This window comes from Microcebus murinus, chromosome 7, assembly GCF_040939455.1.
Source record: "Microcebus murinus isolate Inina chromosome 7, M.murinus_Inina_mat1.0, whole genome shotgun sequence".
NCBI lineage: Eukaryota > Metazoa > Chordata > Mammalia > Primates > Cheirogaleidae > Microcebus > Microcebus murinus.
In genome coordinates, this window is record NC_134110.1 from 26,652,891 (window position 1) to 26,722,159 (window position 69,269).

Sequence of the window (69,269 nt, forward strand, 5' to 3'; positions counted from 1 at the left end):
TTGGAGTCTGGGATGTGGAGACTTAGGTAAAAACCTCATACCTTCCGGCATTCCCAGGACTTGCTTGACCCACAGAGGGACTCCTTGGGGTACCTCCCAGGACAACCTCCAGCAGGGGCTTCAGAACTCCTTCCTGTGTGGCTTGACTCCTGCAGCTGAGTTCACTGGCCTGGCTGAGGAGAGGAGGGGAGCCCCACTGTGTGGGCCCTACTCTAGGGAGCAGTCTGGAAGCAGGGAAGAGGGAAGCCCAGGAGAGATGGAGGGGAGGGGAAGGAGGGAAAAGGGGAAGTGGGAGAAGGAGAAGAGACCCTATAGATAGCACCCCCCACCTCCCACCCCCCCTCAGCCCTGCCTGCAGCAGCCAGAGAGTCTGAACATGTCACCCCTCAGGGAGCAAACCTGCCCCCACTCCAGCTGTCCTCCCCCTCTGCACCCTAAGCCTGGCCAGGGGAGGGGCCAAACTTACAGAAAAGGGGCCCCAGGCAGGTGAAAAGCTGGCCATGGAAGCGTCCCACTGTGGCTGTCCACCCCATGCTTTGGTAGGGTGGGCAGGGACCTCTGCAGATGCCAAGTGCTTAAGCGTAGGGACGTTCTTAGGGAGTTGGACCAGCCACTGACCTGGGGAGATACGCCTGGTTTGGGGTAGATGGGCACACGGGAGGGTGGCGAGAAGCAGCTGTGTGACCTCAGGTCAGTCCATTCACCTCTCTGAGCCTGTTTCTACCTGGGTGATAATCTCTAGCCTGACCACTAACTCACAGTGCCTCAGTTTCCTTCTCTGTGGGGGATGAATGAAGGAAGCATGGAAAGCCTGTAGAATAGTGTCTGGAATATGGTAAGGGCTACATCAGCACTTGCTGTTATTGTCCCCTGTTGTTGTAGATGTAATAGGATCAGTCCGGTGGCTCACATAGTAAATGCTTAGGAAATGGAATCTTAAAGACTGAAAAGGTCCACCCATTCAAGGGAGTTCCACAGCCATCAGGTACAAGAATGAGTGTCTGTGTTTCTTCATATGGACAGACAGGAAGTAAAAGAGCAGTTTACCCACCAGGCTCACGTCTGCAATCCTATCACTTGGGAGGCCAAGGCAAGAGGATCACTTGAGGCCAGGAGTTCAAGACCAGCCTGGACAACATACAAGATCCCGTCTTTACATAAAAAGAATTAAACATTAACTTGATGTGGCGGCACACCTGTAGTCCCAGCTACTTGGATTGCTTAAGCCCAAGAGCTCAAGGTTGCAATGAGCTATGATGGTACCACTGTACTCTAGCCTGGGTGACAGAGTGAGACCCTGTCTCTTAAAAAAATGAAAAAGGGAATTTACCAAAGTCCAGGCACGCACATTGAAAGTGTGTATCTGCATGTATTTGCATAGGAAACAACATGAAGGGTGCCACAATGTTGATAGATATTACCCTAGGGTTTGGGGATGTGGGCTCTTTCTTTCTTGCCTTTCTGTAGTTTCTATGGGTGAGGCGATGTGGGAAGAGAAGGAGGCACTGGTTCCAGTCCAGATTCTTCCTTGGGGCAGCTCAGCTATGTTCCCTGAGCACGTAGAGGACCCCTAGAACCCTGGTGAGCCAGGGGTGGGGCCTGGCTGCTCCACAGGTGGCCTTCTCTGGCAGGTCCCTGCCCCTGAAGAGGCGAGCCCTGTGTTCTTGATGTGCTGTGTGGCCAGAGCAGGCTCATAGTATAAGGGAGGGGCAGGTTTGGCTCTTGTCACAGGTCCTCAGCTCAGAGGCTTTTAACCTTGGGGACAACTCAGGAGGTCAGAGGCAGCCCCAGGTTACACTTTGGCCCTCCCTCCCTTACCTGGCCCAAATCATCAAATGCAAAGAAGTCCCAGGACAGGATGTAGGGACCCTTTGCCCCTGTACATCCCCAGCCTGCAGTACCCCGATGGGCTCCAGCACTGGGACACATCTCATATCTCTGAACCTCAGCCCCAGGAAGAAGGACCACCTCCCACTAGGTTCGGCTGATGTGTGGGTACCTCTGTGGCCTCTGAGTCTTATTTGCTAGACAGGAAGCCATTCTCATCATCCCCAACATTTGCCTGCGGACTTCCAGGGTTCCCAGAGGCCTTCCTTGCCATGCCAGCATTTTGGATCCTCTTTCCCTTCTTTATTTTTCCTCCTAGCCCTCATCATTCTCAGGCTACATATTTTGTGTTTATCCTGTTTATCTGACTCTACCGCCCTGTAGGCTCTGGAACCTCAGATGGCTCTAGGGTGTGGGAGGGCTGGGGAGCACCCAGCCACACCAGGGTGACTGCAGTATTTAAAGTGCCTGCAACAGCACCTGGAACATAGCAGGTGCTCGATAACTGTGTGCTGAGCAGATGGGACAGTGCAGGGTGCCAGCATCCTATACCAGTGTCATTGACGATCACCAGGGCATGTCAGCAAGCCAGGGAAGAGAGCTTCAGGAGACATGGTATGGCCAGAAGCACAGTCCTGAGTATCTACCAGTCCTTGGGCTACTGTTGGCCCAAGTTCCAGCCCCACGTCCTGCACCAGAGCCCTGATGGGTACAAAGTTATGCCTGGGGCCCCCAAGTCTGCAGCACCCTCCCAGAAAACAAAGGCCCTGGACCCTGGACCCAGGCCCCAGACCAAGGCAGGTCTGTGTGTTGAACATGCCCTGGGCCCCAGTGAGGGTGGGCATGCTGGAAGCTGGAGTCCAGAGCTACCCCAAGGGAGCTGGGCAGGTGAGCTGGGCTGGAGGCCAGCAGGGCGGAGAAAATCAGCACTTGGGGTCACTCAGATCCTGGCCTGGGGAAGGTCTCTCTATATCACTGTCCCAGGCCACACAGAGTTCCAAAGGGAAGCTCCCACCTGAGATCACACCCAGGGTGAGCTGCCAGCCTGCCTCTTGTAGCCCTGCCCTCAGCTTTCCCCACCCCCAATCCAGAGCTCCAGGGCATGGGTTCCAATCCTGGTTCAGTATGCGTGTAGGTGGCAGACCCCTTCCCTCTCTGAGTCTCTGTCCTCTTCTCTGAAAGAACCCCCATGACCCCCAATGCTCCTAGAGGCTTCACCCTGAGCATGTCTCCACCCAGAGCACAGGCCACCACTCCCCAGGCCTGGGACAGTGAGGCTGGCTGTTTTCAAAGAGGCTTTCCCAAGAATGAACAAAGCAGGAATGGGTGGTGTCCTCCAAGCAGGCCTCAGGACCCCAGGTGTGCAGGGATGCTGGCATGGGTGCAGGACCTTCCTGGAAGGAGCCCTGAGAGGTGTGATAGGGCATCTTCAGAGGGGAAGGGACCTGGGGGTTAGGGTGGGGGAGTCCTCTTGCTTTGAGTCACTGGGGACTCTCTTGCAGCGCTTGAATGCTTTACTGTGGGAGTGCAGTTCTTACAGCTAACAATTTTTGAAAAATGGGGGCTCAAATCAGGCCAAAAAGAGGGGTGGGAGCTCAGTGGTGGCAGCTCTTCCCCCTGGGAACCCTGTTCTTCCCATGAGTTTGCTGTGAGGGCCATCCTCACAGCAGGGAGGAGTCACAGATGAGCACCTAAGGCTCAGAGAGGTTTGGCACCGTACTTGAGGCTGTACAGCTAGTGGGAGAGCTCTGAGAGAGGCGGTCTGGCCTCCTGCAAGAAGTCCTTCCTTCCAGGTGGCACGCATTTGCTCATGCAAAGTGGGAGCTACAGCCCATAAAGTCAGGGTCACAGCCACAGACCTGGCTTGGGGGGCATCCAAACACAGACCTGGACCCCGCCCCCAGGGGTGTGCAAGGACAGAGGCTCTCTCCAGCTTACCCAACAGGTGTTTATTAAGGGCCTACTGTGTGCTGGGGCTGCTGCTCAGGGACCCCCATGGACATGGGGGGCTGGTCCCTCCCTCCAGCCCTCCAGCTCTCCATCTCTTGAGACTCCTAGGACCTCATACCACCCCCATAGTGCCCAGTTCTACTCAGCCCATTTAGTCTCAGCCTTACTGGGCCCTCCTGAGTGCCTATGCCTGCTGGTGAGGGGACGCCATGGACCAGATCTGGCTCAGCTCATGGAGGGGGTAGGTGGGCAAGGAAGGCTTGTTGGAGGAAGAGGTGCCTGAGCAGAGGGTTAAGGGTGGGGGATGTTGGAGGTTGGCAGGGTTGTCTGCAGGCTGGTCTGTGTCACCAGAGCCCAGCCTGCCCGGCAGGTGGGCAGGAGTCCAGGAGGGCCAGAGGGGCAGAGGGGTGTAGCCACACCTGTGTTAGGACATGCCCGCAGGGACCGGGGCCGCCCCAGCTCCGCCTGGGGCATGTAAGGAGCATCCCAGGGCCCCCAGGGACTGTGCACAAGGTGGGCTGTGGCAGGGTGCTCCTGGAGCCTACAGCTGGCTGGGGACCCAGAACAGCAGGCCACCCAGCGAGGTGAGCAGCGCCAGGGTGGTGACAGCCGGCTGCAGGGTATGGGCCCCACTGGCGTTGCACAGGTCGGTGGAGCAGCATGTGACGTTCTTCTCACCCACGTAGTAGTCCTGAGAGTCGTCCACACAGTGCGAGGTGCAGCCTTTGCTGAGGATGGTCACGAGGCCGGCAGCACCTGGCAGGGCATGAGGACTGGGTACTCACCACCTGGCCTTGCTCCTGGGCCCCCCTACATCCCAGCTGGAGCTCTGGAGCCACCCTAGGCTGGCCTCAGGACTGCAAGCAGCATGAGGGCTGGGCTCATCCATGTCCAGATGCCAGGGCAGCTGGGCCTCCCACCGGGCACCAGAGTGTCCAGGGAGAGAGTGAGTGCGGGGGTGGGGATGAGTGGGTGGGTGGTTGGGAAGATGAGCACATATGTGTGAGCAGAAGGATGAAGAACTCAGGGGCAGAGACCTATGTCCAAGTCTTTTGGTCCCCGTGTAGAGAAGGGATGGCGCAGGGACAGGGGGGCCACTCACGGATGCGTTCGGTCCAGCACTGGGTGTCCGACTGGCTGCAGTTCTGCACATGCTGGCAGTCGCTGTTGCTCACCTTGCCCTTGCAGGAGTAGCACTGCAGCGCACGGCCTGCGGGCAGGGCAGGTGTTCAGAGGTTGCCACTGGCCGGGCTGGGGAGCCTGCAGCCTGCCAGCCGCATTTTCTCCTCCCGCACACAGCAGCTGAGAGTGAGGTTTCAGCCCCTTCCAGACTGTAGGGGTGGAGGGGACAGGGGCGAAGAAAGCTGGACATGCCCTCATTGGAAGGCAATGATTCTCCAAGTGCACCAGGAGCCACTTCTCTGTGCACTTCCTGGCTTGGTGCCTGACGTGCCACTCGGGGTTTCCAAGCTTTGTTAAAATGCCCACGCTGCTATGAGGGAAGGGTGACCAGTCTCAGGGGCCCTGCTGGACACCGGGGAGGTGGGGCATGGACAAGACCCTTCCTTCACCTCCCCAGGCCACCGGGCATTGAGGCCCACCCATCCTTGTCCCCCAACAGCCTGTCCAGGTCCAGGCAGGCCTTGGCTCCTCAGGCCTCCTGGGTGCTGTGTGGGCCCCTAGGTCAAGTCCTGCCCTGTGCTCGGGGTGGCCCAGCTGCCAGCTTGTCCTGACCTTTAAGTGTCCCCCCTTCAAAACAACAGTAAAGCTGGGATCCAGGCCCCTGGTGAAAACAGGAGCTCAATGCCACTCTCCCCACCCGTACTCAGTACTCCACGAACTTTGCCCTTTTTAATTCCCTATTGGCCTTGGGGGGGGCATTTTTATGATCCCCACTTTCCAGAAGAGGAAGCTGAAGCCTTGAGAAGTTTAGTGACTTAACCAGGGACCCTCGGCCAGGAGGGACTGCACAGGCCAGACTCTCCCATGGGGCCCTTGGGTCCTGTCGGATGCCCCAGCACCCCTCCACCCCCTATTCTCCATTCCCTCTAGGGCGCTTCTTAGCAGGAAGCTTTTTGCCACATGCCTTCCTGCTGTTGGTGAGCATCTCCATTCCTCTGTCCAGCCATCCGTCCATCCTGCCCCTCCAGGAGCCAAGCCCCAGACACCCCTCCATACCAGCCTCTCACGGGATGGCAGGGAACAGCTCGCAGTATGAGCAAATCCTGGCTGCCTTCCTGGTGGTGCCAAGAGTTGCCCTTGAGGGCCCTGGGCTGGGGTGAGGGCCCTCGTCGAGCAGCCTCCCTTCCTCCCTTCCTTCCGCCTGACTCCCTCGGCTCCCCCGCACCCCCGTCTGCCCGGTGGGTCTTCCCTGGCTCACCCCTGCCCCAGCCCTGCCTGGGAGCTGGTCAAGGCCTCACCTGCCTGCAGGACCAGGCCAGCGGCCAGCAGGGCAAGGAGGACAGCCTTCATGGTCACAGGTGGGCAGTGGTGGAACGGGTCTCAGGGCGGCTTTATATGGTTTCAGGCGCGGGTGGGGGCACAGGCAGGGGCGTGCTGCCCATGGTCAACACCAGCAGGTTCCCTGGAGCCAGTGAGGGCCCGAGGGCTGGGCAGATTCCAATCCCCCGCAGGCTGGCACCTCCCTTCCCTTTGTCCTTCTTTCTCCCTGGAGGGCAGATCCTGCCCTGCCCTGGGCTGTTTCTCCGCAGGCCACCCCCAGGCCAGAGCTGAAAAGTCCTCAGGCCCAGACTAGCCTCCCCCACCTCACAGAGCAGCCCACACAAGGGGGACACTTTCTCAGGCTCAGCCCTCCCCAGTCTTCTAGCCAAGGATGAGGGCCTCATCCTTCTGCCTGTGCAGGAGCCACACTGCCCTTCTGGGCCTGGGGTGATAGGCCTCCATCAAAGTGTCACAGACAGATCAGGAGCAGTCACTGACAGGCAGCTAGGGCTGTGTCCAGGGCAGGGGCTGTTCTGGAGGACACCTTTCCTGGGAAGGGGGCCCAGCTGCACAGGCTCAAATTTATGGAGCACTTATTGTGCACCAGGCCCTGAGCTAAGTGTCTTAACCTCAGTACCTTGTTTAATCCCCACAACGTGGAACTTTAGCTGCAAGGGAGTTGGAAAAATGCAGCTTTTAGCTGCCTTTGCAATGGCAGGGGGGTGCAGGAGGCTGGGTCTGGGCTGGACACTCTCCATCAGCCCCAGACCCGCTTCCCTGCTGCTCTGCGTCCTGGGAGGCTGGCCCGGCTTCGCTGCCAGGAGACTGAAAGGAAGGGCCTGAGGTCGGGCTGGCTCTCCTGCCAACACCATGACCACTGGGTGGTGGTGGCAGTGGCTGCGGCTCTCTAGAGGTGGCCCAGGTCCTGTTGGGAAGCCTTCTCCTGCCCCATGGGCTCTGCCCAGCCTTGCTAACTGTGCCTTCCCCTTGACCTCCAAGCTCAGGGGGCAGTGGATTCCTGCTGCCGTTGGCTTTGGGGGCAACTTGTGTTCCCTGTTGTTTCCAGAAGCCTCACCCCTAACTTCATACACTGTCCTTGTGCTAGCCTGTCCCTAGAGACCCCTTTGGGCATGCCGTTGGTTGGCTGCACACTGGTGGATGAATGTGCTGGCCGTGGACACTGCCTGCCTTCTGAGTACACATCTGGAGGGGGACAGGCTCCACTTCCAGGATGAACCCCACCCCTGATGCTCTCCTGTCTGTCCTTGTCATCTTCCTCGATTTATCCCCCTGAAGAGGGCCCAGTGCATGTTGGGTCAGTGAGGATGTTGCAGGATGGGAGAGCAAAGGGAATCAACCCATCTTCCTGCACACCTGGACCCTCCAGGCAGGCCAGGGAGCAGGTGTTTCTGGCCTTCTCACCCTGAGTCCTGGATCAAGATGGCACAACTGAGGTGAGTCAGGGATAACTCAAGACCCAGAGCTCTCTCAGATTCAGCAGCCACGACAACCAGTCCATGGGCTCCCATGGGGGGCTTCAGGCCAGCCCCAGACCCTCCAGGGTGTCCCCTCCCCGCTGCCAGCACCCACTGCATTGGGCTCTTTTCCACAAACATTGTTTATCCTTTGGCAAGTGAGGGGCCTGGCCCAGAGAGGGGCAGGAACTTGCTCAAGGTCATGCAGTGTGAGTGTGGCCTCTTCTCTACTCTGCCCACCCAGAACTTTCTCTCTGAACACACCTCTAGCCCATAGTTCCATAAGCTCAGGTAATTAAAATGTGTGTGACTTCACTGTTCCATGTGGCCACCTGCCTGTCTGCCCATCCTCCCTGCTCCCCCAGCCCCAGCTCCTTGGGACTGTGGCTGCCCCTGCACAGGAGCCTTTCCTGTCTCTATATTCAAAACACCCGGTACCCAGCACCAGCCCGGAACTTTCATTCCTCAAATATTTACAGGCATGTAAATGTTTGTTGATCTGATTTGATATGAAGTGATTGCTCTAAGGTGGTGGTTCTCAAACATGGGCGATTTGACAACGCCTGGAGACATTTTTCCTTGTCCTAACTTGGGGGTGCTACTGGCCTCCAGTGTGTCCAGGCTAAGGATCTGTTCAACACTCTGCTATGCACAGGACACCCCCAGAGTCATTGGCCCCAACTGTCAGTTGTGCTGAGGGTTCAAGATTGGCCTGAGGATGGCCAGATGGCCACGGCTCAAATATTGTGATGTCACTAGAGCCCTGCCCCTGGCCATGGGTTGAGCTCTGACCTCACCCCAAAACTGAGCCCTCACTATGGTCAGTCTGAACTTTGACCCTGGTCATCAAACAAGCCCCGAGTGTGGTCACACCCTGAGTCCTGTGTCTAGTCACACCCTGGTCACTGACTGAGCCCCGATCCTGGTCACACTCTGACCCCTGTTCCCTGCTATTCATGCTTCGGGCATGCACTGAGTACAGCCCCTGAACCTAAACTGAGCCTGGATCCCTTGGTGTCCCACCTTCTAGAAAGATCTGTCACAAAGAGGCATGACTCCCTGCAGTCCCCTCCATGCAGTGGACCAGGTCTGGGTGTGGCATCACCTGACTCACCCTTGACCTCTTTCCTCTGCTCTGCTGCTCACCTCCTGGGCTCCAGATTTTCCTGTTCTCTCTTGGTCTCCCACCTGACTGCCATGGCCCAAACCAGTTGGGCTCTCTGGAGATCCTGCCCGTTCACATAGTGCAGAGGTTGCCCCGATCCCTGCCAGGATACCAGCCGGGGCCAGAGCAGCTGGGCCAGGTCCAGGGTCTCCTGGGAGCAGACCCACCTTGTGCAGAGTCCCACTGCCACCTCCTGGGGCTGCTGTACAGTCCCATGCTGGAGCACACGTCAATCCTGTGTGAATTTTATAATTCGTGCAGACTTAATTTTAAAAAATAAAGATAGCATGTTAACTGCAAAACCACAACTGATTTCTGTTTATACCACTGTGGGTCCTTTCCTTTGGAAAAATGCACTCTTAGATCAGGAGGGTGACCCTGTTGTGGTCAGATCACAGACCATGAGAGTTCGGGCACTCTCAGCGCCAGGCCCCCATTTGGAGTTCTGGAAATTAAGGGTATGACTTGCAAGCTGTGTGTGTGTGAGATATGTGTGAGGGTGTGTTTGTATGTGCAAACTATGTGAGCATGAATGTGTGTACATTTGGTGCCATATGTGAGAGAACGGTGTGTGTGAGTGTGTGTTAGGGGCACTCAGTGACCATCCAGGCAGCAGGCCCCTCAGCACCTGCTTCCCCCAGCCCTCCCTGGCCGAGCACCTACAGCCCTGCCCTGTCGCGCCCGCCTCGCCAGCAAGGAAGACGCGGCAACCGGAGTTCTTCTGACCGTGCTTTAATGGGGTTCCCTTTAGGCTTACATGATACGGAAGACGCCGAGGCGTTCTCGGCGGCTGCTTATAAAGGCAGTAAGTACACTGGGCATTGTCTGATTGGATAAGGCACTTGGAAGGGAGGAGACAAACTCTGCACATGCGCTGAGCAATTGTTTGTCAGACTAACAACAGGGTTTGACCAAGAAGCGGGCGCCATCTTGGAATGGCGTTGCCACCGCGCCCCACATCTCCCCCTATTTTATTAATTAAATGAGAACTGAGCAACCGTTTAGCAAGGATGCAGAGCCTCACTTACCCAACAACCACCACCTTACCTCGTGCAATGAGCAAAACTCTGAGGTGTGCAAAGGCTGGCTGTGGGACTGAGGACATGCCTTCTCTGGTGCAAAGGCCATGTCTGCCAAATGTCTGGGGGTAGGAGCGGGTGCAACCCAAACCTAGGCTAACCCTTAAGCATGGTCAACCACACCTGTGTAGACTGTCCCAATTCAAGTGCAGCAAATGCCTGTGCCAATACCACATGGTCCCTCCGTCTCTGGGCCTGCAGCCTACAGATGCACCACAGTCCGCCAACAGCCGCAACGATCAGCAAAACGGCCACGGCTGCAAGACCGGACCATTCCTTCAGATGATGGGTGGCTTGTTGAATCCATGCTGTCAGTCCTGTGGCAAGGCTCAGATCCACACGAGTGGAGTTCATGTGCACGATGGCCAGTCTCAGGTCTCTGAGTGAGGAATCAAACTGTTCAGACCAGTTGCCTGTTAGATGCCTAGACAGCTGTTTAGAAAGATTAGCGGCAAAGGTAAAGTTCTCATAGAGCACAGAAGTGACACAGAGGCCGGTCATTCTCCACTCACAACCCAGCTGTGCAAACTGCCAAAGAGTGTCCACCTGGTCCTGTACTAAATCCACTCGCTGATTCAGGCTTGAGTGTCGAGGGCTGCAGCTACTCCAGCAGATAGATTGTTGAGAGCCTGAGCAGTATGAATCGCAGCTGTGATCCCAAAATCTCTGCGAGATCTAAACAGAGTCATAGAGCTAGGAGCTTCAACAGGAACAGGAATGTATCAGTAGTCAAGCAGGCATCTCCTCTGTCTTCTGTCCTGTCCTTTCCTTTGTCATTTTTATTTTTGGTACCTTTACATTTCTTTCTCTCCCTTTTCTTCTTTCTCTCCCCTTTTCTTCTCCTTTCTCTCCCTTTTCTCCTTCTTTCTCTCCCTTTTTCTCCTTCTTTCTCTCCCTTTTTCTCCTTCTTTCTCTCCCTTTTCTCTTTTCTTTCTCTCCCTTTTCTCTTTTCTTTCTCTCCCTTTTCTCTTTTCTTTCTCTCCCTTTTCTCTTTTCTTTCTCTCCCTTTTCTCTTTTCTTCTTTCTCTCCCTTTTCTCTTTTCTTCTTTCTCTCCCTTTGCAGGTCGGGCTGCGCTATCCCTCCCTGCATTTTCCTTTTTTGAGCTCTATATTCCTTTTTTCCACCTTTTACCGCGGTACCTCCCTTACTGCTTCTCTCTGAGCTTGCTTCTTGCAAGTCACTCAGTGCACTTTGGCTAGCTGCTACGCGCGGGCCTGAAGTCTCATCATACAGGCATTTCATGATAATAGGCCACAAAAAGTGCCGCAGCAGAATATTACCCATTTTTTGGAAGCAGGGGAGTTTTGGCCGTCCCACACGTCAGTTCTAAACTCTACCTCTTCCGAGGTCGTCTTCCGCTGGTGCCTCAAAGTTGTTTCAAGTCCCGGGTTTCGGCACCACTTGTCGCGCCCGCCTCGCCAGCAAGGAAGACGCGGCAACCGGAGTTCTTCTGACCGTGCTTTAATGGGGTTCCCTTTAGGCTTACATGATACGGAAGACGCCGAGGCGTTCTCGGCGGCTGCTTATAAAGGCAGTAAGTACACTGGGCATTGTCTGATTGGATAAGGCACTTGGAAGGGAGGAGACAAACTCTGCACATGCGCTGAGCAATTGTTTGTCAGACTAACAACAGGGTTTGACCAAGAAGCGGGCGCCATCTTGGAATGGCGTTGCCACCGCGCCCCACACTGCCCCCATCCTGAGGTCCAACCCCCCTAACTCCCCAAGGGCCCTGTATCCCCAGAGAAAGTACCTCTTCCTGGTTCTCACAAAGGTGCCATCAGAGGCACTGCCCCACACCTGTTCCCCTCCAGTCTTAGCACCAAGGTGGCAATGGGCACTGTCCCTGCCCCTGCCCTCTGCCTCCAGTGGCTCTCAGAGCTGTCCCTGTCCCTCTACCCCCTCTGCCCATGCCCACTCCTGCCTCTTGGCATGAGCAAGGGAGACCCCAGACCCACCCAGGACAGCCCCCTTCTCTGCCAGCTGGGCATGGGTTTCACAAGCACCCTTTGCCAGGGAGCTGGAGGTCCCCCCAACCCTATCACCTTGAGACCCACTGGAGTGAGGGTTAGCGGGTGATTTCCCCCCACCTGAGGCCTCCAGAACCTGAGCGAGGGGCACTGCTGGGGGTCAGGCCTGCCTCCAGACTCAGGGCTGCAGGAAGAGGGGACGGCATAGCCCATGGGCTTGTGAGAGGACCACAAGAGGTCAAGCTCAGGTGTGTCCTTGTGGCCCAGTGAGGACTGGGCTTTATTCAGGGACACAGAGTCAGGTCCCCAGACTGACCCTTTTGAAGGCCTCTCCAGCTGCGAGTGGGAATGGTGAGGCCAGTCAGGAAGGAGGCTGTTGCTGTGGTCCAGGCAGGGTCTGGGAGGGCTCTACCCTCTGAACTGGGGGATGGCTAGGGGTGAGGAGCCCTCAGTGCCAGGCCCCAGGAGACACCAGTGTATCTTATTCCTTCTTTTCTCCTTTTTCTTTTTTTTCTTTGCCATTTTATTTTTATTAAGTACTATATAACACACTGCATACTACATAATATACTGTATAACTTTCTAGCAGGAGTAGATGACCATTACTGAGTAATTTTTTTATCAATCAAGAAAATGCTGCTTTAATCAATGTTCTCCAAACCCTCTGACAGGTAGTAATGATTAACTCCAGAGATGAGCCTATTTCTTCCCATCAAACTCCAACGACATACAAAATGGGCAACTCTTTTTTCCTTGCCACCGTTAGTGAGCCTGTGAATGCACACAGTGGCCACTCCGGGGATGATGAAGCACGTGCCCATGACGGCAAGTCCAGGGAGAATCTGGAACCACATTTCAGCACCTAGGCCCCTGGCTAGGCCAAAATTCCGCTTCTAAGCCCCTTAAAGGTAACTGGGATTCCTCTTTTCCCCATTTTCTGAGCCCTTCCCACAACTAGAGTGGGCTTGGTCCTTGAGATGAGGCCCAAGGGTCCCAGTGGTAGGAGCACCTATGGGACCCCCATGCATCTTGGGGGTCAGGTCCCAGTTCTGTGCCAAGCCCCACACTAGCCAGCGCCATCCAGGTCCTAGGAGGTGCATGTAATCTTATGTCCACGAGGTGGCAGCAGAGTGTCACATGCACAGATGCAGCCCGCCCACTGGCTACTCTCAGGGGACTTCACTGTCCCAGGAGACCATACCAAAGGGAGCACCAGTCCAGTGGTCCCACCACAAGCCTGGTATGCTTTGTGACTCAGTTTCCTCCTCTTTCAAAAACTCACCTGACCTTGCATTCCCAAATTCCTGCTCCACAGAATCACATGCAATAAAATGGTTGCTGTTTCAAGCCACTAAGTTAAGGGTGGTTTGGTAGACAGCAGTCAACAGCTGATAGGGGGCTAAGGTCAGAAACCAAGAGAGCAGGGGGTTGGCAACTGCAAGATCATGGAGGCATGGGCTGAGGGAGGGAGGGCAGGTGGAGGGAGCAGAAAAGGTCCGATGTTGAGTGGATTGCAAGGTAGAGGATGTGGGTATTAGGGACTGAGAGGGTTAAGGGTGACTGGATTTTCCTGGCCTGAGTAAATGGACGGTGAGTTGCCATTTACTACAATGGGGGAGGGGGGCAGGTTCCAGGGTGGGAGCAAGGCTGGGTGGGAGCTCAAGCGTTCAGGTCTGGAAAGGCTGTGTCTGAGGTGCTGTTAGAAACTGTGCAGAGATGTTGGGTGCCAGACAGGAGTCTGGATTTCTGGTGAGAGGTTCTGGCAGAAGACATGAATTTGGGAGTTGCCAGCCTTCGATGGCATTTAAAGGCATGATGCTGGAGGACTCCCTCAGGGAGTGGGTCCAGATAGAGAAAAGAGAGCTGGAGTGACCCTGGGATCACCAAGGGAGAGAGGAGAACTAGGGGCGAGGGGTTCTGGGCACCGAAGGAAGACTGTGAAGTAAGCAGTCTTCAAAATCTGTATTAGTTTCCTGTTGATGTTGTAACAAGTTACACCGCCATAAACTTGGTGGCTTAAAACAATACAGACTTACTATCTTACAGTTCTGGAGGTCAGAAGTCTGCAATTAGTCTAAAGGGGCTCAAATCCATGTGTTCACAGGGCTGGTCTTTCCAGCGGTTTCAGGAGATAACCTGTTTCCTTGCCTTTCCAACTTCTAGAGCCACGTGCACTCTGTGGTTTGCGGCTCTTCATCTCTCCAACCTCTGTTTGTCACCTTTCCTTTGCTCTCTACCTTCACTGTGGCATTGGCTTCTCTCACTTGGCCTCATAAGGAGGACACTGTGAGTGCAGTCCACCCTCTGTACCCATGGGTTCTGCATCTGTGATCAGAAATATTTTTTAAACATTTGCATCTGTATTGAACATGTATAGACTTTTTTCCTTATCATCATTCCCTAAACAATATGGTACAACTATTTATGTAGCATTTACATTGTATTAGGTATTAGAGGTAATACAGATATGATTTAAACCATACGGGAAGATGTGTTGGGTTATATGCACACACTATACCATCTGATATCAGGGACTCGCGGATTCTCGGATTTGGGTGCCCTCGGAAGGCCCTGGAACCAAGGGCTGTACCTTGGGCCCACCTGGATAAACAGAATCATCTCTGTATCTCACGAACCTTAACTTACTCCCATCTGCGAAGTCCCTTTTCCCAACTAACATATTCACAGGCTCTGGGGATCAGGCTAGGGACATCCTCGAGGCCATCATTCAGCCGGCACAGTCCTGCTGCGGTTCCCAAGGACTCGAGCACGACCCGTGTACGACGCATCCATCACCTGGGGGCCACAACTGTTTCAACTCATTGCAGCTCAAGCCCAGATCGCACTGAGGTCTCATCACCTCAAAAGTTTCAAATCTCATCCGGTAAATCACCTAAGTGAGGTCTAGATAGTTTCTAGCTACGTAAGCTGCAGAGCGGGACGAAAACGTACCTTGGCTGTTGGGTTCCGCTGTGAGAAGAGGACTGGATCACCGCCCTCTCCTAGCAGACACTGTCCCATCAATCAAAAGCTGTCCCGGGCTGGGGTCACTAAACCCAAAGTCGCCCTCCGCGCTGACTCTTCCCCGAGACCACAAGAAGACCCCGAACGCCACCTGCACCGCGTTTTCACTCGTAAAACGTGAGACCCCAGTTGCCCTGAGCCCATCCTACAGATGGAGAAAGCGGATCTTGGAGCTTCCGAGGGCGAGGGCGAGGTCACACACCACCCACCCCTGCCCCTCCCCTCCCCCACTCCCCGCTTCTCCCCTCCCCCTACTCCCCTCCCCTCCCCGCCCCTCCCCTCCCCCTACTCCCCGCCCCTCCCGCGTCCCCTCCGCCTCCAGCCGGCTTGCAATCCTATGTCTGGTGCACCCAAACGCCCCAGAGATGCCGAGTCCTCCAGCCTGCCTAGAGCGTCCCGGAAGCAGCTGGGGGAAGCGGCGAGGCGCGGACCAGAGAGGCAGGCACATCCGGCCGGTGGCGGTGGCGGCGGCTCGGGGTTCACAGGGTGAGTGGGGAGAGAGCCAGAGAAGCGGGAAGGCTGGGCCGGGCGGGCGTGGGCGACCGCTCTCCGGCCCCTGCTGGGCGCAGGTGAGGGCCGTGGGCGGGGCAGACCGCAGGCAGCAGCGCCCCCTCCCCGGGAGCCCCTCCAGCTCCAGGGCCCGAGCCCCAGGGCCGCCCGCCCTACCTAGGACCCGGGCGGGGGCGGGGGCGGGGGCGGGGCCCGCCCCACGACCTTCTCTGGAGCTCCCCTACCGCCGTGCCTGGCCTTGACGCCCCAGCCCAGACCCCTCTCGGGCTTCCACTTTCAGGGAGGATTAGTCACGAGGTATCTTTGACCCCAGAAGAAACCAGAGACTTTGCGCTTTTTTTTTTATTTGGTCCGTTTTTGTTCTTGCCCCAAACTGAGTTTCTATCCCCAAACATGGTCCCTGGGATAAAAACTTTTAAAACAAAGGCTGTCCACAGGTCCACAGTAACTCTGAGAGGTCTGTGTGATTCAGGATATCCTTTGCTGAGAAAAGGACCTGTGTTTGTAACTCCTATTGCCCCCTCCGTAAACACTCGTCAGCTTCCAGGTGCTCTCCCTGCTGAATGCACACTCCTGATGTTGCTGTCCCAGAAAAAGAAGTACCATCCTTCCTGCCCCCAAAGACTCTAATCCACCTCTTCCCCACTCTCTAGAATCCTTCCTTAGGGTATTTATGTTACACCACCACCACCAGGCCAGTCAGAAGGTGCTTTCTTACAGCCTTCCCCTCAGTTTCTCAGGACCTTTTCTAAGGCATTGTGATCCCCTCACACGGGAATGGGTCTAATGTGGACAAGTGCCTCCCTCTTCTGCCCCAGCTCTGTTCCCTTAGCCCTCTCCATTTTTTTGAGCCTTGGGCACAGGAGAATAATTTATTTCATTCCATGTTCAGGTGGCCCCAGAGTATCAACGCTTCCTTTAAAGGTACAAGGCTAGAAACCCCCTTAATTTCTCCTTGCCATGTACCCCTTTGCTTAAGAAATTGTTTCAGAAAGACTATTTGGATTTCATTTTTAAAGGAAATTTTTGGTCTTGCAAGCAGGACAACAAAGTGTTCAGCCATCTTTTGTTGCCCTGCCACACTTCCATGTCACACATCAGAAATGTCCATAGTAATCCCATTTCTGGTGCTGAGCTGCCTCCAGGAAGCTTCTCCAGTCATCCCAGTCCTGAGTCAGTTCCTCACAAGTTACTGTGGGATTCCATATTTCCCTGGGTTTTGTATGGTGGTTTCATATTAAAAATCTCCTTGAGGGTAGGTTATGGCCTTGACTTCCCACCTGTTCCCTGAGATACACATATCACACTGTGTATGTGCTGTGCCAAGCAGCACACATACCACACAGTCACCCCAGTAAATAGAATGTAAGATCTTAAGGGACTGGTGCCCACATCTTGCAGACCAGGAAACTGACTCTGAAAGGGGTAAGGACTCTCCCATAGCTAGCTAGTGACAATCTTAGAATTTGACTTTGGAGCTCTTGCTATTTTTGAATAAACTTCTCATTTCTCCTGGGTTGTGGTCTTAAAGGACTATGTTTTTATGTTCCACGTGTAAGTAGCCCTCTGGCCTCATTGACTGCATAAAGTTGGAAGAAGCAGGGCAGAGAAGGAGGGAGGAACCATGGATGGGAACTCTAGAGGTCCATGCATGAGTATGGCATGCCTTTTCATCATGGACCATGGCTGAGGGCAGGAAGCTTGCTGGTGCCCCTGCCTGGTAGTCTGCAGTCCCTCTAGATGAGAATGGGGTGAAGAGGGCATGAGGCCAAGTCATGAAGGATGCAAGTGGAGAGCACAGGACTATCCATAGCAAACACACTGCACTGAACAGACCCACAGGGCAATTCTGTGTTGGTACCAACGTCTCTTCAGTACTCACAGGCTGGAGGACATCAGTGTCTTACCTGGTGACACATGTGATTCCCACAGGCTAGTGAGGATGCCATTCTGCTCAGTGGTGCAGGGAGAGCTTGGGGTTATTTGGGGAAATTGTTGTAAAAGAAGAGGATTGTCCAGCTCGAAGGACTATAATGACCCAGGTCCTCTTTATATGGATGAGGAATGGGGAGATAGTTAAAAACTCCCAACAGAAAGATGCATTGGATTAGAGCCATGGAGTTTATATAAGTAACTTTTCTTTGTATTATCTTACTAATTTTCATCAAAGGTATGTGTGTAAACTTAAAAGCAAAATTTATTACTCAAAAGGGTACATAAATGATTCAGGAAAAAGACTCCACTCCCAGTGGGCTATGAGACAGTTCTGGTGTTTTGCTTCTGGCATGAATTAGTAATTTATTCATAGGGCATCCTAAATTAGCAAATACTTTGGAAGCCCCTGCTCTGGCCTACCACTCTCCTATGTCTCCTTCGTGCACATGTGTGAGTGATACATGCACATGTGAGCGAGCGTGTGCACATGCGAATGAGTGAGGGGGGGTGTGTCCAGCAGGGTGTGTGGTCCTGCCTTATTGTGGATCCCAGGTGGACAGCACTGACAAGATGGCACTGGGTGACAAGTAGGGACTAATTTCGAAGACCAACGGGCTCTGAGCTTGAGGAGTCCAGTGTGAGATTCCCTGAAACAGTCACATGCTGTCCATTTACTGTGGCCTGTCTTAGAGACGTGTGGTCATGGAGGTCAGGTGGTTGTTGGAAACTTTGGCAGCACCTCCCAGCTGTTGGAGGAGTTTGATGCCCACTGTTCTAGAGAAAGTTCTAAGGCCTAGTTTTCTATAGGCAGTTTGGGGCCTTTTGGTAAGAGGATTTTAGGAACCCTGCTCCAGTGGAGTTTGAGGGGCATTGTTTCAGAAGAGGTTGATGAGATCATCAACCCTGGATGTTTTGCAGAATTCGTGCTCCCTGCATCCCTCTGTCCCCTGCCTGTGCTGTTCAGAAGGAGCAGTTGCTGTAAGAAACTCAGTTTGGGCAAGTGGGAGGATTGCTCTTTGGTCAGCCCAGCGTTTCTGACTTTCTGGCTTTATCTGATGGCCTCTCCCTTAGCATTTTCCCCCAGGGAAGGCCAGACTGCTCTCATGAGAGCCCCTTTTAGTTTCCAGCCATAGTGAGTGACTCCAGGGTTGCTTGGTAGTAGCTGGGAAGAGCCAGTGTGACAGCAAATCAGTGGGCTGGGCTGGGCTGGGCTGCGCTGCACAGTGCAGCACCCGGGGACAGCCTCTTCCTCACAGCTCCTGTATTGGTGTGTGTAGAGTAATGCAGATGTACTCAGGGAGGTCCTGGGCGCTCTGTAATATTCTTCTTTTTCCCCCTCTGCTTTCCAGTTCCTGAAGCACTGTGCCTGTGAGACACCGTTGTGGACCCTGGAGAGAAGCACAGACACCCACAGCCCATTGCAGTAAATCGTCGATTAGCCTGAAACCTGGCCTGTGTCTGAAGGAAGCTGATGCCACAGTACACACAGAGGAGGCCAACGTTCCAGCCATATGGAGCAGTCCAGGGCAGGCTGACATTGGTCACCTCCCCTGCAAAGAGAAGACTAGCAACTGACTATGTTGCTAGGAGTCAAGGCCTGAGTGTGCTGAAGCCTGGAAGACTCTGGAAGGCTGAGGCTGGTGTTGCAGGTGGGAGGAGCCGAGGAGGGACTGGGGCTTGTGCCCAGGATTAGCAGAGTAGGGCAGGCAGAGTGGGAGTGAGAGACTGAGGCACGGGAGGGGAGCAGAAGGAGAGGGAAGGGGCCTGCAAACCCTAGGACCAGTCACCCCTCCCCATGGCCTCCAAGCAGGCTGCCGGGAAGAGCAGAGGGGAGAAGCGGAAGAGGGTGGTTCTGACCCTGAAGGAGAAGATCGACATCTGCACACGCCTGGAGCGGGGGGAGAGCCGGAAGGCGCTGATGCAGGAGTACAACGTGGGCATGTCCACCTTGTATGATATCAAGGCCCACAAGGCCCAGCTGCTCAGGTTCTTCGCCAACTCGGACTCCAACAAGGCACTAGAGCAGCGGCGCACCCTGCACACACCCAAGCTTGAGCACCTGGATCGCATGCTGTATGAGTGGTTCCTGGGGAAGCGCTCTGAGGGTGTTCCTGTGTCCGGCCCCATGCTCATCGAAAAGGCCAAGGACTTCTACGAGCAGATGCAGCTCACTGAACCCTGTGTGTTCTCCGGAGGGTGGCTTTGGCGTTTCAAGGCCAGACATGGCATTAAAAAGCTAGATGCATCCAGCGAGAAGCAGGTGGTTGACCACCAGGCAGCCGAGCAGTTCTGTGGGTTTTTCAGGAGCTTAACTGCTGAGCATGGTCTGTCCCCTGAGCAGGTTTACAGTGCTGATGAGACCGGCCTGTTCTGGCGGTGCCTACCAAACTCCACCCCAGAAGGTGAGGCTGTACCTGGCCTCAAAAACAGCAAGGACAGGCTAACCGTCCTGATGTGTGCCAATGCCACGGGCTCCCATAGAATCAAGCCCTTGGCCATCGGGAAGTGTAGTGGCCCCAGGGCTTTCAAAGGCATACAGCACCTGCCTGTTGCCTATAAGGCCCAAGGGAATGCCTGGGTGGACAAGGAGATTTTTTCTGATTGGTTCCATCATATCTTTGTTCCCTCCGTGAGAGAGCACTTCAGAACCATAGGTTTGCCTGAAGACAGCAAGGCCATTCTCTTGCTGGACAACTCCCGGGCTCACCCGCAGGAGTCTGAGTTGGTTTCCAATAACATTTTCACCATCTTCCTGCCAGCCAGCGTTGCCTCATTAATTCAACCCATGGAACAGGGCATTCGAAGGGACTTCATGAGGAATTTCATCAACCCTCCCGTCACCCTACAAGGCTTCCACACTCGCTACAGCATGAATGACGCCATATTCAATGTGGCCTGTGCCTGGAACGCGGTGCCCAGTGAAGTCTTCAGACGGGCCTGGAGGAAGCTATGGCCTGCGGTCACATTTGCTGAAGGCTCTTCAGAGGAGGAAGAGGAGGAGGAGGAAGAGACAGACCACTTCAGAGCTAAGCCTCACAATAAGACTTTTGCTCACATCCTGAAGCTCGTGAAAGAGAGTCCCTCTTGCCCAAGCAACAGACTTCATAAAAGCGAGGCCAAAGAGTGGGGTGCAGTGGAAGGGGAGGTGGAGGAGGTGCGGTCCCCCACTGCCGTGTCGCCAGCAGGGGCTGTTTGGAATCCAGAAAAGGCACCAAAAGCCGGCCAAGACAGTGCAGGAGACTTTGGTGAGGGTGAGGAGGCGGCCTGGGAGCAGGCGGCCATGTCCTTCGACGCGGTCATCCGCTTTGCAGAGGGCCAGCCTTGCTTCTCCATGCAGGAGGTGGGGCAGCTGCGCACACTGCGCTCAGTGTTTAGGAGGCAGCGGCAGATGCGGCGGAGGCGTGTGGCTCTCAGGGCCGTGGTCAAAATTGAAGCCCTCCAAGAGTGCCCTAGTGGTCACATGGCCTCAGCTTGTTCTCCTTTGCCCTGTTCATCCACAGCAGATGACTGATGGCTGTCATTGGTTCCTGCCCCTGGCCGCCAGTGCCTGTGGCTCTGTGCTCCCCAACAGTGTGGTCATGTGGCCCAGACTGTCTGCCTGAGATGGGAGAGTGCTCTGGGACAGAGGCATGAGCACCTGCGAGTACGGAGTGTCACTTATCAGAGTGACCCGTTCCCTGTGTGTCCCTGGGAATCAAGGTTTGACTTTATCACCTGTCCCATCATCTGAATGTGAGGAAATATTCCAGAAGGGTTCTGCCTAACCTAAAACAGACCAGAGCCCCACCCTAGCTGGACATGGGGCCAGGCTGGGCTGATTCTTGTCTTGGGTTGGCTGGCTGAGCCTTGCTGTATCACAGAGTAGAGATACCTGTCTGTCCAAGTGGAGAAAAGCTGCCCTCCAGGTCGACGGGTGGCAGTACCTACCAACACCAGACAGGCTGCCATATGTCCCAAGTTCCAGGGTCCACCTCTCCTGTCCCTCAGAAGGCCCGGTCTGCAGGGCTGATGGCTGTCCCTGTGTTGGCTGGACCCCCAGCACAGTGCCTGAGGGCAGATAGCCAAGGGCTGGGACTCAGATCATGGCTGTGTCAGCAAGCCTCGCTCGCAGCTGTATAGGCAGCATGTCATCCCCTGTGTCTCTACTTCAGTCATAGCCTCACTCAGCAACATGACTCTGAGTCGTTCCCTTGTTGCTAGCACATCATATCCCCGGGGCTCTGACCACAAGGTGTGGGTGGCCCCCCATGTTGAACTGACTTGGCGGAGTTCTTTTCCGTAAAGAAAGTAGGAATGTTTGGTCAGGCCCTGCTCAGTGCCCAGATAGAGGAGCACGGGGCACTGGATTGTGTTTTTAGTGCTTTGGCTTAGAGTCCAAAGTACTGAGTTCCCCAGAGTTTCTCACGGCCTTTACATAAATAAATCTTGATCAGGCATTCAGAAACTAGTCTTAGGTTTGCACATAAGTCACTGAAGACAGTAAAAGAGGCTACTTAGATTTCCAGCAATATTTGTGCTTTTATTCTCAGCCAAGACCACGTCAGTATACTTTTGGGAAGGGTTGTCAGGACTGGGTGGTTTCATAGAGGCCGGTGGTAGGAGGACGTGATTATCTGCTCCTTGTCTCTAGCAGATTTGTAGCTTCTCCATTTCCACAGCATCACTTGCTGCCTGAAGCTGCGACTCCAGAAGGCTTTTGTCCACGGTGATTAGCCTCCTCTTTCAATGTACATGAAATAGGTTTATTTTTCTACATTCTTTACACTGCTTTGTCCTTGAATTTCATTCCCTTCTTGAATTTACGTCCTGGCAGCTGAATTGGCACATAGTTTTCATTCTAGCTATTTCTTCCACCAGGAGACCCTTGTTCCTGAGGGAAAGCAATTTCTCCTATTTTTACATCTCTCCAAACACAGAGGCGATAGTCATTGCTGACTGCTCTATATCATGGATGTGTGTTTCTTGCTTTAAACGCATGTATGAAAATTGTACAGGTTTGGTTTTTACAGGTTTCATTATTGATTATTTGGACTGTGTTGCTCACATTGCTCCCGTCACTTGTCTGGGATATCATTTTGGAATCGTGTACATTGTCCCATTTTCTCAGCTCCTCTGCATGGCTGAGCCTGACAGCTGAGACTGGTATTGCAGCTGCTTGAGTTGTCACAGGTTAGATGCCAACAGCCAGGGAGGGCTTCAGCAGCAATAGGATGTGCTGGGTGGGTGGAGCTGGTAGAGCTGGGGGAGGGAGCGGGGTGGGGCAGGCATAGTTCCTGGCTGGCTCTCCTGGGTTCCCCAGGGATGGTCAGCCCATAAGACTGTAACTCCTCAGGACCAGGACTCTTCTCTTACCCCTCACTGCCATGACCTGCTCCTGTCCTGGCCCTTTTGGGGCGATCAGTCACTTGCGTGGCTGGGGTGATGTCTGTCCTTAGGGTGCTCCTCCTTCCAGAGCCAGCTGCAGCGAGGCCTGCTGGAGCCCGACCCTGAGCACAGCTCTCTGTGACTGGGATCCCTTCTGTGTCTCTGAGGAGGGTTCTCATGATGACCAGGACTCAGGCCCTGCTCTTCCTGCAGCTCCCTGCTCTCCCGTGCTTGTGAGGTCTCTCCCTCAGTGTGATGTTTAGCGGGTGTGTGTTCTGCAGGGCCCAGAGCTTGCTTGTCTCTGAGTTGCTGGGCCCAGCTGCCAGGTGAGTGCCTCCTGCCTTCCAGGGCTCTGCAGAGACAGGCTGTGTCCTCTGGATATACCTTGTTCTTTCCTTCCTGACTAGTATCTCAGAAGCTTAAGTTGTCAAATGTTTTAGTTTCAGAATTGTTTTTTCCTATACAGTGTCAGGTGGACCTCACTGTGCCAGGTGCAGGGATGGTGGTACACAGGACCACAACGTCTCTTTGCTTCGCTTCCAGTGGCTACTGAGGACCCTCAGAAAGCCCCGGGCTCTCCAGAGCACAGTGTGAGAATCAAATCTAGTCCAACCTGAATGCCTTCTCCCTTCTCACCTGTGAGCACCAGGCCGAGTGCCCTCCCTGTCTTCTCACAGTGGCCTCAAAGGCAGTAGCCTCAGGTCCCCACTCTCAGGTGGGAACTGGCAGATACTGAGCACTCTCGTTTGATACTTTAGTGGCTTTTCCCATCCCACCAGGAAAGCCACTTTTGACCACTGTGCTCACCTCAAGTGGTACCTCTGATTGCTCAGGACTAAGGGTGTGCACCTGTATCCTATCCCTGTGGCAGCACCCTTGGCCACCATCCATCCCTGGGTGTTGGTACCGCCACACCCTGCCTTCCTCACCAGCAGGTGTCACCAGTGCACTTGTCACGCACCCACAGTTGTCACTATTTAGGACTCTGCGGGTCACTTCCTGGGAGGTCTGTTTGCCAATCTCGATCTTCCTGTCTCTTGATGTTCAAGATGAGTTAGAGGACCCACAGCTTCCTTAGCAGTGCCAGAGCAGGACTCAGCCTCTCTGCTCTTCCTGATAAGTATGAGGAGTCTGACATCCCCAGTGCTGGACACCTTGTAGGTGTCAGTCACTACCTGTTGAATGAATGAGTTGGGCATCATATCCTGGGTGATGCCTGCAGCACTGGAATCTAGGGAAAGGAGATGAACAGAATCTGGTGGGAAAGTTGGAACATTGCGCAGTTGCAGCTTCCCTGGTTTGGGATAGGCAGCCTCTGTCCTGGGCAGCTCCCCATCCCTAGGGGTGGCCAAGCAGAGGCTGTACTCAGAGGGCAGTGTAGATGGAATTCAGGTGTCTGTTTGGAGATGGGATAAGTAGGTAGTCTTTAAGCCCCTTCTATGTTGGAGTTGGTGCCCAGAGCACCTGCTTCCCAGTATTAGGGTGTGCACTGCCTATGCCAACCTAGCTCTCTGTGGGTGCCCCAGGGACTGTCCTGGAAGTCATCTGTCTCAAGCACATGAAGGTGTAGAACAGACCCTGCCCCTCAGCAGTAGTTCCTGTTGGGTGGTGGTGGGGGGGGCAGAAAACTTGTGCCTTGGGCCCATATGTGTGTTATTTCCACATAAGCCTCATTCACAGTTAGCCACTGCAGAGCAGATGGGAAGAAGACAGCTCTGGTCACCCCTGAGGCCAGCAGGCTGCAGCACTTGTCTGGTGAATGGAGGGAGGGTAGGCGTGTTCATAGACTCATAAGTGGATGAGGTGATGGAAGAAAAAAGGGTGGAAGGAAGTTGCAGCCCCTGCTCACGATCTCTTCTACTTAGTCTTCCAAGGCTAGGAGGCCAGAGCCAAGGGGGCAGGGGCAGGATTTGAGGCAGGGATGTGCAAAAGGTGCACACTGCTTCCTTTCCTGGGAGGCTGTGGCATGGGGCAGCAAACTTTGGGACAAACTGAGGCCCACCCACACTGCATCTGAGAGGTCCCACCTTTTTTTTTTTTTTTTTTTTTTTTGAGACAGAGTCTCGCTTTGTCGCCCAGGCTAGAGTGAGTGCCGTGGTGTCAGCCTCGCTCACAGCAACCTCAAACTCCTGGGCTCAAGTGATCCTTCTGTCTCAGCCTCCCAAGTAGCTGGGACTACAGGCATGCGCCACCATGCCCAGCTAATTTTTTCTCTATATATTAGTTGGCCAATTAGTTTCTTTCTATTTATAGTAGAGACAGGGTCTCGCTCTTGCTCAGGCTGGTTTCGAACTCCCGACCTTGAGCAATCCGCCCGCCTCGGCCTCCAGAGAGCTAGGATTACAGGCGTGAGCCACCGCGCCCGGCCTTGAGAGGTCCCACCTTAACTGCTCTGTGGGGAGGAGGCTTCCACAGGCACCCCTGTCGGGTTTTCCTGGGACATAAGTGTGCTCATGTGGGGATCAGGGTGTGGAAGTTACAGTGTGGACTGGTGCAGAGTTGTGAGGGCAGCTAGGAGGGGTGGGTGGTGGGCTGGGAGGCAGAGCCTAGGCGGGGCTCCTGAGCTGTCTTCTTACTCAGCTCTACCTGGGTTCCAGGATTCTCTTTCACAGAAGCTGGGTTCTCAGGTACTGCTTTGGGCTCAGTTGCCTGCTGGGAGGGTAGGGGGGGCAACTATGAATCCTTGCTCATCTTACCCCTGCTCAGCTCTTGCAAACCCAGGCCTAGCTGTCCCCAGGGCTAGGAGCTACTGTTGTAGCAGCCACTCAGGTTTGGCCACGGGCCTGCTCCCTTGCCCATGTGTACCATGTGTGGACTTGGCTCTGTGCCTCCTCTTTCACACGTTAATCCTCAGGCCTTGCTCCTCTGTTTTCCTTGCAGGGCAGAAACAATGATGTGAAATGAGGTGGGCTCACTACTATTTAGAGGTGAGACTGGGGCCCAGGGAGGGGCAGCTATGTCCGGGCAGAGCCAGGCCTGAGGCTGCCCATTCCTGTCCATTAGGGTGCCTGCTCCAAGTGATTGGCCCTGTGTTTTCCACCATCCATTCTCCTGCCCTCACTCACTATTAGACCTGGAACATTGCCCTCAACAGTAAAACAGAAGAGTAAAAATCCCCTTTCACCTGCCTTTTTGGGTCCCACTGTTATGTGAGGCCACAAGGCCTCATTTCAGTTCCACAGGTGGTCCCAAACCTCTGAAGTGGCACAACCCCTGCTGCGCCCTGATCTTGAAGGCAGTATGATTGCCTGCCTGCTGAAGCCCCTGCACCCAGGGCAAGTTCCAGGAGGACTGCTGGCCATGACTGGGCCATCCTTTGTAGAGCCTTTCAGCACACGCAGGCTTCACACGCAGACTGGCCAGGAAGCAGGCCATGAGGTCCTCCAAGGCCTTCGATGTCTGGGGGCTATCCAGTCCCAAATAGGTAAGGGTTGTTGGGCCTGCTTAACAGCCAGGGAAACTGAGGTCCAAAGCAGGGAAGGCTTTGCCTGGGTAAGTCTGGACATAGTCTACTTAGGGATCAGGAATCCTGTCCTTATCCCAGCGCACTCCAAACCAAGGTAAGTTCCTAGGCTTGCTACCCTCTTGGGGGCTTGGTTTCCGTATTTCACATGCACGTGGAAGGAAGGGTTGTAGTCTGGGGTGGCCGTGAAGCTCAGAGGCAGGAGCTGCCAGGCTGAGCCAGGACTTTGTACCTGGGCCAGCCTCCTGACCATTGCAGCGCAATGACCCATGAGTCTTGGAGAGAAGAAATATGCTGGGAGTCCTGTCCCCCCATTCTCCCTATGTCTCACCCCTACAATGTGAGCACATGTGTGTGCTGCCCACAAGCAGCAGAATTCTGTTTCATGAAACTGGGGGCTTCAAGGGTGTAGCAGTGACCTCACCAGAGGAGCTGGCAATTCCTGGGCCCTTCTCAGAGGCCCTACAGAGATGTATTGGAGAATGTCTGCTATATAGTACCACTTTTAGGGCCCCTCTGGCCCCACCAGAGCTCTCAAGGATGGAGGTGTTAGTAAGTCCATGTCTTCCATCCCCATGACCGTGGTGTTGTGGATTGCATTTTGTGTCCTAAAATTCATATGTTGAAACCCTGACCCTCAACAAGTTGGTATTGGGAGATAGGGCCTTTGGGTAGTGATTTAGTTAGATGAGGTCCTGAGTATGGGACCCTGTGATAAGAGTGAATCCTTATAAGAAGAGGAGACTAGAGCTTACTTGTGCCATGTTATGTACAACCAGAAGACAGCTGTCTGCAGACCAGGAAGAGAGCCCTCAGCGACACCAGGTCTGCCAATGCTTTAGTGTTGGACTTTCAGCCCCCAGAACTGTGAGAAATTAATTTCTGTTGTTTAAGCTACCCAGTTTGTGATATTTTGTTGTAACAGCCCAAACTGACTAAGGTAGTAAGGCGAGAACAACCTGCTCCAGGTTCAGGCAGCCCTGCCACCTCCCTCCCAACCCAATGCCAGTCATGGTCCAGGCACCCCGGGGGACTTGAGATGGGTAAGAAATGCCCCTGTCTTTAAGACTCACCTGGTCTGTTGGGGGAAGCAGACCCACAAACCCACCGTGATCCTGGGGGACCCACACTGTTCCCCACCCGGTGGCTATGATAGGAAGGCCCTAGATAGAATTGTGTACACAGTACACAATTTAGTTCTTGTACACATACAAGTTGAGGAGGATGATCCAGGTTGGTGAAGCAGCTTAACTGGTAGAGCCAGGCTCCTGCCACACATGACTCGAGTTTCAAGATGTTTCAGGATAGCTGCTCCAATCCCCACCACTATGTCTTGCTTCTGGAATGCATACCACTTTCTCTGAGCATCGCCTTGGAGTGCACACACTATTTTCTGCTCCTGTCCCTTGGGCCAGAGGTTCTGGTCACGAACACAACTAGCTGCAAGGAGGGCTGAGCAGCATGACTGTGGAAGATCAGAGAGTACATACAGGACATGTTTATCAGTGAGATCCAGCCCGGGCCTCGTGCCTTCATGCCTTCTCCAGTGGTCACGTTCTTGGGTTTCAGCCCCCCACCTCTGTAGGGGACATGTAGACATTTACAAAGAGAGCTGAGGGGGTCAGGGATGGGGCAAGCAATAACATTTAGTGGACCTCAGCTTTGGGGATGGGGTTTCCCCACCCCCCACATTGTGGAACATTCAGCTTCTGAAGTTAGGGTATCACTCAGAGATGGGACATTGTCCCTGCCACCAACAACAGAGCTGTGGCTCACAGGAGCAGGTCATAGAACAAAAAGCTCCAAGTCCTTCCCCACAGGAACTGAATTCATTTATAACAGTATGAAGTTTAAGTCTAAGGGTACTCTCAAAACCTTTGAAAGTGGTGGAGAAAAGGAACTGGGGTAAATTGATACATTTATTAGAGATTTAGGCTAAACAGTCGTCTGGCTAGGGGGTCAGAAAAAAATTTCAAACAAAGGACTAGACCTTCAAAGGATCCCAAATTTGATTAGATTTATATATGAGGCAATTTATGCCCAGGGCATTATTCAAAACTATAGAGTAATCAGCTGACAATTAGGGAGCCTAACAGTTGTGTGTTGTCAGGGGAAATAGTCAAAGAGAGCTTTACAATACTCTTTCAAACCATAGCCATCCAGGGTAACTGGGCATACCAAAGGCTGTGCCCATGCCCCAGGACAAATGTGAGACTCAATCAGAGGCTACAAGGGGAGGGGGAAATAGACACCACTAAAATAATCCACCCAATCACCAAGCAAAGTAAATAAGAAAATAGTAAATCCCAGATTGAGGAGATAGCCAGTACCTAGAATTACAATATATTATTTAAGAGGTCCACTTTCCAACAAATAGTTATGAGATATTCAAAGAAAGAGGAAAGTATGGCCCACACACTGGGGAAAAAAGAAGGCAACAGAAAATGCCTATGAGAGCGAGATGTTGGATTTGACAGAAAAAGAATTCAAAGTGGCCATAGTATATTGGAACAACTAAAGGACACTACAATTAAAGAACTAAAGGGGGGGGGGAAGTAAAGGAAGGTATGAGCCAATATTGCATCAAATAGAGAATAAGAAGAAAAAATTATTTTTTCAATAAACCAAATGAAAATTTTAGAGTTGAAAAGTACAAAAACTGAAATTAAAAATTTACTAGAAGAGCTCAACAGTAGATTTGAGCTGGCAGAAGAAAGAATTAGCAAATTTGAGGATAGATTGATAGAAATTATACAATGCAAAGAATAGAGAGTAAAAAGAATGAAGAAAACTAGAGTCAGAGAAATGTGGGGGACCACTAAGCACACCAATGTACAGTTAATGGGAGAACCAGGGAAGGAGGGAGAGAGGAAGCAGGAGAAACAATGTGTAAATATTGGCCAAAAAATCCCCAAGTATATTGAAAAATAGTAATCTATAAATCCAGGAGGCTCAGTGAAGTCCAAGTCGGATAGGCACAAAGAAATCCACAAATAGACACATCGAGTAAAATTGCTGGAAGCCAAAGAAAATCTTGGAAACAGAGAAAAATGATTCATCACTTACAAAGGAGCCCCAATAAGATCAACAACTGACTTTTCATCAGAAACAATGAGGACTAGAAGACAGAGGGATAACATATTCAAAGTGCTAGTATCAAGAATCCTATATCCAGCAAAGCTAGCTTTCAAAAATGAAGACAATTTGAACATGATTCCAGGTACTGTCTACAAAAAATAAGAGAATTTGTTGGGAGCAGGCCTACCTTACAAGGAATACTAAAGGAAATTGTAACCACCAGACATAGAGCTAAGAGGTTGTAAGTTATGCAGGAAGAGCATGCACAGAAAACTGCAACCCTAAATAACATCCACAATTAAAGTTTTGACCCCATTTAGGGAGCTAAAAGATTAGGACATGGCCAGAACCCAAGTGCCAGAACAGTTTCAAAAGTGAGAGTCCATTGTCTAGGAATATCAGTTATCAGACCCTTCCTCATGCTTTACCATAAATAGTCTTGTTTGAAGTCCTTCCAATCAAAACCTGCCCTGCCAGCACTTCTGCATACCAACTTGTCTTCCCTAATCCATAAAACTTGCCCCACACTCCAGACTGGGGAGAGAGACTTGAGTCCTGCTCGTTATGTCCTTGCTCATTGACTCCCAGTAAAGCCTTTCTTTCCTCAAAAGCTGGTGCCATGATATTGGTTTCCATATGCATAGGAAAGTAAGCCCATTGCCCAGTAACAATTCTGGCACCCCAGATGGGACAAAGCCTGCTCAGGGTACTGTAGCCCCTTGGCAGGGTGCAGGCCACTTTCACCAACCCTGAGTGGCCATCTAGACTGGTTTGTCTAGAGCCTGGGCTGTGAGGCCCCTGTGTCTCCACTGTGGTGCTTCAGGCCTCTTGGCACTACTTTCTTTTTTGAGGAAAGAAACTACTTCTGGATCAGATGTCTTCAGGGTGAATTCTTCATTAATATGGGCTTACATGGCTGGGCACAGTGGCTCATGCCTGTAATCCTAGCACTCTGAGAGGCCAAGGTGGGAGGATCACTTGAGGTCAGGAGTTCAAGACCAGCCTGAGCAAGAGCGAGACCCCGTCTCTTCAAAAAAATTGAAAAATTTTTTTGAAGCTGGCATGGTGGTGCCTGTAACGTGAGCTACTTGGGAGGGTGAGGCAGGAGAATTACTTGAGCCCACAAGTTTGAGGTTGCAGTGAGCTATGATGACGCCACTGTACTCTAGCTGGGATGATAGTGAGACTCGGTCTCAAAAAAGAAAAATATGTGCTTACACTTTAAATTGCCTCTGGTCTCATAAGGATTGTGGGCTCAAGTCCCACCCTAGGGGAACTGTTTGGGCTACAGTCCCAAAGAATAAGGGCAATATTAAAAGTTGTTACCTTGAGTTACTCAATTTGATCTGGTTTTGATTTTCATTTGTGTGTCTGTATTTTTGGTTTGTATAACAGTATTTGGCCCACTGGAGATTAAAGACTTTGATGGTCACAGCAAAAGCCGCCTGAGGCCTCTGGATTGGTTTATCTGTGTGATTAATTGGAACAAAGAGGCAATTGAGCCTCCCCAAAACAATGGCAATCATTAATATGAAATAATTAGTGTTTCAAGTCTTCCAAAAGAAATCAAAATTCTCTCATAGCCTCCCTTAAAGTGAATAATAATTTGCAATTAAAGAGACTCCATACACTAGAAGAACTTAAAGAAAATGGCACATGTGAAAAATTTATAGAGTTGACTCCTGTTCCTTCTTCCACCTTTACTTCTCCTCCCTTCCTCCCTCTCTTCCTCTTCCTTCCAACTCTGGTCCACGGTGTTTCTCTTTTTGGGGGAACATGAGATTCAGTGTAGGAGTAAAGTCTATGATTTTAAAGGTCTGGATGCTCTGCCTTCCAGCTGCACCTGATTTGCTGAGCTCTCACAGTGGGAAATAAGTCATCCAAAACTGAAACAGGACACCAGACGATGAAGCTCTACTCAGTGCTCTAGCAGGTTTCGTGTATACAGAATCTACACTTGCAAATATCTCCCTAGATGGGAGGGGTTTGTTAAAGGAAATTTAACATTGAAATGGTCAAATGGGATTCTCCAACATTAAGGCATGCAGGTTTTCTGGGAGTCCAGCTGGCTACATATTATGGCCCATTCTAGTTCACTTTTTTAAAACTGGTGGCCAAATTACATCAAGGAAAATTCAGAGTTCAAACAGTTATTAATCAAAAAAAGGAAAAAAATGCAACTGAAGAGTTACCATGTAGTTTTCTAAGTTCTCGCTCTGTTCTTTCTTCCTGCTTACTTTGATGACTTTTTTTTACTGATGCTGAGATACAACTTATGTCCTTGGTAATACTAATTCAAGGTTACTTGACTGATGGGGAAAAACAAGGATGAAAGAGATCTTTTAAAGTCAAATTGCTGTGGAAACTGGTTTACCCAGAATTTTGATTTACCGACTTCATTAGCTTACCCTTCTTGGCAAATGAATTTTAGCCATGTAACAGGTTCTAGTTTTGTCAGGAAAATAAGTTAGATTTAACTGTTTTGTTTACATACATACATGTATTATGTTAGCATGTTGTGTCTATATAGTACCAAATTGGTTGTAAATAAAGGAGTACTCATAAATTAAGTAAATAAGCTCAAGTGCTTTTCAGGTTCATATGATTTTAGTAATCTTGGTACATAAAGATAACTTTTAAATTATTGATAAAATAGAAATATCTTCAGAATTTAATTTAGACCTTTTTTTCCTGGATTACTGGTCAGACATGTTTTTACTGTCTCTGATAAATGTTTTAACATCACAGAACTGTTGCTTCTATGCTATTTTTGATATTTGCTTAATTTGTCTGTAAGCTTATGTCTTTAGATTTGAAACATTAGATTCCAAGGTCTACATAAGTGACGATGAGGCCTGGGGGAACACCCAGCACGCCCTCCCAGCTCAGCTCTGACTCTTGGCTCTGCTGGGAGAGATTAGATTCCTTAGGCATTATCTTCACAGCTCTGTCCTTTTTCCTGGCCTCCACATCTGGTACATAATTAAAATGGATTCCTTCCTATAATTTTAACTAAAATAAGAATTACTAAGAGTTAACACTTTGTGACCTGACAAATTGCTAGAGGCTATCTAAAAAGAAAAAAAAAAAAACTAAGTAAAAAAAATTTAATGAAAGAAAAAAAAAAGAGTTAACACTTTAATTATCATATGTGATTAAAACTACGACATAAGAGAAACAATTCTGTATGCAAAATGTGTAAGGAAAGTAGGATTGGGTTTTGGTTAAAAAAAAAAAAGAGGTTATGAGAAAGCATGGGAATGTGGTTTTTGTTAAAGGGAAAGTAATTTTGCCTAGTTTAGAGGTTTTAAAGGATTGTTTAAATTGAAGTAATAACAAGAATGATGGATAGAACTGAGTGGATAGAGAGTTGGGAAGGTAAGAGAATGGGAAAATTGTAAGAGCTTATAATGATTTATGGAAATCTTGTGGTCAAAACTGATTGAGATTAGATGGATTTATTTTTAAGATTTTATTAAAATTAGCTGTAGCATTAATGTACTAATGTAAAGGTAAAATTTTGTCTTTTGAACAAGATTTTCATGTACTATTAATAAGAAATAGTAAAAGATTTTTGTTTACCTTTTGAGTAACCTACAAAAAAAAGGGGATCAAAGAGGGAGAGGCAGAGCCTCATGGTGTCCTTGTCAGGTCTTATGAGTCTTCTCTCTGTCAAGGAATAAAGGTTTTGCTTTTTGAAATCTTTGAACTATCATTTTGGCTAAATGGCTGTTTACAGTGAACTGTGATACTACTTTGAGCAAGTGTTTTAAACCTTTAATGTTTAACAAACTTTCCAAAAATCAAAATTTCAAATTCTAAATTCAGTCTTTTTTACTTCAAACTAATTTTTTAGATGTCTCTCTTAGAAGTCCAAGAGAGACAGAATACCTGAGACTGGGTAAATTATAAAGAACAGAGATTTATTTGGCTCAGTTCTGGAGGCTGGGAAGTACAAGATTGAGGGTGCATCTGGCGAGGGCCTTGTGCTGTGTCATCCATGGCAGAAGGCAGAAGGGCAAGAGTATGTGAGAGCAAGCCCACACGAGAGGGCCAAAGTTGGTTTTATAACAACCCACACCCCTAATAATGACATTAATCCATTTGCAAGGGGGAGCCCTGATGACCTAATCATCTCTTAATACCATCACACTGGCAATTAAATTTCAGTGTGAATTTTGGAGGGGACATTCAAACCACAGCATCTCTCTGTCTGTGCCAACATGGATTTTGGAGCTGCAGAAGCCCAGGACAACCCCATGTACCTAGGCAGGTGGAAGGTGGTCATCCCAGCTCCATTCAGGGCCTGTGGCAGCACATATGGGGTCATTTGTTCATCTGTGAAGCCTTTACCAAGGCCCTTTACTGGGTCCTGGGTGCCGCCCAGCCAGTGGGACAGAGGTGACTAGGATTAGGTGTTGGCCCTGAGGAAACCCTCAGTGTAGCCAAAGATAGACAGGTGACTCTGAAGTTACCCAGCAGAGGGATGAGGGTTTCAGGGCAGGCCTGTGCAGAACACTGTGGAGTGGCCTGGGGAACTGGAGGGCTTCATGGAGGGGCTGAGCTTGGAACTGGGCCTCGGAGGATGTGTAGGGAGTCCCCAGTGGGAAATCAGGACAGATAGGTCCTGTAGGCAGATGGAAGAGAGTGTGGAGAGGCTGGGGCCGGTTATCCCCTACGTGGGACACTGCAAGCCATGGGAGGGGCATGCGAAGGTGCTGGGGGTCTCTACGCAGCCTCCAACAGGGCCCTCCCCTTCATTGCTCTGGTGTCTGGCTGGGCCACCTCTTCCCTCCTCCCTGCTGAGGTGCTGCAGGTCTCACATCCAGGGGCAGATGACACCTCCACCTGTTTCTGATGGGGACACCAGAACCAAGACTTGCTGATGAGTTTGAAAGCAGGAAGCCTTGAAGAAGCGAGATCCTAGGAGCATTTTGGATGGCCTGGTACCCTGGTCCCATAGACTGGAGGACAGCTCAGATGGACAGGGAGATGGGAGAGAGCCAGGGTGTGTGTGTGGGGGTTCTGCTGTGGTTCCCACACCCACAAGGCTATAGCAGTGTGCTGCCCACAGTCAGGTTCCTAGCACAGCTCAGGGCTTGCCAGCAAGAGAGGATGGGTGGCTGCAGCTACCTGTGGGGCTGCAGCCAGGCCTCCAGTGACCCTACGATTGCCTGCTTGATGCAGGGTTGCTGTCAGGATATGACCTACCAGGGTGGGCCAGCCCTGGGGCCATGGAGCACAGAAGTTGCCAGGCTGCTCAATGGAAGGGGAGCCTATAGCTAGGGGCCCCAGCCAGGGATGGCCTCAGCGCCTGCTCTGCCACAGGAACTGTGCAGCCTGGGGCATCCACTGCCTTCTGCAGCCCTCAGCCTCCTTGCTGGAAGTGAATGTGGCAGGCTGGGGCCTGCCAGACCCCTTGCAGTGGGGGCAGGTGCTGGCTAAAGCTCAGGGGAGGTGTGGGGGCCTCCTGGTTTGTACCAAGTCATTTGTCACAAGGCTGTGGCCAATGTCTGGCCCTGCCCAACCTTGGCTCTGGTTGGTTGGGGGTATGGGATTGAATCTCTCCTTAGCCCTGTCCCTGCTTGCTGGATAGGACACCCCATCCTTCAGAGATATCTGCCTTGGCTGGGTCTGCCTGGGTTCCTGTGCCATGCTGTGCTGGGTGCCCCTTGGATGCCCCTATGTCCTGGTTAGCCTGGGAAATCCTGATGTCACCTGTTGTCCTAATACAATCACTAATAGTACTCCCTTCACTCTTAAGAGTATCTGGGTTTGTGAAAATTTTTTTCTTTTTTTTAATTTCAGCATATTACAGGGGTACAAATGTTTAGGTTACATATATTGCCTTTGCCCTACCCAAGTCAGAGCTTCAAGCGTGTCCATCCCCCAGACGGTGTGCAACACACCCATTAGGTGTGTACAAACCCATTCCATCCTCCCCCCTCCCACCTGCCTGACACCTGATGAATGTTACTACTGTATGTGCACATGAGTGTTGATCAGTTAATACCAATTTGATGGTGAGAAATGTGGTGTTTGTTTTTCCATTCTTGTGATGCTTCACTTAGTAGAATGGGCTTCAGCTGTATCCGGGGTAACTCAAGAGGTGCTAGATCACCATTGCTTTTTGTGGCTGAATAGTACTCCATGGTATACATATACCACATTTTATCAATCCACTCATGTATTGATGGCCTCTTGGGTTGTTTCCACATCTTTGCAGTTGTGAATTGTGCTGCTGTAAACATTCGAGTGTAGATGCCTTTTTTTACAGAATGTCTTTTTTTCCTTTGGGTAGATGCCCAGTAATGGGTTTGCTGGATTAAATGGTATTTCTTCTTATAGCTGTTTGAGGTATCTCCATATTGCTTTCCACGGAGATTGTACTAATTTGTAGTCCCACCAGCAGTGAATGAGTGTTCCTATCTCTCTGCATTCATGCTAACATTTTTTGTTTGGGGACTTTTTGATAAAAGCCATTCTCACTGGAGTTAAGTGCTATCTTATTCTGGTTTTGATTTGCATTTCCCTGATGATTAGAGATGTTGAGCATTTTTCCATGTGTTTGTTGGCCATTAGTCTATCTTCTTTTGAAAAGTTTCTGTTCATGTCCTTTGCCCACTTTTTAATGGGGTTGTTTGATTTTTTCTTGCTGATTTTCCTGAATTCTATATAGATTCTAGTTATCAGCCCTTTATTGGATATGTAGCATGCAAGTTTTTTCACCCATTCTGTAGGTTGTCTGTTTGCTCTCATGATAGTTTCCTTGGCTGTGCAGAAGATTTTTAATTTGATCAGATCCCATTTATTTATTTTTGTTGTTGCTGTGATTGCCTTTGGGGTCTTCTTCATAAATTGTTTCCCTAGTCCAATGTCTATAAGAGTTTTTCTAACATTTGCTTCTAGAATTCTTATAGTTTCATGTCTTAGGTTTAAGTCTGTTATCCACTGTGAGTTGATTTTTGTGAGGGGTGAGAGGTGTAAATCCTGTTTCAGTCTTCTACATGTGGCTATCCAATTTTCCCAGCACCATTTATGGAATAAGGATTCTTTTCCCCAGTGTATGTTTTTGTCTTTTTTGTCAAAGATTAGATGGCTAAAATTTCACAATATAACCAGCCAAAAGGTCAGTAAACAGCAAGAGCTTTAATGATTTGGAAAAAAAATTAAATAACCCCATTAATTGAAAAATCTTATTATATTACTTCCATGGACAAAACTCAGGATATTAAATATAAAACTATCTGAAAGACTAACATAAAGTTTTATTATAAGGCAGATTTTAGAAAATGACCTAAAAATGAATATCCCCCTATAACATGGAACACTAGCCTCTGAATGGCCAATTTTTGTGTGGAAGGGAAGGAGGGTCTATAAAAGCATGGAACACTCAAAAATGAGAGAGCTGTGACATTCCACTCTACCCAAAGGACTATAAAACAAATCTAAAGTGGGATTTCATATTGTATATCCCAAACTAAAATGAATCATTCACAGTGACCAATCACTTGTGGTCTTGTGCCATTCTATTTCATGTGTGCTCATTTTGGGTCCTGATTCTTAACTAGATAATAAGTCCATTATGGATGGGGTTCACTTAGTACACTCTGTGGCTCCCACAGCATTTGTCACAGCAGAAGGAGCCCACCAAAACCTGTTGATCCAAAATGTACCCTGAAACTCTTAAAACTCAACAATAAGAAAAAACAAAAAACCCAATTAAAAATAGGCAAAAATGGGACAACCCAATTAAAATATCAGAATAAAAAATCACTAAAAAGATACAGAGAGCAAATAAACATAGAAAAAGAGGCTCAACATCATACATCATTAGGGAATTACAAATTTAAACAAAAATGAGAGGGCCAGTTGCAGTGGCTCAGCCTATCCCACACTTTGGGAGACTGAGGCTGGAGTATCGCTTGAGGCCAAGAGTTTGCAGCCAGCCTGGGTGACATAGTGAGACCTCATCTCTATAAAAAAATTAAAATATTAGCTGGCTATAGTGGTGTGCACCTGTATTTCTGGCTACTCGGAAGGCTGAGGCTTCCGAGTTTGAGCCCAAGTTTGAAGCTGCAGTGAGCTATGATCGAGCCACTGCACTCCAGCCTGGGTGACAGAGCAAGATGTTGTGTCTAAATACAACCACCAACCAAACAGTGAGATATGACTATACACCTACTAAAATGGCCGAAATCCAAAACACTGACAACACCAAATGCCGACAAGGATTTGGAGCAATAGGAACTCTCATTCATTGCTGGTGGGAAAATAGTACAGCCACTTTGGAAGACAGCTTGACAGTTTCTTACAAAAGTAAACATACTCTTACTATATGATCCAAAAAACACACCCCCTAGTATTAAGTGAATTGAAAACTTACGTCCACACAAAAACCAGCTCATGGGTATTTATAACAGCTTCATTCATAATTGCCAAAACTTGGAAGCAACCAAGATGTTCTTCAGCAGGTATGGATAAACAAATTGTGGTACATTCATACAATGGAACATCATTCAGGATTAAAAAGATGAGCTATTAAGCCACACAAAACCTGAAGGAACCTTAAATGCATCTTGCTAAGTGGAAGAAGCCAGTTTGCAAAGGCTCCATACTATATGAGTCAAACTATATGACATTCTGGAAAAAGCAAATCTAGAGAGACAGTAAGAGGACCAGCGGTTGCCAGGGCTCAGGGAGGAGAAAGGGAGAGAGGAATTAATAGAATAGAGCACAGGGGAATTGTAGGGCTGGAAACTTTTATGTATGATAGTGTAAATGGTGAGTAACCTGACATTACACAGCTGTCAAAACCCATGGAACTGTACAATGCAGAATGAACACTAATGTAAACAACGAACTTTAGTTGATGATAATGTATCGATACTCACTGATCAATTATGACAAACATACCACACTCATGCAAGATGCTAATAATAGGGAAAACTGAAGCTGGGGTTGGGGAGGGAATCTGTGGGAGCTGTCTGTACTTTGTGCTTAATTTTTCTGTAAGTCTAAAATTGCTCTAAAAAATAAAGCCTATTAATTAACAAAAAGAATAATAAAAAAAAAAAAGAGTGGGTTTGGACAGTGAATTGTGTGGTCACCCTTCAGGGCCCACCCTTCATGGAATACCTCACATAGGTGTTGCTGTGGGTATTGGCTTCTCTGGGGGCCCTGAGACCAGCACTGTTCACCGCTGGAAGGTTACCATCAGAGGACATTTGAGGGTATGAACCCTGAAGTCAGCTCCAGTCCTCAGGGTCTCCTGTGTCTCCCAGGGCCCGTGGGGGTGGGGGTGGGCAGTGACCCTGGAGCAGCCATTGCTGGGCAGGGGAGCTAATGCCATTCGTCAAGGGGTTAGGCACAGGCAGAGACCTCTGTGGTGGGCGGGGTGAGCGTCCACACTGCAGGGGGAGGCACCCTGCTGGGAGGCTGGTGCAGCTCTGTGCTCTCTGGGGCGTGTTTCGGCACCTGGGAGGCTGAGGCCCCACTGCCCTCAAACTGAGTAGCAGCTGGGGGTGGCTGGGGCAGCCTCAAACAGGTGGCACCTACCCCAGCCCCTCCGTCCCTAGCCTGGGCTGAGGTGGAGACTGGGACAGAGCCCGGCAGGCCAGGGGGTCCCCTGAGTGGGGAGCCCAGTGGGGTCTGTCCTCCTGAGCTCCACGCCCTTTTCTTGTCTGAAACAGCCCATTCTGAGGTGGCCCTGGGGGTGGGTGACAGGATCCCCACCAAGAGGTGGGGCTTGGCGCCCAAGTTGGCCTCCAGCTTGGGAGCCTCATGGACATTTGCTGTCCAACAGAACCCTATTGGGCGCTCTGGAGCTGGGCCTGAGGTAGGGGGCACAGCACAGAAAATGGTGGGCCTGTCACCTCTCCCCTCTGGCCACCGTCCTAGTCCCCAGGAGGGAGGCCAGCACCCTACAAGGGGCGTGGGTGCATGTGCTGTGAAGGTGGGGGTCCTGTGGGAGGGCGGTATGTACTAGAGTGGCCACGGGGCCACGTGCAGCCCTGTGGGGGCCTCCAGGCTGGGCTGCAGGGCCCTGCCCGTCCCCCACTGACCCTGTGGTTTACTGGCCTGTGGCCAGGCAGCGGGTCCTGCAGCTGGAGGCCCCGTGGGATCCACCCCACAGGCCTGCCACTGCTGTGTCCTCAGCGGACCGGGGGAGCTCCCTGGGCACCCCTCTGTAGTGCGGGCACCTGGCCAGGCTGGGCCAGGACCGGGCCTGTGTAGAAGGGGAAGAAATAAATAATTCACACTTAATCATAATCTTCAGAACCCTAAAAATCATGTCAAGCCTTGAAAGAAACGTGCCTGTGAGGTCGGTCTGCGCCATGCATCACGTAGCTGCTTCTCAGGTTGTAGACGAACTCTTTCTCACTGTTCTTGTTCTGTGAATTGCTTAGCAAAGACTAAATGGTGCCAGAGATAAGCCCTCCTCCCCTCCTGGTGGCACAGAAGACCCCATGACAGTTACATCTCCCATGTGGAATGTTAAGAATACACCTTTCCCGAATAGAACACGGACTCGGCTGGTCAGGCCTGGTGCCGGAACCCTGAGACCCTGCTAAGCTTCCTGGGCCTTGTCTACATAAACCACCCCCAAGACTTGTCCCCTCAGACTTCCCGGGTGACCATCCTCAAGCTTTGTGCTCAAATGATTCTTCTCTGAATCTCCATTTAAGGTTGACAGGGGCCACTCCCATCCTCATGCAGCCTCATGGGCGCCCCAGACAAGGTGTGGGCCTGGGTCAGAGGTCAGCTGGGACACTGGGAGGGCCCAGGACACCTGTAAGCGGGCAGGGCCTGGGCCTGGAGTGCAGCTGTAGGCCAGTAGAAAGGGGGTGCCACCCAGAGGAGCCACCCCCCCACTCTCCCCTTCTTCTGGGATCCTGGGATCCAAGCCTGAGCCGACACCCCACCCCTGCTAACCTGTCTTGCTACCCTCCCCTTCACCCTGCACCTGCTCCTCTTCCTCCAGCTCGGGTCCCTAGCCCAGAGGTCCTGCTGTCTGCAAAGGGCAAGGGAGGGAGTCTTGGGCCTTGTGGGGAGACGAAGACGCCTGAGACGCAGGGCCTTCCCTGCAGAGAGCTGCCTCCTGGGCCCCAGGCACTGGCCACACCACACCTGCATGCGATAGGATAGCCACCAGCCCCACCCAGGCCACGATGCCAGCCTCCTCCCAGACGTGGGTGGGGCGGGCTGTGCTCTCTCCTGAGGGGCTGGTGGTAGCCTGGGACTTGTAGCTGTGGTGCTGCAATTTCCCTGAGGGAGTTAGTGGCTCTGGCTGGTGGACTTCTTGGCTCCCTGCTGTCCCCTCCTGCACAGCCCTCTGAGGGGCAGGAAGGCCCGGCCAGGCTAGAGGCGGGAGGCACCTGGGCTAATGGGTTTTGGCAGCTGCTGTCACCTCCCCATTACAGGTGGGGCTGACTCCGTGGGAAGAGGCTGCTGTGGGCGTGTGGCTGGCTGGTGGGAGGTGATGCTAGAATTGGACCTGAATCCGTGGGAACGGGAGCTGGGAGCATCCTCTGTGGCCCTGGCTGCTGGTGAGGGGTTGCCCTGAACAGAGCAGGATAGCAACTGTGACAGGGTGGGGAGGTGGCGGGTCCCCAGGGCTGGGCAGGTGGGTAGGGTGGCCCTCAGCTTATGTACACCCCAGGCTTGCTGTCTGCTCCACAGCTCAGAGGGGCTCTGGCTCATTTATGGGGGAGCCCCTGCGGCCTAGCCCCATGGCCAGCACATTGTGTTTTCCCCAAAATGAATGTCTTGCTGTCCCTTTTTATGGGGCAATAAATTTTAATAAAGGGTTTTATTTTTCCCCTGCCAGGCCTAAAGTAGGAGGCTCTCTCTTCAGCAGAGGGAGGCCTGAGTCCAGGAACATTCCCACCTTGGGCTGCATCTCGTGAGGACACTCATAAATCTCTCTTATTCGTGGGTCCCCAAATGGAGCCATCAGCTCTCATTGCATCTTATTATTTAATGAAGCAGCAGGCATTATTTAAAACCTCCATCCCTGGGTTCACGGTTGGGAGGCAGCTTCTTAGAGGGGCCCCCTGGCTAAGAGGCCTTGGAGGGTTCTTGTGTCAGGGGGCAAAAGAACCCTCTGGCCTCCCCCACTCTGCGGGACCCTCGAGCTGGGGTCTCCTCTCTGCTGGGTAGCCCTGGCCTCCTGCCCGTCACCCTGGCCGGCAGCCTTATCTTAGCTTATTCCTAAAATCAGAAAGAGTCCTGACCTTCAGCGCTCCTCCCATGGCTCACGAGCCCCCTGGCCTGGGCATAGGCTTTGTGTCTGTTGTGGGGTCAGTGGGCACAGCCACAAAGCCCCACCCCGTCACAGAGGGTCTTGCCCACACCAGAGGCCACCAGTGGGGGCTGTCTGTGCAAGAAGAGGGCTCTGTCCACGGCTTGCAAAGGACAGAAGTTACAACAAAATCACTGTATTGCAGCTAAAACAATTAAGTGAATAAAACAGCCTTTCTGTTTATCAAACTCAAACAAAGTATTCAATTAATTGAATTGTCTTCTCTAGCCTGCCATCTGCAGGGGTGATAAATAGTCATGGGCTCCTCTTTCGTTTGTATTCATGTTTTATGTCCCTGCTCTGAGAGTCACCAAGGCAGCCTTGGGGGATCCCAAGTTAGGACTGAAGGGGATGGGGGCAGCCCAGGAGGCTGAGTGCTCTGCTGAAGGGAGCTCAAACCCTGGTGGCTCCTTTTCTTTGTCCTGGTTGAAATTATTGGGGCAAATCTCAGAATCCCAGAAACTCCCTCCCAAAGCTGGGCAGTCTGACCCCTAGGCATGTCCCAGCCTGGGGGCCCCTCGCCCTTGGTCTCTGCTTGGCCTGGATTGTCTACAACAAGTGCTCAGCAAATGCTCCTGAACCAATGGGCACCCACAGCTCCTGGGTGCTGATCCCAACAGGGCCTTCCCTGGCTGCTTGCCAACTGCTGTACGTGGTGGCCCAGTGGTGCCCCAGCGTCACTCGGCTGCCATGCTGCCTGCCTGGCACATAGTCATTAAGCTCCTCCTCCCAGGAGGGGGGAAGCCAGGCCCCTCAGCCACATGCTGTGATCAAAGGCTTCAAGGGTTTTCTTATTGATTGGATTTTATTTGGTGACATTAAATAATGCTATGGGTTGGTGGGCCTACCTCCCTGGTTCATAAATGGGATCCCAATGTCATTGTGAATCCTTTAAAGGCTTTACAAAGGATGATCAGGTCACCATGTCTACTTTATAATCTGCGACAGCCCCTGTGGGCCTCTTGGGGCCACTGTCTTCTGTCCCCTGTCCTCTCCTCCCTTCTCCACTGGTGGGCAGCTTGGAGCTGGAGCCTGGGCCACCCCATGTGTATTTGCTCAGGGGTTTGTGAGCTGGGGCTCTCCATGGAAGACAGGCATTGGCTAGGAGTGAGGGTGGGGAGCTCAGGGGCACGGTGCGGGGGTCTGGGTTGCGTCCTCAGGCTTCTGCACATGTGTTGATGGGGCCTCTGCCTGGCAGGGCTCCCTGTGCAGCCCTGGAGGTCAGAGATCCATGTCAGTCTCTGCTCCACCAGGTAGGTGACCTTGGACGATGTACTACATGCCCCTGAGTCCTGTCCCCTCCAAAAAGACAGGAATCTGTGAGGTTAAATGAACAATATCCTGGAGCAGATCCCCCATGGGGCCGTGACTCAGCTGGCTCAGCCAATGCCCACCCCCTCCCTCCCTCCTTGCAGACGCTCACCCAGTCCCCCAACTGCCCACCCGGCCATCTGTCCGTCTGCCTGACACCCTCACTGACAGCCTGCTGTGATTTTGTCCCCTCCCAGGCTTACTGGACCAGGTCTCCCTTGCTCCTGGGGACAGCTGGGGCCTTTCACATCCTGAGCACCAGAGCTCACAGCGTGTCCCTTGTCAGTCATGCCTGGCCTCACCTTCCCCTTGCCAGGTGTGCCCACCTTAGACATGGTGGACGAGCCCAGAAGGGAAAGCAGGTTTCTGGAGGCTGCAGGTCACCAGGCTGAGGAGACCAGCTGAGATGTGGGGCTTCCTCACTGATAGTCCGGCGCCTTCCCCTCCTGCCATCGGTTCCGCACAGCTGCCTGCACAGGCGGTGTCGGCTCTGAACCCCATCTCACTGAGCCCTCAGATGGTGCCTGTCCCCCGTGTCAACTCACAGGCACCCACTGGGGAGGTGGGTAGCCCCTTGGCCTCCTAGTGCACACCCGCAGTCCACCCGCTGCCCCTCAAAAGACGCCAGGCCACCAAAAGCCTGTGCCCCAGAGAGTCTCGAGATGGAGAGAAGGCAGTGGACCTGGGGGTAGTGAGACTGCCCAGGGCCTCAGCCACACAGCCACACGGGGTCATGGCCACTGCCACCATCCTTCCCCTAGAGCACTTTACCTACCTGGAAGTCTCCAGAGTTGGCTTTTTCTCCTGGTGTTGCTGTGACCTGCTGTGGCTTTGGGAGTCCGAGGGAGTCTATGCAGGCTCCCTGGGCCTCACTCAGCTCCACTCCCTCAATCAGGTGTCCTTGGCCCCCAGGCCCAGGTGAGAAATAAATCCATCCATCCATGGCCCAGCCTCGGGTCCACTGGGCAGAGAGAATGCAGCCTGTTTTGGGGTGTTCGGTGGGTGTGGGGGCTGAGGGGGGCAGCCCTGCCTGGCCCAAGCTGCCTGAGGCCCGCATTCTATCCTCAATGGACAGTGTCCTGGGATTTCCATCTTAATTATGGTGCAGAGGTGCCACCTGGGCAGGAGGCCCCTGTTACCCGGCTATCCCAGTCACCACATGTGGGGATACAGTAACACAGGCTCTACCAGCCTGTGGCTGGGGCTGCAGGGGCTCCTCCCTGGGCCCTCCTGCCCTCTGGCTGGGTTCTCTGGGCCCCCATCTGCTGAGTGCAGAGCCAGGCTTCCCCCCTGCTGGAGCCTTGGGCCTCTCATCTGTGCTGTTCCTGCCACTTCCATCCTCATCTTCAAACCTCTGTTGAGCATCTAATGTATGCTGGGCTCTGGCCTGGGCAGTGGGGACCCTGAGGGGCTCATGGTGTGAGAGGGACAATGGGGAATGTAGGCAAAAAATCTCAGGGCATCGCAGCAGCCATGGGGACCAGCACGTGTGCAGCACTGGGGGCCATCAGCCTACACAAGGAGGGACAGTCACTCCACATGGGCACAGCAGGGGCATGGGTGATGGATGGGGGGCTGGGAGGGGCAATGGCCTAGGAAGTTCTTCTTGTGCCCCTTGTGTCCTGTCACCCTTTGGGCTCATTCAAGAGGGCTCCTCCTCAGAGGCTTCACTGGACACCCACCACAATGGGGGCCTTGGCTGTCTCCACCCTGGCCACTGACAGGGACCTGCTGGTGATGGCCGCTTCCTGGTGCAGCTCCAGAAGGGCCCAGCAACGGTCACTGGGGGACAACACCAGGAGCCTGCAGGCCAGGGCAGTGAGAACCAACAGGAATCAAGCCAATGCAACACGGGAACAAAGGCCGAGGGTGCTGGCAGGGCTCTCGTGCCAATTCTACTGGGGCAGGGATGGTGCTTAGCTTTCCCCAAGCTGTACTTCCGGGAGATACAGAAAAGAAGTATGTACAGGAAGGTGCTGTGAGGTGAGGGTCTGCTCTAAAATGCCCCAGGGGAGCCTGCGGCAGGAGCAGGAAGGGGAGAGTAGATAAAATCCAGGGGCTGGGGGCCCCACCCAGTCTGTCCTGTGGGGACTCAGTTTCCTGTGGGGAAGGCCCTGGATTCCTCACTGTCTCCTGCCATTCTCCTGGGCGGCGACCCCCACTGCAGGCTGGGGGCAGGGGGAGCCACCTGGCCAGGGGCATCCTCCTACTGTAGCCAGGCAGTCAGGCTCTGAGCTGGGGAGCTGGCGAGCTGGTGCCGCTGACGCACTCTGCTCCAGACACAAAGGCTCTTTCCGATACCTGGGAGGTGAGTCAGCCTCTGACGTGGTAAGTGTGGTGCCTGCATCACTGCTGACACGCCTGCCTGCCTGCCAGCACCTGCAGAGCTGTGGGTGAGGGAGGGGAGGGAGAAGGGGTGGAAGGAGGGAGGGAGGGAGGGGAGAGGGGAGAGAGAAAGAAGGAAAGAAAGAGGGGAGACAGTAGAGAGGCCGAGGGAGGGAGGGGAGAAGCCAGAGCCTCTCTGAGCCAGGGAGATGGGGAGTTTTGTGCTCAGCCAAGGCCCTGGGCAGCAGGTGATCTGGGGAGGGGGTGCTGGGGCTGCCGCACAGGCCCTGACACAGGGAGCCTGGAAACCAGAGGGGGAGGGTGATGAGATGGGTTTGAGGCTCTGCTCTGGGCACTCCTGGCCTCCTGCCACCGTCTGTCCTCCCAGCTGGCTCTCTGCAGCACTGGTGGCAGCCGCCTCCTTTTCAGTGGCTCCCCCCTCCCTTTCAGTGGCTCCCCCACATCACCCTCACCCACAGGAACAGAGCAGGGCAGGGCCTTGCCCACGGTCACACAGTACTGACCCTGAGGACTCTGGGTCTGGGTCCTTAGATGGGGTCACAATCAGACTCCCCTGCCTGAGATGGCGGAGCAGAGTCCTGTGTGGAACCTTCAGACTGGCCGTTCCCGCGCCCTCCAGAGCGTGGAGCAGAGCCCTGTCCGCCACCTCCCGCTCCACCACGCCTGTGAGGTCCCAGTGCACTGGGCGATGGTCTCAGTCTGTGTGTACCACTATACAGAACACCTGAGACTGGGAGATCTATAAAAGGCAGAAATGTACTGTTCACACTTCTGGAGGCTGGAAGTCCAAGATCAAGGCCCGGCATCTGGTCCGGTGAGAGCCCTCGTGCTGCGCCCTCATGTTGCAGAGGCAGAAGGAGGGGGGCAAATGCAGGGTGCTAGAAGCCCCCTAATTAGGGCCTTAATTCCATTCACAGCAGGGGACCTTCACAGCCTCATCACCTCAGAAAGGCCCCACCTCTGCATACTGTCAGTGGCAACACCTAAATTTTGGAGGGGACACGTTCAGATCATAGCAGAGGTGGAGAAGGAAAGTCCAGCAGGTGGACTTGTAGAGTGTTCCCACAGCAGCCCGTGCCCAGGCCCTTGACTCTGGCTGGTACTCAGGGACATTCCATGCTACCAGGAGCACACGGTGGCTGTGATGGGTAGGAGCCCAGGCTCTGGCCACAGGTCTCCAATTCTGGAACCCTCAGGAGTGTCTCCAGCCTGGCCTGGCTCTGCCCCACCAAGGAGCAGGATGGAGACCCCATGCCCAGAGAACGAGCCAGCTCAGGGCGGCCACAGCAGCAGCAGGTGCAAAGCCCATCAGTCATCATTGCCCTGGGGTGCAGAGGGCTGCCAGGAATCAGGCTCCAGGGTCCGAGGCATCCTCACTCATTCGTTTCCTCCCTCCCTGAGCCCCTGTGTCAGCGGCAGAGTCAGGGATCCAGGACCCCTGCCTGGGCCCCACCCTGGGGGAGCCGTGGCCCAGACTGCGCAGGGCAGGGCAGGGACTGGGCTGGGTGTCCTCTTCTTGCGGTGGGCCAGCCCTGGGCAGTCAGTGGGCTGTGGGGGGTGCCTAGCAGGCGGGGAGGCCACGGTGGCTCCTGGGGTCTGGGTTTCACTGTCTGCCCCCACAGGCAGAGGCCAGACTGCCAGCCAGGCTGTCACCACCTGGTCATACCCCCTCCATGGACAGTCTCCCAGCGGGAGATGGGGCGTGTGCTGCTGGGCGTGTACACTAAAGGGACAGACCAGGGACTGGCTTTGTTCTCTTGCTGGGGCCACATAGCACCCTCTGCTGGCCTCCTCAGGGGGTGCAGGCATCCAGACCCTCTCAGGAAGCAGGCTCCTCCGACCAGCCCAGGTGGGGGTGGGGCTATGCCTGGGGAGGACTGTGTCCCTGAAGTGAAGGGCCACCCACTCTGCACAGCATGCGGGATGGTGGCAGGATCAGGGCCAGAGGGCGCAAGAAGGCCTCCGGAAGGTTGGCCGTGGTGGCCCTGCGGGAAGGTGGGACCCATCGCCAAGACAGAGAGGAAGATGGGTATGAAGAAAGCCACAATGCAAGGCCCCCCAGGCAGGTGGGAGGTCGGGGGAGTGCTGGGGAGGAGCTGGCCCCCACAGCAAGGGGATGGCAGGGCTGAGGGAGCTGTGGGGCTGCAGGGCCTGATCCAGCTCTTGGGGGAGGGGGGTTCTTCGGGGAGCCCAGGATGTGCCGGGAAGGGCAGGTGCCAGAGGCTGCACTGCAGGACAGGGGCTGGGTGGGCAGGTGCCCAGGGCACAAGGGGAAAGGAGGGTGCAAGACAGGCCCCCCAGCAGGCTCCAGGGGCCTTGTGGACACTGTCTCCCCATGCTTCTTTCTCTGTCCTCACTCCCAGGGACAGCTCAAACAACTCCCACTCTCCTCACATCCCTCTGCCCTGTGCTGTCCCTCCCACGGTCCCCTCAGGTCCCTGACATTGCCCAGAACACTCCACCCACCAATCTTCTTACCTCTCTCCAGCCGCCTGCCCCAGGGAGACCTCAGCACCTAAGCCCTGACCCCACAGTATCTATAGGAGGGTCTCATTGATTCTTGGGCTTTGGACAAGTTAATTCATCTAGGTGACCTGTGTGCCCAGCACAGGGCGGGCATGTGCTTCACAAGTGTTGGGCGGAATAACCAGAGGCCATGGCCACAGGCAAGGACTCAGGAAAGGCACACCCCTGAGGTCCTGCAGCAAGTGTGGTGTGTGGACAGGTATGGGCCAAGAGAGGCCCAAGGTCTAGAGTGGTGCCTAATGACACTTCTCTCTGACAGCGAGGGCAGGAGGAACAGACCCAGCCCTGGCCCCAGTCACACAGTGAGACCCGAGCTGGGTAACATGTTGAGCCTGATCCTGGTCACAGGCCAAGCCCTAACCCTGGTCACACACAGCCCTGGCTCCTGTCCTTTGTGGATCATACAGAGGATGAGACCAGCAAGCCAGGAGCCCCCATGTATGTATTTTGCTCTCAATCCAGAGAAGCCAAGAGCTGTCCTCCTGCCTCCTCCCCCACATGTGACTCAGTACTGTCCCTAGCCACACGCCCCTCCTTTCGCCCCCACCACAATTCCACACCGAGCAAGCTCCAGGCCTCCTGGGTGACAGTCAGCAGTCCCACGGGTGGGTAGGCGACTCGGGGGCTGACTCATGCAGAGTTGGGGGAGGGTGTGTCATAGCTGCGGTCTGTCCAGGTGGCCCCTGGGAGAGCACCCAGCGCTGCTACCTTCCCCTGGGGTGGGGAGGGCCTCTGGGTGCCAGAGCCAAGACCCCTCCACTCCAGGCCCCACGTTCAGAGACACTGGGTCCTGGGCTTTGACCTCTCCTAGGCACCAACTGGAATCTCTGGCCTTTTTACTGCAGGGGTCGGGAGGCTGCCCTTGCATGGCAGAGAGGGACTGGCAGGGTTTTGGGAGGGACTTGGTTAGGGTGATCCCAGAGAGCTCAGCTGAAGGTGGCCTCCAGGGGCAAGGAGCTCCTGCCTGTCCCTGTGGTCACTGAGCCACAGCACCCCCTCCAGGGACCCTGTAGACAGCATTGGTTGAGCCCAGGGGCTGAAGCATGCAGAGAAGAGGGGACATTGGAGTTGGGGGAGGAAGGGATGGAAGAGATCTGACAGAATAGGGCCATGGTACCAGAGGGGGCAGGGCCAAGGTGCTGAGGAGGCGGGGCCACAGGCCTGGAGTAGAGGGGGGGAATGGTCATGGGGCGGGGCCATGGTGCTGGAGGTGGTCCTCAGGCGGGGTCATGGTGACGGAGGGGGTGCACCCTCTCCCTTATCTGGCATGGCTACTGTTCTGTGAGCTCTGGCTTCCAGACAGTGGCCACTGGCCCACTGGCCATACAGGAGGGTGGGGCCTCATCACATTTGGAGAAAATGGACTCTGGGCTTTACCGGGTAGACCTGACAGGGTTGAAGGTGGGCAGGCTGGCAGAGAGGTGGCCTGCACCCTGACCTTACCACCCCCATGGTACCACCAACAAGCTGAGGGGAGGCATGGTCCTCCCCATCTTCCAGATGAGGACTCTGAGTGAGCAAGGGGTAGAGTTGATCCTGGGTCCTCCAGGTCCTGACCCCAAGGGAGGTGATGAGTCCTCCTCTCCGCTCTGTGCTACCCTACATTCACATTCGCAGCTCTAGAGGAGAAAGCTTCGGAGCTCAGACTGCCCAGCAATGATCAGCAATGTGGACCCCTACCGCCTGCTCCTTGCCCAACAGCAGGGTGGCCGCCTGCGCCCTGACAGCTCCAGCTCCTCCTGGCTTGGCCGCCAGTGCCTCCACCTGCCCACGCAGCCGGGGCGTCTGCACTGTCCGAGGTGCTGAAGCAGAGGCCCCACCTGAGCTGGTTTGGAGCCTCCAGATGGCCCTGCCAGGCAGGGAGGGGCTGGACGACTTGCAAGTCTGAGGGCTGCGCTTGAGCCAGCTCTGGAGCTGGTGTGAGTATGTGGCCTGCGAGTGCACAAGGGGGCAGAGCCCAGTCCTCCCTCCCCGGGTGCTGTTCTGGTGGCTGTGTCTCAGGGTGCCCTGTGACCTCAGACTCAGGGCACTCTTCTCTGTGACCTCTTCTCTGGAAGCTCACAGGGCCTCCCCCTGACCCTGGGTACTCTGCTGCCCTAGATTGGTGGGAAGGGTGCCAACACCAGCCAGCCCAGCATGTCCCAGCTGGGAGAGAGCCCAGATCACATGCTGGTGGGGTGGGGCACATGGAACCTGCTGGAACCAGCACGTAGGAAGTGGTGGGTCCATCCTTGCCTCACCCTACCCTGTCCCAGTCCTTGTCCTCTCATATCTATTCTGGGACCTCAGATGTTCCCCTTCCAGGCAGGAGCAGAGGAGGAAGCAGGAGCTCAGGGAGCGATGTGGCTACTCCATGTCACACAGAGGCAGCCGTGGGCCCAGCCTCTGCCTCCCAGGAACAAGTCCCTGCTCCTCTGACCACCTCCTCTGCCCTCCAGGCTCTGCCCCAGGCAGGAGGCCTCTCAGAACACTGAGGTTCAGAGAGGGACATCAGCATGGAGAAACTGAGGGAGAAGGAAGGAAAGAGGAGGCACTCCTCACCTGTGGGCAGAGATGCTGGCCACCACCCCTAGGTACTTCCTTCCCCGACCTGGCCTGGACATTTTGTTTGGTTCTTTGGACTTTGTCCAGGGGCTGGGGGGGGGGCTGTGCTTTGCAAAGGGGACCAGCCTCCAATCCTCCTCACCTGCCACCTTGACCTAGCCATCGCCACTACTGCTGTTACCAATGGCTGGGCCTGGGCACAGCACCCAGGCCAGTGCCCTAGCTCTGCAGACCTGTTTCCTCCTGTTCCCTCTCCCTGTCAAGAATGGCAGGCGAGGAGTTGAGTCTGGAGGCTGGGCTCATCCAGGGGGAAAGTCGTGGGGGCACTGTCAGTGGATGCTGTTTGTGGTCATCTTAAGATGTCTACAGATTCTCAGGAAGTCCCTATGTGTGAAGACAACCCTAATTCCCCTCTTGTTGAGTGTGAGCTGGTCTTGTAATGAACAGAATATGGCAGCACTATGTGATTTTGGGGACTGGATCATAAAAAGCACTGAGGCTTCCTATCTGTTCTCTCACTCTGTCCCTCCTTCCCTTCCTCCCTCCCTACCACTATCTCTGTCTCTCCCTCCCCTCAGCACACTTCCCTGGCTCCCAGTTCTCAGGGTGTTTGCCCCTTCCCAAGGCTAGCCATCCCTAGACCTCTGCAGCTGTCAGCCCTTATGATCTTGGTGAGAGCCACCTATGAATGAACCAGGAACTCCTTAATGGCAGAGATGTGATGAGTCATCTCCGGACTTTCCCAACACTGCTGCCAACAAAGCACACCACCAATAAAGAATTGTTGAATAAAGAAAGGATAAATCAATGTGAGAGTCCCTGGACAGACAAACTAGGAGTGCAGCATGAACCTGACCCTCTAACAGAGGGTAGGGCAGAGATGCTGCTATTCCCTGGGGTCTCAGGCCTCCAAAGTCATCCCATCTCTGATCCCAGGGCTGTATTCCTTCTGGGGTCTCTCTGGCTGGGACTCCTGACCCTTGCTTGGACAGAGGGGGAAGGCTCCATGAGATAGTCTCCAGCTCACACAGCTTCCCACTGCCCAAGCACCTCAACATCTACCCTCCTCAGTAGCTGCTTGGGCTCTGTCACCAGTGGTCACTCCTTCTGGGCCCCAGAGTCCCTGGTGCACACTTTTAGGGGCCCTGAAGGGCTGTGCCCCAAAGTTCTTCATATGATAGATTCTGCAAGGACTGAAGTTTAGTTTTATCTATCCTTGTGCCCCAAAAGGTGGATTGGTGGGTAGGGCAGAGGCTAGGTGGGGGATGGATTGCTAGATGGAAGAGTGGAAGGTTAGGGGTAGGTAGGATGGATGGATGGATGGGAGAATGGGTTTACTGATCATGGTGTTAATAGTTACACAGATGATAACATGGCTGTGATGGGGTGGGGGGTAGATATGGAGAGTACGGGTGAGGAAAGTGTTGAGGGTAGTAGTTGTGATGATAATGATGTTGGTGGTGATAATGAGGATATAAGTGATGGCAACCAGGATAAGATTAATGGACATGATGGGAAAGGTGACCGTTAGAGTTATGATGGTGATAATCATGATGTCATGACAATGTGGAGGCGGTGCTAACAGTAGTGATGATGGTGATGGCGATACTGTAATGACGGTAATGGGGATGATTATGGTGATGATAATGGTGATAATCATGACTGTTGTTGAAGGTGATGAGGATGATGGTGGTGATGATGGTGATGATATCACTATTAGTGATAATTGATAATGATATCACTGTCAATGATGATGGTGATGGTGATGTTGATGGTGATGGTGATGTTGATGGTGATTGTGATGTTGATGATGATGGTGATGTTGATGGTGATGTTGATGGTGATGGTGATGGTGATGTTGATGGTGATTGTGATGTTGATGATGATGGTGATGTTGATGGTAATGGTGATGGTGATGTTGATGGTGATTGTGATGTTGATGGTGATTGTGATGTTGATGATGATGGTGATGTTGATGGTGATGGTGATGTTGATGTTGATGGTGATGGTGATGGTGAGGGTGATGTTGCTGGTGAGGGTGAGGGTGAGGGTGATGATGATGGTGAGGTGATGACAATAATAATCATCATGGTGATATCAAAGGAGACGGGGCTGAGGTGATGATGAGGGTGTTTGTGTCAGCATTGGAATTGGTGATGGTGGCATTTAGTTTTGGTGGAGGTGATGAGGGTGTTGGACATGTGAGGGTCACAGGTGACGGTGACTGTCATGCTCTGAGGCCCTGATTGGACTGAGAACTCATCCCAAAACTGGTTTAACTGACTGTCCACAGATTTAGGGCCTGCCTCCTCCAAGCCGTTGCCCCAGCGGTGGGCTGGGAGGGAAAATTACTTTCAGGTTCTTAAAGGCTGTCCTCCATGGAGGCTGTGGTATGGCCCTAGGGCACCTCCCTGTCCACCCGGAGGGAGAGACTAAGACTGTGGGGCCAGCGGGGCCAGTGTGACCCTCTACTGCTGCGGTTTTCCTGTCTCTTTGGTCTCCAGGAAGTGCTTGCGGGAGAGAATGTGCTGCTGCGATCTCTCCAGAGCTGGGGTCAAGTGGAGGCATCAGCCCCCTTCTGGATGTCCCACTTGTCCTCAGATGTTGCTCTGGGCAGGTGATGGGGAAGTAATAAAGACTCCATGGCTTAATGCTCCGATTGTCTGTTGAAGAAAACTGAGGCTGGAGAGGGGAAGGGATCAGGTTAGGCCCAAATCTGTGTCCCTGTCTGGGACCTCCCTGACCCTGGGACGTGGGGTGAGCCCATCTTGTGTGGCAGGCCCCTCCCCTGGCTGGGGAGTCACACTCCTGGTCTTGGGCCCATTTCTGCCCTGTACCCTCTGGGGCCCTCCCTGTCTCACCTTAGTAGTCTCTCCATGATGGGCAGGGCAGGTCAGTCCTACGCAGCACTGCCTCACCATGCTGTCCCTTTTTTTGTCTGGACCAAAGATGGAAAAAGGAGGGTGGGTGAGGATAGAGGGAGAGGGAGCCGGGAGAAAATCTAATGAGTAAGGAGTTAATTTAGGAAGTGGCTTGGGCTTCCAAGCCGTTATTCTCTAAGAAGGAGATTCCACGCCCGTCCCCAGCAGCACGGGCATCTGCCCCCTCCCATTTATTAATAACGCACTGTGGTAATGTCATTTGGCACTCTCCATAAATGTGTCACTATGCTGACTAATTCTTCTTAATTAGAAACAAGAAGGACAGAAAAGCATTGTCCTTGGAGGCTTGACAAGCTTGGCTCTCTGAGTCTGTGCTGCCACCGCCCGTCCGCTGCTTCTGGCATCACGGGTCTCTCGACATCCTGGAAGTCAGGTCCAGCCAGGACTGAGTCTCAGGTTCAGGCCAGGTGGTTCTGGGCCCTTCTGCTGTGATCTGGGCTCAGCAGCATAGCCTTGGAAGGGCAGCTGCTGTGACAGTCCTGGGTGGGAGCAGAGGGGTGTGACACCCACACCTGCCTCTGGAGGAGGCCATAGCAGTTACCCACCATGGTCACCAGGCGTCTCCCTCATGGGAGCTGGGCCAGGCACTGGTCACTCAGGCATGGGCAGGGCATAGTCTCTGCCTGCAAGGTGCTCCCAGCTGGATGGGCAATACCTCATGGCAGGGTAGTGTTTGGCGGAGCTCAGATCTGGGGGTGGGACAGGGTGGGGACCACTTCCTGCAGTCTGAGGATGTCCTGCATAAACACACCTGGAGCCAGCCTTTGGTGGGCAGAAGGGCTCAGGAAGGGGTGTGGTGCACAGTCCCCTGGTAGTGCCCCTCGTTGCCCCCACACCCTCCTGCCAGCAGGCCCGTACCATGTGCCAGCCTCGGGCTGGGGGAGGCTTGAGGGCTGTGGAGTTTTCTCAACAGGGCACCCAGCCCAGGGCCAGTGCAAACCCACATCCCATGATAATCCCTGTAATAACAGCCACGCGAGTTAACACTGGGCGAGCCCTTTATGTGCCAGGCACTGCCCAACTTAACCCTCAGCCCTCCTCTGGGCGGGCGATGCTGTCGTGGCTGTGATCACAGCAGCAGTGGCAGGTACAGCTACTTCCCATGGAGAGGACTGACAGCCAGAGGTCAGAACACTAAATGAGTATTTCAGCAAATGCTTCCAGATCCATCAGACCCCCTCAGCTCTGGTACTCACAAGAGACTTTCTTCTTTGGAAATGTCTTCCCAGCTTGTGTGCAGAAATGGGGGCTAGAAGCTCAGGCAAGGGCGTGCTTGGAAACTATGACATCCTCCATGCCCAGCCTGGGCTCAGAGCCACTCACCAGCTGTGGCCTTTTCTGATCTTGCAGAGACATGGCGACAGGGCATCATTCTGATGGCTGGGTCTGCTGAGCCATCGTCTCAACATTCACACCCTCCTAGGGGACCACTGTGGCTGGAGGAGGTGGGGGCATGGATGACAGCCTGGCTCACGGCCTGGGGGGGGGAGGGTGAGGCAAGCAGCCAGTGTGGCACTTTCAAATTGTCCTGTCACAGCAAACAGCAGCGTGGACTGGGACCTCCTCTCCTCTTCACCCAGTAGGAAAGGGAATTTTAAAACTTCCCAAGGTCACACAACCAGTAATGACCATGACTGGAGTTTGAGCCAGTCCTACCTCCCTCAGAGCCCTTACCCTTCATCAGCAAAGGACAATGCCAGCCAGAAGGCAACCTGCATGAGGGTGACCATGCTGATAATGAAGGTGGTGGCAGTGATGGGAGGTGGCTGTGGTGCAGTGTGGCCACGAGACTAAGGTGGTGATGGCAGCAGTAGTGTTGGTGGTGGTGGTGATGGTGGTGGTGGCAGACATCGTGGCCATGTGGTAGAGGCAGTGGTTGCAATGGATGCAGGTGATAACTGCAGCATGGGGTTGGGGGAATGGTTGTGACAATGTTTATGGCAACTGGCAGATGAGAGCCTGAGCTACCCTGAGAGAGCAGTGGATGTCAGGCATCTCTCGCTGGTCTCCTGGGACAGGCAGTGCCTGGGCCTGCAGGCCTGGGGTGGCTCCTGGACCCCTTCTCCTCCCTCCCTTGGGCTCAGCGTTGTCGCTCCGGTGGAGACACAGAGGACCTATGGGCTCTTCCGATGTAATTTTATTTTTATTTAGAAAAATGCAGTGCTTGGTCCAGACCTTGCAATGAGCACCCCACACTTCAGGGGGCCAAACCCCAGGGGGCGGCCTGGGAGCCTGGGAGGGCAGAGCACCCCCAGGTGGGGGAGGGAGGAGGAAGCTGTGGCTCTAGCCCAGGAGCTGCTGGCAGGGAAAAGAGTGCGTGCTGGGCAGGCTGCTGGCGCTCGGGGCGTGTGTGTGGGGTGGGTGCACATCCAGGCTGGAGACACAGGAATGTGGAGCACAGTGGAGAGAAACAGAGACGGAGGGAGACAGGGAGAGACAGAGAGATAGAGAGAGACAGAGGGAGACAAGGAGAGACAAGGAGAGATAGGGATGGAGAGAGACAGAGAGATAGAGACAGAGAGACAAAGAAGCAGAGACAGAGAGATAGAGACAGAGACGTAGAGAGAGAGACAGAGATAGAGAGACAAAGGGAGATAGGGAGAGATAGGGAAACAGAGAGAGACAGAGAGAAGGAGACAGAGAGACAGAAACATAGAGACCCAGGAAAAGAGGGGGACAGGCAAGATGGCCAGAGATGGAGTGAGGCAGTGACGCAGCCAGCAGGTGGCGCCCGGGCCCTGAGGTGCGTCTGGGGTCAGCCCAGGAGGGAGCAGAGGGCAGGGAGGACTCCTCCGAGCGAGTGGTCCATCTGAGCGGGAACCTGAAGGCTGCCAGGGGTCCCAGAGCCCTTCCTAGCAAGGGCATCTGCAGACACCTGCACATGGGGCAGGCAGGGGCTGGGGCTGGGTGCAGGGCCGGGTGCCGCTTGCCAGCTGGGACCCGACAGCCTCTGCCCCATTCTGTGCCACACCCAGCTGGGTCAACACCCTGGCTCTTTTCTCCAGAGGGTCCCATCCTCTGAGGCACTGCCCTCTATCTGGGACCCTGATCCCCAGACCTGCTTGGACCAGGGAAGGAATGAAGGCATTTTTAGAAGAATCTATGAAAATTGGGAAGCACAGCCCCCACAGATGGGCTGTGGAGGGCGTGCACCCCAGAGCACCCTCCCTGGCTGTGGTCCCACCACTCCTGACCCCTCAGCTGGCTGGGAGGGAGGGAGGAAGAGGAGGAGGCCCTACCAGTCCCTGCCCAGGGGCGGGGGAAGAAGCCCAGGTGGCTGGGCAGGTGGGACCAGCCCTCAACCTTCCCCAACAACCCCCCCCTGGCTCCACTGGGCCTGGCGACTCCCTCACGCTGGGAGGGCCCTTGGCCTGAGTTGGCAGCCCAGGTTGCCTGTGGGAGTGAGCAAGTGGGGGGAGGTGGTTGTGGCAGCTGAGAAGGGCCCAGCGCCCAGGCAGAGGCAGAGGAGGGAGGAGCCAGCCAGACAAAGGTGGCTGGGACAGATGGCAGGAGAATGGACAGGGAGGTCTAGCTCTGTGGTTTCCTGGCTGCCCCCAGGGGGCCAGGCTCCTGCAGGCCCTTCCTCCAGGGAGCCTTCCCCCACCCTGCTGTCATGCTCCCTAAGCTTCCTCCCCGCCCCCTCCCTCATGGGATGGGGCAGAGCCCAGCGGGGGGCAGTCAAGGTGGTGATGAGAAGCTGCACCACCCCCTGGCAACAGCAGGTGCTCAGTAATGACAACTGTCCACATTTTGTCAACCCAGCACAGAGCCCAGCTCCCTCAGGGGAAGAAGAGTCCCTGGGGGTTTGCGGAGACTGAGGGGCCACTGGGCAGGGCTGGGACCCCTCATGGGAGAGGAAAGTCCCCAGTTGTTCTTCCCTGCTGGCAGGCCTGCCATGTACAGCAACCCTCCCGGGGCCCAGCGCCATAGGAACAGGCAGGGACACCATGGTCCAGGGAGCACAGGGCTGGCATCCCTGGCCTCTGAGCTTAGGCTCGGCCATCCATTTCTGGCAGGGCTGGGGCTGGGCAGGGGTCCTTTCAGGGCAGTCCCTCAGCGGGCGGGCAAGCGGGTGGGGTGGCGCAGAGCCTGCCTGCGTGGGGAAGCTCCTGCCGCGTCACAGCCCAGCTATTCTCAGTCTCACTCCTTGTATGGTGCCGGAAGTGAGCTGCAATGCTGGCAGCCTGTGGCACGGGAGAGATTTAAATGGAAGTGCGGAGAACAGCAGGAAAGCGCAGCCGCCAGGGCGGGGGTGGCAGGCCGTCCTGGATGCCACCCCCACCCCTGGCACGGGTGTCCTCAGCCTCCAGCTCTGGGGGCGTCTGGCCAGCCAGCTGGCAGCAAACCTCCATCCTCGCAGAGGGGTGGCCACCCTCAGGGCTCCTGAAGCACGATCGGGGCCAGTGGGCGTCTAGAGAGGCAGTGGGATAGCACACGGTCTGGCTGGGGACCCAGAGGGGCTGAGAGGTCATGGCTGCCAGGCTCCACCCCCAGGCCAGACTCCAGTGGCTCCTGGTGAGTCCTCATGCTCCTCCCACCCTGTCCCCCGCCCCACACAACTATGCCGGGCTTCCCGCTCAGTGCTCAGCACAGGCCACCAAAGACAGGGACTCCTGCACCAGCCCGACCTTGTAAACAGCCCTTCTCATCCTGGCTGAGCCAAGGGTGCTGCAGACGTGTTCCTTTCTCATTTCCCCCGTCATCTAGGCTCTGCCCTGAAGGACAGAAGAGAGAGGGCCACCCACTCCACACCCACCTCCCCTACCACCTTCTTTACAAGGACATCTCTCCACACCTGTCTGCTGTGGTCCCCAGCACACCTGGGGGTGGAGCATCTCTGACCGGGAGATGCCATGTGCCCAGAGCATGCCCAAGGCAGGTACCAGCAGTGTGCAAGAGAAAGCCTTGGCCGGATCCGGTCAGAAAGGCACCCCTGCCCCTGCTCCCACACACTCACACGCACATATACATTCTCACACACAGTCACCAACCCGCACAGACACACAGGAAGAAAGACATCATTTGTGCTTAGGGGCACGCACAGAGGAGGACAAGGCACACAGAAGACTCAACCAAAAAGGCACTGGGAGGCCAGGAAGCCTTCCTGGAGGTGGTGACTCTGGGATCGGATTAAGACAACACAAAGCAAAGTTGAGGCTTTATGCTTAGGTTTTAGCACTAAGTTAGCATCATGGATTGAACACGGGGTGTGGCAGGTGGTAGAGTGGACAGGGTATTCCAGGTGGAGGGAACCTTGTGGTCACAAGGCCAATTAGCTCCTCATCACCCTCCACCATGCCACCCAAGCTGACACCAGATTTAGTCAAGTCTGCCTGCTTTGTGCCAAGGATGCAGGGCTGGAGGGGTGGAGTGGCTTGTGTGAGGTCACACAGCACCACGGGGATGCGGGATGAGAGGCACCTGGTCTCTGTCTAGTGCTCAGACCAGGCTGGAGGCACCACTGGGCTGAGGGGATTCCCAGGCAAGGGGCACTCATGAAGGGCCCCCTGGCCTCCAGCCTGTTCACTATTTCCACCATCACACGTGTTTCCTGGTGTGTGTGCCCAAGACTCACACATGGAATGACCAGATGGCTCCTCCTCCCTTGTTCCTGCTGGGGTACTACCAGTCCCAGGGGGACCAGCCTGATGCCCCAATCAAGAGTCCCAGGAAAGAAACACCTGCTGGTGCTGACAGGTGGCCCAGGATGGTGGCCCTGTGCTGCCAGCCAGGCACCACACACAGCCCAGCATCCTCCAGGCCTGCATGGTGGGTCATGGAGATGCCCCATACCTTATGGGGTGTCCTATATCTCCCTGCACCCCACCCCTTCCAGGAACATGCATTCACCTGGTACAGTGCCTGCCAAGTCTGGCTCAGGAACTGTTTGTTGACTGTTTGTTGACTGACCCTGTGGGCTGAGCAGGGCAGAGACAGTGTGTGCACATCACAGGTGAGGAAACTGAGGCTAGGGTGGGGGTTGAGGGGCCTTGCCCATGGTCACACAGGACATGACCCCTACACCCTTCCTGCCCTGCCTCTGGCCTTGCCTGGGCAGGCAAGTCCCTGGGCCTCTCTGGGCCTGGATCTCTCCTTCCATATAATGGTGGGGTAGGGGGTGGGTAAGGAATGACTGTCCCTTGAGGATGGGCTGGGCTCACACCACCCCAAGGCCCTTGCCTGCCGGTGGTCAGTGGAGGTCTGGGCTCTGACAAGCCTCCCGGCCCCAGAAAGGACGCCTGTGGGGGCAGCCCAGCTGTGCCAGGATCAGAAAAACACAAAACTTTCCTTGGAGGCTGGACTGGGAGGCGCTGAGGCGCGAGGCAGGAAGGAGGGGGGAGGAGGAAGCAGGGAGGAGGGTCTGATGTGTGGGGGCCCGGAACAGGCTGCCTGTTCCAGGGACAGGGACACAGCAGCACATAGCCTGCCAAACGGGAGAAGAGGAAGGAAGGAAGGAGGGAGGGAGGGAGGGGCCCAGAAAGAAAATGTTCCGGCAGCTCCAGGGGGCTGGGAGGCTAGCAGGGAGGGGTACTCGGAGCCCCCTCCCACCACCCAGCCACTCTGTCTGGCTTCAGTCCCCTGCACTACTGTCGGAGCACCTCATGCCTCTGGGGCTCTCCTGGCCCTCGGAGTCGGAGTCGGAGTCACCTTGGGAGAAGCGCCCAGCACTGACAGGGCCCCCGGAGACCTCTGCCCTATTCCACTCCGGCCCCCTTGCTCAGAGGCTGTCTGGTGCTGCAGCGTTGCTGCCAGGAAATCGGGCAGGGAGCTTGACAGACAGGGACCCTGCCTCTGTCGCTTGCCCACTCAGTGGCCAGGGGCAAGTCCCCCATCTCTAAGGACCTCTGTGGGAAGCGGGGCAGGGGTGCCTCTGTGAGCAGTCAGGGCCCACAGCCTCTCCTCCCTGCAGGATTTCCAGGCTCAGTCCCCTTTCCGCCTATGGTCTTTTGCCAGACCCAGCGCCTCCTGCGGAGCAACTCCCTGCTCTCGGGAGGGGTCTGGGGCCCTCAGCCCCAGCTCTGGTCTGCCTCACCTGTCCTCCATCCCCACTGCAGGGGCCCCCCCAGCAGGGATGGCAGACAGGGGCAGCGGAGTTTCCAGGTGTCCTGCGAGCTGCCTGAGCCCAGATCCACCCCTGCCAGCTGCCCCACGCCTCACCAGGGCCTATGCAGCCACAGCAGGACCCACCCCTGGGACCTGTGCTCACTTGGCCTTGGAGGCAGAGAATAGACAGAACAGGGTAGCCGCTGGAGCCCCTCTCTTGGGGAGCCAAGGGGGCACCTCCTTCCTCTCATGTCCCAGAGGTGACACTGAGGAGGGGCTCTCAGCTGAATGATTTGGGAGACTTTTGGGGCCAGACCAGGTGGGCACCTCAGCCTCACTGGACACCCAGGCCCTTGCACTGTCACCCATTTTACAGATGGAAGGTTGAGGCTCCAGTGAACAACTGCCACACGTCTCCTGACAGCAAAGAGTGGGTGGCAGCTCAACTCCTTCACCCTTTCCCTGAATCCTTGAACGCCTGCCCAATGCATTCTGGGCCAGTGAGCTCACAGACTGGGTGCCTGCCCCAGACAGAGCAGGGTGGGGGGCTCACCCAGACTGGGCAGCTTGGGAAGCCCTGCTCTGTGCTGAGGACAAAGGGGCCATAGGAAGAGAGAATGCAAGGGTCGGAGCCCAGCCTGAGAGCCCAGCAGCAGGGCGAGGGGGCTGAGAGCAGGTTGCAGGCCAAGGTCAGAGGTCAGCAGGTCCTATAGCATGAGGACCCCAGGCTGGGCAGCCAAGGACACTTGGCTTGAGGGGATGGCACGAAGCTGTCCCCCAGATCTGGTCAAGGAGCCTGCCCACACTGGCAGCCTGGTCTGTCTCTTGGCCCCATGGGCAGTGGGTGGCAATGGGCTGAGGCCATGTGACGGACACCTTCAGGGCAGCAGGACTGGGGCATGGTCACTGTAGGAATGGACGTCTGGACCACCTGGGCTGGGCAGGCAGCAGGGACAAGAAGGGTTTGTCACCAATGGTGGGGCCCCCATAGCCCTTCCCTGCTGCCAGCTCCTCACCTGGCAAGGGCAGCCATGCAGTCCCGGACAAAGGATGGCAACAGGGGTCCTGGAGTGCATGGCAATGATCAGAGTGGGCGGGCACATGCGTGTGCTGGCGGGTGTGTGTGCATGGGCGAGTGTGGAGTGTGGGCGGGAGCTCTGCCCCGCTGGGTGCACACTCAGTACTGCTGAGTCCCCCACCCCCTTCCTGGGAGACCAGCAGGGCAGGGGCAGCAGCCTCACAGCACAGGACTGGCGTGAGGCAGCCGGGAGGTGTCTTGGGCCCATGGGCCTGCTGGGGGCCGACTCCCTACACTCTGAGCCAGCAGGGATAGGTGGGCATGTCCCTGGAAGAGGACCAGGGAGGGGCTTGGGGCACCTGTCCTCTGAGGAGCAGGGCACGAGGCTCAGGGCATGGGCCCCCCCCTTGCTGAGTGGGACCCCACACACCTGTGGGGCCCAGGCTGCAGGAGCTTGGGGGCCAGCACTGAGGGATCCCCGGAGGCAGGTGTGACCCTGTGTGGAAAGGACGCTGTTGCAGAAGAGTCTTAAAAATGGCTGGGGGGGGGGGGAGCTCACCATCCCCAGGCTGAGCAGGGGGGTCAGAGAGGCCCAAGGCTGGAGCCGGAAAGTGGGGCAAAGGATGCATTTGGGAGAGAGACCTTCTTTGGAATAGGTATCTTACCAGAGAATACCAGATCTCAGCCTGGGGGGCCACCCTCCCCCACTCAGGCCACAGGAGCGGCAGGCCTGCTGGCTCTTCGAGAGGGTCCCCCAGGGCCCTGTCCACCTGCCCCTTCCAAACCTGCACCCCTGGGCCTCCCTGCTCTGGGTGAGGCTGGGGCTTGTCAGGGAACTGGCAGTGGGGGACTGGAACAGGAGGGAAGGAAGGGAGGGCCCTGTAATAAGAGGCCCCCACAGCGGCTGGGAGCCAGCCTGGCCTCTTTTCTGGAGGCGGAAGAAGGAGCCCAAGGCTGCAGTGCGGGGGTTTGGTGAGGGCTTCTGGGGCGATAATTGGGCAGCGATTAAGTGTTCCCGGTGGCAGTGGCTGCTGCCTGTCACCTGTCAGCTCTGCCAGCCGTGTTCACAGCCTCTGTACAAACCCTGCCAGGCAGGGAGGGCAGGGGTCCATGTGACCCACCCCCAGCATCTACCCCACGCTGTCCAGAGCAGGCCTGTGTTCTTTCAGGCCACATCTTGCTCTTTAGCAGGTGATAGGAGAGGGGGTGGTGAGGGGGCCATGGTATTGAGGAGGCATCAGGATTCCCCATCAAGGGTCTGGCTCTGGTCTGCCCAAACCTGTCCTGCTTGCTGGGACACCTTGGGAACCTGTGCCCTCTCTAGGCCTGGCACTCCACACACAGGGTCTGACACACGCTGGCCACACACGCTGGCCTTCCAGACCGTGTGGCAATGCGAGCTCATGCTGTCACTCTCAGGTTACAATCTCCAACCTTAGCTCAGGCATCCCTTCCAGTCCCACCTCCTTCTCTGCCCCCCACCCTGAAGCCCTCTCAGTTTGCTGCTGCCTTGGATGGGGGTAGGGCAAGCTGGAGGCCACTGCTGGCCAGAGGCCTGAGAGCCAAGCCCTGGCAGTGCCACCAGCTAGTCATGGGCCCTCAGAAGCCACATGGCCTTGTAAACCACAGGCAGAGCTGCCCCTGGTCACTGAAGAGCTGGCCCTCACACTCACGGACACACATGCACGGGCAGTGCCCAGCTAGCTCGTCAGACTGACCTCTGCCGCCACAGGCACGCTCGCCCCAACACACGCGCAGCCCACGGTGACCTGACAGGTGCGCTAGCTGCTGGGCCACACTCACCGACAGGGCATCGCACACAGCACCAGGAGCCCCAGCAGCCTCCTGTGCCGGGATTCCGCAGTGGGAAGGCTGGGGTGGTCCCTGCGGAGGCTTCTCTGCCTGGCTTCCCCTCCCTGCTCCCCTCCGCCCTCCCTCCTCTGTCCGCCCACTTGCCTTTAATTAGAAATGCCAGGAGAGCCATTTTGGGGGAGTTTTTGCCAGAAGGACATTCCTAGGAACAGGAGGGAGGAAGGAGGGGACCGACTGGCTCTGGTGTGGGGGGGGGGCTCCCCAGGAGAGCAGAGGGGGAGGGGCTCTGAGAGGTGGGCAGGGAGCGGGATTCCAGGCAGTGTGGGTGCTTGTGTGCTCTTGAGTGCCTGAACAAGACAGAGGGGGCTGTGCGTGGGGGGCATGAGTGTGTGCGTGGGGGCCTGAGTGTGTGCGTGGGGGGCATGAGTGTGTGCGTGGGGGCCTGAGTGTGTTGGAGGCATGAGTGTTGAGGGGTATGAGTGTGCACTGGGAGTGTGCAGTGTGTGCCCGCATGTGTCTGAGAGAAGGAGAGGGAGATTGGCAGCGGGGGTAAGGTGTCTTGACTGTCATTGTGTCCCTGTGCCTCTGACTGTGGGCAGTGGTGTGTGTTACCTGTGCCCAGATAACATCGGAGGACTGAGACCCCCACCCAGCCAGCCAGAATGGAGTAACCCAGGAAGGGCGTCCCTCCCCCACCAGGTTGCCAGAGAGGCTGAAGGGGCCTCCCTTCCAGGGGAGCTCAGCTTCCGGAGCCCCATTCCTTATATGGTACTGTGCTTCCCTCTGCCTCTCCTGACTGTGCCTGCCGTACCCCCTCCTGCTCCCTCCTCCCTGCCTCTTCCCTCCTCCCCGTTCCTTTCCTCCTCCCTCCCTTCCTCCCTCCTCTCTCCATCTTCTTAGAAGTCCTAGAGCTTCTGGACAGGTTCCTGCTATAGCCTGGGGGTTCAGGCCCAGTGTCCTTCCATGGGCATGGTGGTGGGGGGGCAGGTGACCCCTCCATATCCTCCAGCCCCATACTCCCCAAGAAGCAGCTGCCAGGTCTCCCTGGAGACACAGAGAAGTCTAAAGACCTGGGCACCAGGCAGTCCTGCCCAGCCATTGCCACAGGGCAAGTGTCACACATTCACACCAATGCCAGGGACCAGGGCAGAGCCTGGCCCTGGGTGCACATCCCCCACACGAAGTGCAGGAGGACCAGCCCAGGACCTGGACTCAAGAGTAGTCAGGAGCTCAAAGGCACATCTGGGAACTCACACCTGGGGTTCCCTGGGTGTGTGTGTATGTGGACTCACTGGAACCCTCAGCCAGGGCAAGGGGTCTGGAGGAGGGTCCTAGCCAGGGCTTTTCTGTGCTGCCGACCATCCAGCAAAGCTGGACGAGGCAGGAGCAGGGGGAGGGGCAGTGAGGACCCAGGAGAGCAGTGTTCAGCGCCACCCCCCTTAGGAAAGAAGGGCGAGTGAGACCCTGGGGGAGGGCCGCAGATAACCTGCCTGGGCTTCCTCCTCGCTGTGCAGCGCTGGCCAGGGGACGGGGTGGGGTGCTCGCTGGTCTGCAGCACGGTCTCTCCTGTCCCCGCAGACTGAATGAGTGCTGGGGTGGGCGGCGCGAGCGCAGGGATTAGTCACCCCGCCCGCTGGTGTGCAGAGGGAGGGAGCCCGCGAGTGGGCGCGAGAGGCGGGGCCTGCGGGGGGCGCGGGCGGGGCGCTGGCGGGTGCCTGCGCTGGGCCAATGGGAGCCGCGGCGCCGCGAGGGGGCCGCCCACGGGCCCGCGCTGGCTGCATAAAGAGCCCTCGGCTGCGGCTCAGCGCAGAGCTCTGGTGCCGAGTCCTTCTCAGCAGCGGAGCCGGCCCTGCCGCGACAGACTGACGCGCCCTTAGCTCCGCACCGATCCCGGACGCAACTGGGACAGACGCGGACCCAGGCCACCCAGGCACCGCCGGCAGCTAGCAACCTCCGTCTGCCCCAAGAGGACTTTGCCGCCTGTCCGGAGCGCCCTGCCACCTGCAGCAGATGGAGCTGGACCACATGACAAGCGGCGGGCTCCATGCCTACCCGGGGCTGCGGGGCGGGCAGGTGGCCAAGCCCAACGTGATCCTGCAGATCGGTAAGTGCCGGGCCGAGATGCTGGAGCATGTGCGGAGGACCCACCGGCACCTGCTGACCGAGGTGTCCAAGCAAGTGGAGCGTGAGCTGAAGGGGCTGCACAGGTCGGTGGGCAAGCTGGAGAACAACCTGGACGGCTATGTGCCCACCAGCGACTCGCAGCGCTGGAAGAAGTCCATCAAGGCCTGCCTGTGCCGCTGCCAGGAGACCATCGCCAACCTGGAGCGCTGGGTGAAGCGGGAGATGCACGTGTGGCGGGAGGTGTTCTACCGCCTGGAGCGCTGGGCCGACCGCCTGGAATCCATGGGCGGCAAGTACCCTGTGGGCAGCGAGCCAGCCCGCCACACCGTCTCCGTGGGTGTGGGGGGTCCTGAGAGCTACTGCCAGGAGGCTGATGGCTATGACTACAGCGTTAGCCCCTACGCCATCACCCCGCCACCAGCTGCCGGCGAACTGCCAGGGCAGGAGCCAGCCGAGGCCCAGCAGTACCAACCGTGGGGGCCAGGTGAGGATGGGCAGCCGAGCCCTGGTGTGGACACGCAGATCTTCGAGGACCCTCGAGAGTTCCTGAGCCACCTGGAAGAATACTTGCGACAGGTAGGTGGCTCTGAAGAGTACTGGCTGTCACAGATCCAGAACCACATGAACGGGCCAGCCAAGAAGTGGTGGGAGTTCAAGCAGGGCTCGGTGAAGAATTGGGTGGAGTTCAAGAAGGAGTTCCTGCAGTACAGCGAGGGCACACTCTCCCGGGAGGCTATCCAGCGTGAGCTGGACCTGCCGCAGAAGCAGGGTGAGCCACTGGACCAGTTCCTGTGGCGCAAGCGGGACCTGTACCAGACCCTGTACGTGGACGCTGATGAGGAGGAGATCATCCAGTATGTGGTGGGCACCCTGCAGCCCAAGCTCAAGCGCTTTCTGCGCCACCCACTGCCCAAGACCCTGGAGCAGCTCATTCAGAGGGGCATGGAGGTGCAGGGTGGCTTGGAGCAGGCGGCCGAGCCGGCTGGCCCTCATGTCCCCACTGAGGACGAGTCTGAGGCTGTCACGCCTGCCCTCACCAATGATTCTGTAGCCAGTGACCGGACCCAGCCCGAATAGAGGGCGGCCGGAGCCCCCAGCCTGCCCGCCACACCAGCCTGTGGCCTTTGCCAGCCGGGACTTTTGAGCTGGGGCTGATTCCTGCAGGGGAAGCTCTTGTCCTGCTGGGTGCCCTGCTCGGCCTCCCAGCCCGACTCTGACTCTCACACACATGCCATCCAGATGCGGGCAGTGCCCCAAACAGCAAAGGAGCCCCTTTCCCCTGCAGGGCTCTGCCCCTCTCCCTCCCCTCCGTCTGTCTTTTCAGTCCTGGCCCACCCTCCACACTCAGACCACGACAGAACATCCCCAGCTTCCTCATTCTGCTTCAATGCCTGGGCCCTCTGGACACTCAGAAAACCAAGTGTCTGGACGGCTGTGGCTAGTGGGCACTATGCTCTGGGCACTATGCTCTGGGCACTATGCTCTGGGCACTATGCTCTGGGACACCCCAGAGCGGAAGCTAAGGCATAACCAGTGCCCAGGGAACCTCAGTTTCCGGCACTGTCACCCTCTCCTGGCATCACCAGAGCCAGCCAGCGCCCTCCCTGCCTGCCAGGGCAGCTGGCTAGCCCCGGGCAGCCTGGCTCCCTCCTCCCTGGAGAGCCAAAGCCGCATATGCAGCAGCAGCAGCAGCAGCAGCAGCAGCAGCAGCAGCAGCAGCAGCAGCCCAGACGTCCTGGTGCCTCCTGGCCCTCAGGTAAGCCTCTGCCCCAGGGCACCACCCACCCATGGGCCTCTTAGAGCTGGGAGGGCACAGGGCCCAGAGGCCATTTTCCAGGTGGGCCCACTGAGGCTCAAAGGCACCCCCAGCAAGTTAGCAGGGAAGGGGTGGGGATGGTGCTGTGGAGGGGGGAGGAGTAGAGAGACAGAGGTCAAGGAGGGGGGCGGTGGGAGGCAGGGCTGGGGGAGTTTGCTGAGCCACCTCTCACAGGGACCCGCACTTTCTCTCGCCCCAGCACCAGTGATTCATGCCAGCCTGGAGAAGGAGCAGAGATTGGCTTGATGACTCACCGTGGCAGGCAGAGGGTCCCAGAGGGGCTGAGTCCTCAAATCCGGCTGAGGCAGCAGCCGGCACCCTCAGCACCCTCGGAGCCAGGAGAGTGACAACAGGTAATGGAGTGCCATCCCTCCCACCAGATCCACTCCTCAGCTGTCCTGAAGAGGAAGAGCTCCTCCCCAGCCCCAGGCCACTATCCAATGCTCTGGCCAGGCCGAGAGCAGCCCTGTCAGTCCAGCCCCAGCCCCTCCCTGTGGTGCCCTGGCTGCTGTCCTCACACTGTCCCTAACTGTCCCATTTCTTCCTCACTCTTGCAGGTTTCAAGACTCCCACAAAGTCTTTGCTGCTGTGTCTGGCACTGCCACTGCCCTCTCATCTTGCAAACTGTCTGCACAGAAGTCCCAGGACAGCTGAGAGAGGGAGGCTGCAGACAAGAAGCAGCTGTGGCCGAGGCAGCATCCCCAGCTCAGCCCCGAGAGCTGGTGGTGAAGACAGGCCAGCACGAGGGCCAGGGCCTGCCGCTATGCCCGCCCTGCTGGCCGCCAGCTGCCCGCCCCAAGAGCCACTGCAGCAGGAGTCGGAGGGCAGCTACTCTGAGCCATACCTCCCTCCAGCATGGGAACCCCTGCCCACTGCGTGGCCATTGTCTCTGCCAGAGCTCTCCAAGAGCCTTGAGCCTGGGGCCACTGCCCCTGCTCTTGCCCACGGCCTAAGCCCTGCCTAGGAGGTCCCAGAAGCTTTTGCTCCTGGGCGATTCCAGGTACTCTGCCCAGGCTGGACCCCCACACCTGCCCCAGCACCAACACCCTGGTGCGGGCCACTTGTGTCTGCAGCCCAGCAGGCCCTGCTTGGGGGTTCCTCTTTCTGCCTTGTCCACTGGGGTTTCCAGAGTCTGGGGAAGCAACTCTGTAGACGACTCCAACAGATCCTCCACCCTGTGCCCTTGCCAGCCCCCCACCCTCCAGATTTTATTTTTGACATAAACCATAACCCATACTCATAGGCATAGGCTGCAGGGAAGCCCTAGGGACCTGGGGAGACCCTGGGGACCTCAAGAGGGTGTGGCCAACTCTCCCCCCACCAAGATCAGACCTTGACTGTCTAGCCAGGCTGTGTGTACCCCTGCTATCTTTCCCTGAAGACGGACTCTTTTTGTAAGATTTTGTTAATAAAACACTGAAACTTCTTGGAGTGTTCATGTTGCCATTTCTCTGCTGGTTTGGGCTGGGCTGGGAAAGAGCTGCAGAGAGGCCTCCTGGCCTACAGGGTGACCCTGGAACACCCATGGATGCAGCGAGGGGTCCCGGGGAAATGGGGGAGCACTGCCTGTCACCCCACAAGGCAGCGTCAGTCAGGGTCCAGGATCCTTAGGCTGGAAATGAATTTGGGGCTCCCCCAACCCTGCAGCCCACCAGGCCTAGCTCGGCCCTGCACCCAGACCTGCAGCAGCCATTGACGGGGGTGGCACCCAACTGAGGACTGCCCCTCTGTGGCTCCTGCTGGGGATGTGCAGCTGGGAATACAGGGCAGGACTTGGCCCACACAGCCTTCTCGGGCCTGGAGCCCTGGGACCTGGTCCACATCGGAGCCCAACCAAAGGGACCTGGCCAGTCTCCTCATCTGCCAAACATGGGATCCATCCTAGTACTCCCCATGCCTGGGCTCAAGAACTTAGAAGCGAGGGTATTTCGGTGCCCTGCAGAAGTTTGGCCTGCCCTGCCTTTGAGGAGGACACTGGAGTGGGAGAGATGGCCTGGAGGGGCCCAGGCCCCCATACCAGTCAGTCTCCTGTACCAGAAGCAGGACCACCCAGGGACAGGGACTCATTGCAAGGGGTGGGCTTGCTCCATGGTGGGGTGCTCTAGGCCAGTCCACAATCCACGGGGCAGGGATGACTTGGTGCGGCCAGTGCTGGCGTCCACAGGTGGAGTTTCTTCTCCATCAGGGAAGCCTCTGGTC

The 69,269-nt window shown here is 55.1% G+C and overlaps 4 protein-coding genes across 4 annotated transcripts; 2 read left to right on the top strand and 2 right to left on the bottom strand.

The window, feature by feature from the left end:
* Positions 1-3,764: 3,764 nt before the first annotated feature.
* PSCA (prostate stem cell antigen) lies at positions 3,765-14,898 on the bottom strand (the record flags this gene model as incomplete). The annotated part of the gene is made up of 3 exons (XM_076005338.1): positions 3,765-4,533; positions 4,880-4,987; positions 14,862-14,898. Coding segments are annotated over 3 exons (360 nt in total), but the record flags the coding sequence as incomplete, so codon positions are not given.
* Positions 11,065-13,594, bottom strand: LOC109731114 (NADH dehydrogenase [ubiquinone] 1 alpha subcomplex subunit 1-like). The gene has a single exon (XM_020289043.2). It carries the CDS (start codon positions 12,761-12,763, stop codon positions 12,551-12,553), a length of 213 nt encoding a protein of 70 aa, XP_020144632.1. The 5' UTR covers positions 12,764-13,594; the 3' UTR covers positions 11,065-12,550.
* Positions 14,899-15,366: 468 nt separating the features above from the next.
* On the top strand, positions 15,367-22,599 carry JRK (Jrk helix-turn-helix protein). Its single transcript, XM_012782612.3, has 2 exons — positions 15,367-15,419; positions 18,728-22,599. The coding sequence occupies exon 2, from the start codon at positions 19,174-19,176 to the stop codon at positions 20,887-20,889; it is 1,716 nt and encodes a 571-aa protein (XP_012638066.2). The 5' UTR covers positions 15,367-15,419; positions 18,728-19,173; the 3' UTR covers positions 20,890-22,599.
* Positions 22,600-64,944: 42,345 nt separating this feature from the next.
* ARC (activity regulated cytoskeleton associated protein) lies at positions 64,945-68,493 on the top strand. Its single transcript, XM_012782628.3, has 3 exons — positions 64,945-67,010; positions 67,270-67,423; positions 67,628-68,493. Exon 1 carries the CDS (start codon positions 65,141-65,143, stop codon positions 66,329-66,331), a length of 1,191 nt encoding a protein of 396 aa, XP_012638082.1. The 5' UTR covers positions 64,945-65,140; the 3' UTR covers positions 66,332-67,010; positions 67,270-67,423; positions 67,628-68,493.
* The last annotated feature ends 776 nt before the right edge of the window (positions 68,494-69,269 follow it).

Bases quoted from the DNA above. Each gene is read 5' to 3' on its own strand.
- LOC109731114 (XM_020289043.2), bottom strand. From the start codon at position 12,763: ATGTGGTTCCAGATTCTCCCTGGACTTGCCGTCATGGGCACGTGCTTC.
- JRK (XM_012782612.3), top strand. From the start codon at position 19,174: ATGGCCTCCAAGCAGGCTGCCGGGAAGAGCAGAGGGGAGAAGCGGAAG.
- ARC (XM_012782628.3), top strand. From the start codon at position 65,141: ATGGAGCTGGACCACATGACAAGCGGCGGGCTCCATGCCTACCCGGGG.